At 41.6% G+C, this 57649-nt stretch overlaps 2 protein-coding genes across 2 annotated transcripts; both read right to left on the minus strand.

The window, feature by feature from the left end:
• Positions 1–5306: 5306 nt before the first annotated feature.
• LOC124010222 (collagenase 3-like) lies at positions 5307–10356 on the minus strand. The gene is made up of 10 exons (XM_046322662.1): positions 10210–10356; positions 9604–9848; positions 9192–9340; positions 7782–7910; positions 7481–7642; positions 7167–7302; positions 6679–6812; positions 6080–6239; positions 5856–5959; positions 5307–5724 (listed from the first exon to the last, which is right to left on the minus strand). Exons 1-10 carry the CDS (start codon positions 10309–10311, stop codon positions 5624–5626), a joined length of 1422 nt encoding a protein of 473 aa, XP_046178618.1. The 5' UTR covers positions 10312–10356; the 3' UTR covers positions 5307–5623.
• A 23718-nt stretch (positions 10357–34074) lies between these two features.
• acer3 (alkaline ceramidase 3) lies at positions 34075–53940 on the minus strand. The gene is made up of 11 exons (XM_046322702.1): positions 53628–53940; positions 48274–48384; positions 43811–43863; positions 43497–43549; positions 43038–43119; positions 41985–42020; positions 41064–41122; positions 38214–38315; positions 37758–37862; positions 37495–37540; positions 34075–36882 (listed from the first exon to the last, which is right to left on the minus strand). Exons 1-11 carry the CDS (start codon positions 53728–53730, stop codon positions 36829–36831), a joined length of 804 nt encoding a protein of 267 aa, XP_046178658.1. The 5' UTR covers positions 53731–53940; the 3' UTR covers positions 34075–36828.
• Between the last annotated feature and the right edge of the window lie 3709 nt (positions 53941–57649).

Raw genomic sequence — 57649 nt, forward strand, 5'->3', positions numbered from 1 at the left:
ATCTATCGGCACCATTTTTTCACGCCCCCTGTCAGTGAATGATCCCGCCATTGCAGGCCACTGAGCTTGTGTAGGGATGTACTTTGGAGTGGACTGTGATTGAAGAAGTGCGAAGAGTTTTGTTAGTTGACGTGTTTCAATTTTGTATATTGATGTTTTCCCCCTTTCCCGCAATGGTTTTTTAGTTTCTTATTCAATAACCCGTCACGCTGATGGCAGTATTGCACCATTAACTTTGGATGCCAACCGCTGTTAAAGCCTATCGAAGAAGAAGAAGGTTTTCTTATCACTAAATATGGTAGTGAGAGGAAGTCCAGTCGCGGTTAGTGGGAGAGGATGGAACTAGGTGAAACTGGGCCAATGTTCTGTTATGCACTTGAGTGAGGACCCAAAAGCGGTATTCAAAAACAGAGTCCTTTAATGTAAACACAGGGAAGACATAGATCCTCTTCAGATGTAGATAATGGAAAAATAGACAACCCGCAGAGAGGGCGACAAATGAAACAAAAAGTCCTTCTGATAATTACAAAAGAGCCCCCTTCTTAGCAGCAGAGGAGAATAGCTGGGTTAGCGGCGACAGGCTGCAGGTCTCTCTGGGTAGGCGCGGGTCGTAGAGGAACAGTGGTGCCTGATCTCACGTAGCATCAGATGAACTGGACACAGTACAAACGATAAGACAGTTAGCTGAGTACAGGATGCACTTGCCAGGCAGATTCCGACAGGACGGGGCGGGACAGGGATGAAGCAAACGAGACGATAGTTTGTTTCTGGCATGAGAAACTCAAACGAGAATCTGACAAAGAAAGAAGCAGGAACAGAGAGAGAAATAGAGACCTAATCAGAGGGAAAAAGGGAACAGGTGGGAAAAGGGTGAACCAGGTAGTTAGAGGAGATGAGGAACAGCTGGAGGAGGAGAGAAAGAGAAGGTAACCTAATATGACCAGCAGAGGGAGACAGAGTGAAGAGAAAGAACAGGAACAAGACATAATATGATAAGACATGACATGTTCTGCTAAATTTCTTATCGATGAAACATCTGATCTCAATACATTTTTCTCTTCCCTAAACTGGAATCTTTTATGAACACAGTGCACTAAGATTTATAGACTTGACGCTTTGCCAAATTTGTACAAAATTGTGATGTTTAGGAGGATTCCAAGGTCGAATAGAGTTTCCCTAACGGAAATATCAAATACATGCTACAACACGCTAATAGGATCTCGCTAGCTCGTGCTTGCCTTTGCCTACCTCCTTGCTTGTTCTGCCCTCTATGCTTAATTTGCTCCCACTGTAAACAACGCAGATGAAATACACTACATCACCAAAAGTATGTGGACATCAAAAAATCTCATTCTAAAATCATGGGCATTATTAATATGGAGTTGGTCCCCCCTTTGCTGCTAAAACTGCCTCCAATCTTCTGGGAAGGCTTTCCACTAGATGTTGGAACATTTGCGTTCCAATTCATCTCAAATGTGTTCTGTGGGATTGAGGTCAGTGCTCTCTGCAGGCCAGTCAACTTCTTCCACACCGATCTCGAGAAACCATTTCTGTATGGACCTCGCTTTGTGCATGGGGGCATTGTCATGCTGAAATAGGAAAGCGCCTTGCCCAAACTGTTGCCACAAAGTTGGAAGCACAGAATTGTCTACAATGACATTGTATTCCGTAGCGTTTTCCCTTCAAGGTGCCTAGCCTGAACCATGAAAACAGCCCCCAGACCATTATTCCTCATCCACCAAACTTTACAGTTGGCACTATGGATTGGGGCAGGTAGTGTTTTCCTGGCATCCGCCAAGCAGAGGTTTGTCCACTTTTCCAGAGTCCAATGGCAGCGAGCTTTACCCCTCTCCAGCTGACGCTTGGAATTGTTCATGGTGATCTTAGACTTGTATGCAGCTGCTCGGCCATGGAAACCCATTTCATGAAGCTCAGAAAGAACAGTTAATGTGCTGATGTTGCCTCCAGAGGCAGTTTGGAACTCAGTAGTGTTGTAACCAAGGACAGACGATTTTTACGCTCTGCGCGCTTCAGCACTCGGCGGTCCTGTTGTGCGAGCCTGTGTGGCCTTCCACTTCCCCGCTCAGCCGTTGTTGCTCCTAGACATTAACAACTTCCTAGAGCTGGCTGTCCGGCCAAACTGTGCAATTGGGGGAAAATAGCCTTGGTCAGGGAGGTAACCAAGAACCCGATGGTCACTCTGACAGAGCTCCAGAGTTCCTCTGTGGAGATGCGAGAACATTCCAGAAAGACAACCATCTCTGCAGCACTCCACCAATCAGGCATTTATGGTAGAGTGGCCAGACGGAAGCCCCTCCTCAGTAAAAGGCACATGGCAGCCCGCTTGGACTTTGCCAAAAGGCATCTAAAGGACTCTCAGACCATGAGAAACAAGATTCTCTGGTCTAATGAAACCAGGATTGAACTATTTTGCCTGAATACCAAGCATCACGTCTGGAGAAAACCTGCCACCATCCCTACGGTGAAGCATGGTGGTGTTAGGGACTAAGGATGCATTACCATAATTATTACTAGCTATGTACGGATGTCCTGATGCAGTATACAGAAAGTTTGCAGACAGCTTCTAACATAAACTACTGGATGTACCCTGAAGCTGACAACTGAAAACATAGGAAAAGGATCGAGAGGAACTCTATTATTTAGACTATTATTCACTTATTATTTAAAGTGGCTGATTAATTCAAGCGTTCAGACATATACAACATTTTTATTAATCACTGTGGAATATTTTCTTACGGGAAAAACTTGTTAAACTGATGTTGACCTACTGTAACGTCCATGTATGTGTTTAATTGTAGCTCAAAGAGCAGAAACAGGGGATTAGGCAATTGTAAAAACTTAATTGGCAAGAGGGGAGGATCTTGACTCCTAGCTTGCACCTGTCATGAGAGGAGACTAGCCTCTTTTTGTATCGTTAGCATGGCTCATACTGATGTGACAACTGATTACCTATTTTTTGATGTGTCATAACATATCATTTTCTCCTGTGTTACTGGACTATAATGGGGGTTAGATCAAGCAAACCAGAATAGTTGCCAAATGTGTGTCATTTTCTCATGTAGCCTGGGGACTGTCATGCTAGCTCATGGTTTCTTTCCATTGCTCAAATCAAGCCAAATTTTATTTGTCACATGTACAGGTGTAGACCTTACTGTGAAATGCTTACTTACAAACCCTTAACCAACAATGCAGTTTCAATAAAAATTGGTAAGAAAATATTTGCTAAATAAACTAAAGCAAAAAAAAAAAGATATACAACAAAATAACAATAACGAGGTTATATACAGGGGGTACCGGTACTGAGTATTTGTGCGGGGGTACAGGTTAGTCGAGGAATTTGTACATATAGGTAGGGGTAAAGGGACTATGCAGCGAGTAGCATGTAAAAAAAAGGTGGGGGGGTCAATGTAAATAGTCCGGGTGGCCATGTGATTAATTGTTCAGCAATATTTTGGTCCTTTCTCTGACACCGCCTAGTATATAAGTAGGTCCTGGATGGCAGGAGGCTTGGGCCCAGTGATGTACTGGGCTTTACACACTCCCCCTCTGTAGCTCTTTATGGTCAGATACCAAGCAGTTGCCATACCAGGCGGTGGTGCAACCGGTCTGGATGCTCTCAATGGTGCAGCTGTAGAACGTTTTGAGGATCTGGGGACCCATGCCAAATCTTTTCAGTCTCCTGAGGGGGAAAAGACATTGTCGTGCCCTCTTCACAACTTTCTTTGTGTGTTTGGACTATAATACTCATTGGCCTTTGTATTTTATTACAAGAGGATCATCGCTTGATATGGCAGAGGGGTTCTTCGAAATGTTCTCATATATATTTTACCGTGAAAATAACAAAATATCTAGCAGTCTAGGCAGACCAGATCAAAGTCATACACCATATGATTTCCCTAAATAATTAGTTTAGTTATACCTTGTGGTATACTAAATCAGTGTGGCATGTAGAAGATTGAGTTCCTTCATTGTTATTCTCCATCTCTGTTATTATACCCATTTCATGTACCATTGGGGGTCCTACTAATCACCCTAAACAACCAGAAACGGGTACCCAAAATAACCCCGAAGTACCCCAAACAGGTACCAAAAAGAACCCCAAACAACAAGAAGCATCAAACTGCAGATTATGTACTCTTGAGGCCACCTGGTCTGCAAAGCTCAAAGAGCATGCGCTTGCGTCTCAGATTATATTTTTGCATCTGAGTTGGTATTTGTGCAGTGCTCTAATGCCCTGGACCAGAGCTATAATCTGCCACTAGCTCTGGTCCAGGGCATAGCTGGTAGCTTGCTAGTACTGGTCCACACTAGCTCTGGTCTAGGGCATAGCTAGTACCACTGGGCCGCAATAGCTCTAGTCCAGGGCGTAGCTAGTAAATAACTCACTCTGGTCCAAATTAACTCTAGTCTAGCTCTGGTTCGCACTAACTTGCTCTGGTCCAGTGTATAGCTAGTAGCTAGTAGCTCTGATCCTCATTAACTCTGGTTTAGCTCTGGTCCACATTAGCTAGTAGCGGACCAGCGCTATAGCTGTGGTCCAGGGCGTTAGAGAACACATACCAACTGAGACGCAAAAATACGCCAGAAAATGCACTTTAAGGTTTCGTTCATAACAGGTGGCCTCAGCGTGCATACTCTGCATCTGGATGCTTCTCATTATTTGGGGACAGGGTACTTTTGGGGTCTTTTGGGTACCTGTTTGGGTTTTTTGAGGGTTCTTTTGGTTACCTGTTTTTGTGGATATTTGAGGTTGTTTGTGGTTGTTTGTGGTACCTGTTTGTGGTTGTTTGGGTTTGTTTGGGTTGTTTGGGTTATCTGTTTGTGGTTGTTTGGGTTTGTTTGGGTTGTTTGGGTTATCTGTTTGTGGTTGTTTGGGTTATCTGTTTGTGGTTGTTTGGGTTTGTTTGGGTTGTTTGGGTTATCTGTTTGTGGTTGTTTGGGTTTGTTTGGGTTGTTTGGGTTATCTATTTGTGGTTGTTTGGGTTTGTTTGGGTTGTTTGGGTTATCTGTTTGTGGTTGTTTGGGTTTGTTTGGGTTGTTTGGGTTATCTGTTTGTGGTTGTTTGGGTTTGTTTGGGTTGTTTGGGTTATCTGTTTGTGGTTGTTGCGGGTTGTTTGGGACACCTGTTCTGTAGCTGTTTGCGGTTGTTTTGGGTGATTAGTAGGACCCTCTGTGGGTTGTATATTTGTTTAAGTGAATTGTTTGGTAATGTCATTTGAAGCAATGGATAAAATGCGCATATTTTCCCCATAATGTTTCCACCATAAATACACCACAGTAAAAGGTTAAAAAAAATCTCAATAACTTGGAATTTATTTGAATATGCAAAGTGTAAAAACTTGTTTGGCCTTCATTCAATACATTCATGTTTTCAGATGATTTAGGTTATAATTTAATCAAGAAACATATCAAATAATTGAGATGCATGAATAGATATTTGAATAGATATTTAAATAGACATGTGACAAAAATATTTATTAGAAAAACACATCTTTAAAATCTCAAAGTTACAACAACTATATTATATATTATAAAAAAATATTTGGCTGCATTCATTGTTGTTCATGGCTGCTACTTTAAACGGCTCATGAGTGTCGATGTTCTAACACGGCAGGAAGTAGTTGTTTCCTAGCACGCGTAACTGTCTCCTGGTCCTCATGCTGTACTCAAACATATAGGAGCCACTATAGAGGTAGGTAAAGCCTGTAAAACCATATAGGGTAGAGAAGTTAGAGACATCCTACTGGGCACATACTGGTTGAATCAACATTTTTTCCACGTCATTGTTCATTTCCAAATGCTTGTAATCTGTTTAGATGCTGTATCACACTCACCTCGGAATTGGAAGGCTGCAGTCACTTTGCTTGTCATGCCTGGGAACCCTTCATCCACACGCTTGGGGAAACCTTTGTCCATCCTTTTCATTTCCTCGTCGTAACTACGGTAACATAAATATTAGTGAGATTGTGATACTCTTGACATCTAATGGCAATACACAGTACATAGAAAAATGAATACAAATGCAATAACTTGTAATGAATAAACAGACTCCACTAACCTGTAGTAGTTGTCATCAACGAAGAACAAGGTCTTGCGAGAATCTACATCGTACAGGGCGGCGTCAACTTTATTCACGGTACTGGGCAGGCCCAAGCTCTTCAGGTTTTTGGGATAACCGGGGACGATGTCATAGCCGTAGAGAGCCCAGACCTGACTATCTGCAGGGACAGAGAATGTATTGCTGAGACATATTCACACAGTATTCATTTCAGCCATGCCAGCTTATAGAGACTTGCAGCTGTAATTGCTGCAAAAGGTGGCTCTACAAAGTATTGACTTTGGGGGGGGTGAATAGTAATGCATGTTTTCAAGTTTTCCGTTTTTTTTGTCTTATTTCTTGTCTGTTTTACAATGAAAAATATTTTGCATCTTCAAAGTGGTAGGCAGGTTTGTGTAAATCAAATGACACAAACCTCCCCCAAAAATCAATTTTAATTCCAGGTTGTAAGGCAACAAAATAGGAAAAATTCCCAGGGGGGTAAATACTTTCGCAAGCCACGGTAGTGTATGAGACTAGCTCTGATATGTCTCTAGACAAGTTATGGAGACTACAGCCATACCAGGGCTAATTTGAAGCATTTGGTGACTCTGCCATACCTTTGAAGAGGAACACTCTGTCAGATAGCTGGCTCTCGTAAGCAGCATTGATGTTGTCGGGGAGTTCGGGCCAGTAGTTCTTGATGAGGCTCTGTTGTGGTTTGCTGCTCTGAGCGTAGCTACGCCAGAAGAACCTGAGGATGGAGGGAAGACATCAGGATGTTAAAGCTCTTGATTACAGATGAACAGGCAACCTGTTTTCCTGGGAAACTGTGTCATTCATTGACTTCTTTTGAGCTGTAGGTTACCATAAGTCACTGAACATTTGATAGCACTGAGCATTTGATAGCACTGAGCATTTGATAGCACTGAGCATTTGATAGCACTGAGCATTTGATAGCACTGAACATTTGATAGCACTGAGCATTTGATAGCACTGAGCATTTGATAGCACTGAGCATTTGATAGTACTGAGCATTTGATAGCACTGAACATTTGATAGCACTGAGCATTTGATAGCATTTGATAGGCTACATGATTTGCTGTACCTGCCCTTGAAGAACATCTTCTCCCCACGTAGAGTGGTGACAGCATCCAAAACTAGGGTGGGGTCACAGGCATTAGGGGTGGAAGGGGGTGTAGGATCTGGCTTGTCTGGTTTGGGGTTCACATCTGTGTTTGGACCTGGAGGACACAGACACTCATTAATTCAAGTTCCAGTATAAAATGACTTGGAGATCAATTATATAAATGATTTGGCCTGAGCCTTTTTGTTGATCAGTCAAAAGCAAACAACGTGGAATTTAGCAATATAAAGCTGAAGCAAACTGGGCAGAAAGAGAAAAGATAATTGAATACTGACCATAGATGTGCTGGATACCGTTGACGTCATCGCGGGGCAGAGAGAAGGTGCTGGGGTCTGTGTAGCTGTACACTGGGTACATCAGTGCTCCAGGGTCGGTGGAGTGGCTGAGACCGAGGGAATGGCCAAACTCATGGGCAGCCACCAAGAACAGGTTGTACCCTTTATGATGACAATACATAATTACAGATCTTCTACTCTTTTGTGGCAATTATCATGACATGTCACTCAGGACTGTCGTACAATTGAAACAGCGTAAATGAAGTCATGTTCCACATATTGTTGTGATAGAGGGTCTCACCTCTGGTTGAGCTGAAGCTGAAGGACTCGTCATCGTCAAAATGAGCATCTCCTCCAATGTCAGCGCCGGGGGAGAAGGCATGGGCCAGGGTGCCATCAGGGCCATCGAAGGGGTAAGAATCACCATGATCTACACAGACAGGAGAAATCATCATTTGAGCCATCAGAGATAAGGACAAATGCATACTGTATAAACATTTATATTCAAATTATTTATATAGAATGTTAGTTTCTTAAAACCGATACACTTCGTAACACCTCAGAGGGTGCAATAAGGCAGAGTGGCTCTAATAACACCCCTTCAACTAATCAAACTGTAAATACGGATTACAGTGAGGGACAAGCAGTGACATGATATTGATGCTACTGTGCATGTATATGTTTAAGATTACGAGTGGTGATGATGGTTATGTGAGTGGTATTTGGGTGTCTCTCCATTCTGTCAGCCCATCAAACCATGTAAAAGAGATTAAAGTGCAGCAGAATGCCACCGAGACCATTGTGGATGTCTGTGTTTGTGAGTGATGGTGATGTTGGTTATGTAAGTGGCATGTAGCGGAGGGTGCCCCTGAATAGGTCTATACCTGCACTACACTCTGACAGGAGGAATGTAAACAGTGGATCCTCTACAGGTATCTCCCTGCATCCCTCCATTTCTAACTCTGCTACACAAAAACATCCTGAGAGCCTTTGAAGTGACCGTCTGTCTTTCAAAACAAAGCACTGTACAGTACATACAGTACTTTATGTTCCCTTTGTAAATGGATACATTCTTTGTGAACATCTACAGTATGACATTTTGGTACATCAGCTTATTAGCTAATTATAGCACACTGTAAAGGGGTTGCTGTGAATATGACAGTAACTTACAAGCAGCAAGTGGTTAGTAAGTTACTGTATTTCATATTGCAAAATACCACCTGTAATGTAAATACAGTATCAAAGCATGTACTGTGTAATTACACACAGTACAATACTGCAATGGGGAGGTAAGGTTTGTATTTTGCTGTAATTACATGGGGTTGGTGCCAGCAGGTTGGCTGCTAGGTAATTTGAGGTTGACAATGAAAGGTTTAAGACTTGCTGCCACTCCAATCTGTCCACATACCAGTTAAATTGGTACAGCATTCTCACTAATGGGTGCAACAAATATAGCCTCTTACAAGGCACACCTCAAAATATGTTAATGAGCCAGACAACAATGCCATTTACTCACGAGTGGACAAAAGGCTTTCGGCACTCCAAAAATACGGTCTGGTACTGTATTCTGTGCAATGGAATTACAGTACCACTCGAAATATAGCATTTCCTCCCCACCCACAAAATGTTCCCACAATGCATCTTAATGTACAATAAACGTTTCGCAGTATCTTTCTGTTTCATTGTGTTTGGTAGGATAAAAGTTTCTTACTTCTGGTGCCGAATGAGATCATGATGTCAGCGATGCCACTGTAGATGCGGGTAAACCTCAGGGGGGAGACCTTGGCCCACACCTGCAGTGCTCTCTCTATGGAGTTGTCCACCTCAGCCACAGTCATGTCAGGGGTGTAGTTCTCAATCCTGAAGAACACAATACACCAACAGTCAGGATTAGAAAAACATTCCTCAAAGGGCTATCATCACTGTTTCTGTACATACCTTGATGTTTGCAAATACAAAAACATTATTATCCACACTAAGTGGATACTTGCCTTTATGTTTTTCTCAAAGTTTAAAGACCACCTGATTAATAAACGCACATAACTAAATGTTAACATGACAAGCCTTATTTTTTCTTTGCATAAATTCACCATGGTCAAATGAGTCTTTCTCACTCCTCTCACCTGTAGGTAACCTGGTTGGTCTGCCACTTGCGATTGTCGAAGGTGGTGAAGCGGCTGAGTTGGACATCAGGTACCCCACAGCGTGGCTTCTTCATCATCGTCACAGTCTCAGCGTCCAAGGTTCCTGTCACCTGGAGGCCAAAGAAACGTTGCATCTCGCTGACCTTCCTGCTCCGCTGGCTGGGCCCCCGTTTGAACGCAGGACCCGTCTCCTCTGTCAGGTTAAAAAACCTCTTCAGGTACGTCTACAGAAAACACAGCAAGCATGATGTTAATATGATAGTACATTATGGTGACATTTACTACAGTTATGAATATAATATCCTATGGTAGGTGTACAAGGCTCACACAACACGTGTTAAAATAAACAATGACTTTACTGTGTTTTGAGTATAGCATCTAACTATGCAAGTATTTCAATAGTTCTTGCACATCAATAGTTCAACACAACTAAGTCCAATGTATTTTTATTATCAACATTCTATTTTACAATAACAAACTGACCAAGCCATATGAAGTTACATGTACAAATCTGTTCCATCACAATCATTTCAGTTGTAAAACCCATATAGGCCCTTCTAGCAAAAGATGTGACAAGTAGCATACCTCTGCAAGGGCTTCATCTTCTTCACTAGGTGGCGAGATTGGCAAAGAGTGAACCACTATTGCCAGGTTGATTAGTAGTAAGCACAGATTGAATGTCTTCATGATGCTTCTTCCTCAAGAGTGTCTTCTTTGTGTGGTTTGTGGCCAGGAGACGTCTTATATACGCTCAAAGCCCGGAGAGTTGAGCAATGTCAGTGAGTCATCACTGGTAAAACCCTCATCAAACAAGAGGAAGGAAATCAAGGTGATGACAGACACCAAATACATTATGACAGACAAAAACACTGCCTTAATCGTAATTACTTTTCACAATGTACTGTAATATACTATAAATTGGAAGAAAAAAATAGCCACAAAACTGTGTTCAGACACAGAAATAAAGCTCAACAAGCTAAAAATAAATGTGTTATCAATAGTCATATCCTCTAAATAATTGGTAAATTGATTTATATTTGTCTTACTTGCTGACATCAATCTATTGTGTATTTCACATTCTAAATTACTAAGTTATTGCGAAAAACACTTTGTGTACTTAGTATTGTAGAATGTACCACTCTCTCAGAAAAACTTGTTATTGCATGTATAGGTGGGAACTATTATTTCCATCATATTAAGTCAAGTGTAAAAGAGTGATATGACATTGATTTATCAAAACAAAAGTAAATATAATATTTGGTTATTAAAAAGAAAGAGAGAGGAAACCGATGCTAGTTGACTACTGTCCCATTTCACAGACACCGGCCCCAAACTACTTTCGTGCAACGACCCATGATGCCCATCAATCAAGAAACGTCCACCTGTAGCACTATAGTCCATCAGAAGTGGAAAAATACCATACTTTGGGAGTAGCACAGGGTCAGCTGCAGTGCAGTGCCTCTGGCACTATGGTTGGGTTAAAGAGCTAAGGAGGAGATCTAATACCAGGTGCATTCTGGTTGTCCGTTCATTTTTAATGCCCGGCCTGAGATTCAAACCTTCCGGCTACTGGTCCTCTTCTCTAGCCTCTGGTCCTCTAGTGTAATATGTGTGTAATAGATACATTATTGTAATTTACATAGACACATCGATAATGAACTGAACAACTGATTATGACCATGGAGTATGTAAAGTGAAGGTAATGGTTTTAAATAAGCAGTGCTGAGGACAGTCAGACAGACAGAGTCACGCTAAGTTGGCATCGCCAGGGCAACCCCACAGATTCTTAGTAGCCTACTCTCAATTAGTAGCATGCCAATTTTTACTCATCAGTCCTGTCACTATGGGTTATGCTGCCAACTACCTACAGCAAAGAAACATGCAGTGAATCATTTAAATAAGGATTCAAATAGTCTAGAGCAGTTTAGCTAACTTACAGGAGCATAACTATGAAATAATGAAGTTACATTGACACATAGGCTGTCAACACCCCAGGTAATTTGAACACTGTTGGATTTAATTCATTGTTACCTGGTACACAATCCAGCTGTGAAGAAATACTCCTTATGTTTCAGTCAGCATCTGCAATCTTCCAACATGGGGCAACAAGAGGAACTATCCTTCTCACATACTGTACTGTATGACTCAATGGTCTCAGGTAATTGCGATAGTCAATAGCATTAGTCAACCTTGAACTGTAATCCGTAGCGGTGAAACTGACACATCCGTTTGCAATATTACAATAACATTGTTGTTACAAGATGTTACTTCAAACAATGTTTGTTTCACACAGACATCATTGCATGTGTGATAGAACAGCAGTATGTACTAAGATTGTTTTTTGACCATGACACTGGTTGCTCATTTCCGATAAAACAAAAGAAAAACAAATGCTCCTGGTGAGGCAAGTGCCACTGTTTATAGGACAGATATACATGTATGTATTTTTTAAATCAATATCGATGGGTAACTGGTTCCCCAAAGTATATATATTTTTTCCTGGGTAGTATTTTGTGTTTTCGTTATTTATTTGGTCAGGCCAGGGTGTGACATGGGTTTATGTTGTGGTGTGTTTTTGTATTGGGGTTTAGTAGGTATTGGGATTGCGGCTGAGTAGGGGTGTCTAGAGTAGGCTTGGCTGCCTGAGGCGGTTCTCAATCAGAGTCAGGTGATTCTCATTGTCTCTGATTGGGAACCATATTTAGGTAGCCTGGGTTTCACTGTGTATTTTGTGGGTGATTGTTCCTGTCTCTGTGTTAGTTATTCACCAGACAGGCTGTATAGGTTTTCACGTTCCATTTGTTGTTTTGTAATATTTATAGTTATTTCATATATCGTTCAGTTTCATTAAAGAACATGAGTAACCACCACGCTGCATTTTGGTCCGACTCTCTTTCAACAGACGAATGCCGTTACAGATGAAGGCTTAGAATTATAAGATTAGAATTATTGTTTCATATATTGACAGAGCATTTCACACTCAATATATAAGAATTGTATAGTTTATAAATGTTTTATATCAGAGGAAATGCACAGTAATCATTAGGCAGTAGGTGTAACAATGCTAGACAGTAGTTCCTGGGCTTTTAGACTTTTTATTAGACTTCTTGTAATCTGGTTTAACCCTGATTAGACTTTTATAGCATTACACTTTATTTATTATATCATTTCATCATTATCAGGTTGTGTCACATCAAATAACCATGCAACACCTTTCTTCACTTCCCTGAGCGGACAGCATACTGTCAATTCTACCAAGCATTTCAATAGCTATCCTGCTTACAGAATGTTTCATCGCTAAAAGTTGTAATAAGGCATTGCAGAGTCTATTTAATGATGTAAACCAGCTTGTTGTGGTTGTTTCCAGACCAAAATGACACATCTCTTTCATGCATCTGACTCGGTTCCTCTATTGAGTCTTCCCTAATTTGGACAATCGTCTCTGGGGTTAAGGAAGAGCGTGAGATTTTGAGCAGAAGATGACTCTGCCATCTCCCCTCTTCAGTGTGTTGTTAAGTTGTCCTGTATACTCCTACAACCCATTGGCAGGCCCTGTGGCAGTGACATGTTTGAGTTTAGGGTCATATTTCTACTTTACATTCCCCGTGAAGAAGTAGATGAATTCTGTTGGGAATAGAAAAGATCATTGAGTATGTGGAGTGTGATAACATTCTACCTGAAGATCATTCAGAATCAGAACTGCCCTCAGGTTATGATACACAGTACGCTGTAAAAAAAGCCAAGTTAACCAATTGCTTAATCAGCATTATTCTGTGAATTGAGTGGACAAGAATTTGAACTAATGTGTTAAAGTTTGTTCATTCAACAAACTCTAGTTGAAGTGTGCTGAATTAACCAACCATGCAGTTAAGGAAAATAAAAAAAATAAAAAAATAAAAGAGCAACAATAAAATAATAATAACGGGGCTGTATACAGGGGGTACCGGTACAGAGTCGATGTGCGGGGGGTACAGGCTAGTCTTGGTAATTGATGTAATGTACATGTAGGTAGGGGTAAAGTGACTAAGCATAGATAATAAACAGGGGGGTGGGGGGGGGGGTCAATAAAAATAGTCAGGTTAGCCATTTAATTAGCTGTTCAGCAGTCTTATGGTTTGGGGGTAGAAGCTGTCAAGAAGCCTTTCTGGTCTGATGAAACCAAGACTGAACTCTTTGGCCTGAATGCCAAGCATCACATCTGGAGGAAAACTGCCACCATCCCTACGGTGAAGCATGGTGGTGGCAGCAGCATGCTGTGGGGATGTTATTCAGCAGGCACTGGGAAACTAGTCAGGATCGAGAGAAAGATGAACAGAGCAAAGTACAAAGAGATCCTTGATGAAAACCTGCTCCAGAGCACCTCAGACTGGAAGGTTCCCCTTTCAACAGGACAACGATCCTAAGCACACAGCTAAGACAACACAGAAATGTCTTCAGGACATGTCTCTGAATGTCCTTGAGTGGCCCATCCAGAGCCCATACTTGAACCCGATCGAACATCTCTGGAGAGACCTGAAAATAGCTGTGCAGCGTCGCTCTCCATCCTATCTGACAGAGCTTGAGGATCTGCAGAGAAGAATGGGAGAAACTCCCCAAATACAGGTGTGCAAAGCTTCTAGCGTCCAACCCATGAAGACTCGAGACTAATCGCTGCCAAAGGTGCTTCAACAAAGTACTGAGTAAACGGTCAGAATATTTATGTAAATGTGATATTTCATTTTATTTTATTTGCAAACATTTCTAAAAATCTGTTTTTGCTTTATCATTATGGATAACTGGGTGTAGCCATTTTAGAATAAGGCTGTACTGTCACAAAATGTGAAAAAAGTAAAGGGGTCTGAATAGTTTCTGAATTTCCATCAAAAGGAGAGCAATGCTTATGGTCTAGAACTCAAACTTCTTAACAAAATTCCTCACACACCCCACCCTTATATACAGTATTGTGCCTTCAGAAAGTATTCACACCTGTAACGGCAGATTTCCTTTTCGTCTGAAGAGGAGTAAGGATCGGACCAAGATGCGGCGTGGTAAGTGTTCATGACGATTTATTAAAAACGAACTGAACACTGAAATACAAAACAATAAACGATGTGATGACAACGAAAACCGAAACAGTACCATGTGGCGACAAACACTCACACGGAAACAAACACCCACAAACCAACAGTGAAACCCAGGCTACCTAAGTATGATTCTCAATCAGAGACAACTAACGACACCTGCCTCTGATTGAGAACCATACTAGGCTGAACACAAAAACCAACATAGAAAAACAAACATAGACTGCCCACCCCAACTCGCGCCCTGACCATACTAAATAAAGACAAAGCAAATGAAATAAAGGTCAGAACGTGACAACACCCCTTTACATTTTCCACATTTTGTTGTGTTACAGCCTGAATTTAAAATGGATTACATTTAGATCTGATGTCACTGATCTACACACAATACCCAATAATGTCAAAGTGGAAATGTGTTTGTAGAACATTTTTTAAATGAATAAAAAATGTAAAGCTGAAATGTCTTGAGTCAATAAGTATTCAACCCCTTTGTTATGGCATGCCCGAATAACTTCAGGAGTATACATGTGCTTAACAAATAGCATAATAAGTTAAATGGATTCATTCAGTGTTCAATAATAGTGGTTAATATCATTTTAAATTACTACCCCATCTCTGTACCTCACACATACAATTATCTGTAAGGTCCATCAATGGAGTAGTGAATATCAAGCACAGATTTAACCATAAAAGACCAGGTATGTTTTTCAATACCTCGCAAAGAAGAGTAAGAGATAAGAGAAAACTGAGGATGCATCCTGTTTGCAACAAGGCTTTTAAATAATGCTGCACAAAATGTGGCAAAGAAATCAACTTTAAACATCTGCTATCTGAGCAGCTAACCGATGGCTGCAGCTGTACATAGTCCATCTGTAAATAGCCCACCCAATCTACCTACCTCATCCCCATAGTGTTTTTATTTACTTTTCTACTATTTTGCACACCAGTATCTCTACTTGCACATCATCATCTGCTCATTTATCACTCCAGTGTTAATCTGCTAAATTGTAATTATTTGCCCATATGGCCTATTTATTGCCTACCTCCTCATGCCTTTTGCACACATTGTATATAGACTTTCTTTTTTTTCTACTGTGTCATTGACTTGTTTATTGTGTTATTGACTTGTTTATTGTTTATTCAATGTGTAACTCTGTGTTGTTGTCTGTGTCACACTGCTTTGCTTTATCTTGGCCAGGTCGAAGTTGTAAATGAGAACTTGTTCTCAACTAGCCTACCTGGTTAAATAAAGGGGAAATAAATAAATAAAAAATGTCCTGAATACAAAGTGTTATGTTTGAGGCAAATCCAACACAACACAGAGCTGAGAAGCACTCTTCATATTTTCAAGCATGGTGGTGGCTGCATAATGTTATGGATATGATTGTCATCGGGAAGGACATACTGTAAGAGTTTGTTTGGATAAAAAAAAATACAACTATAAGCACAGGCAAAATCCTAGATGAAAACCTGTTTCAGCCTGCTTTCCAACAGACACTGGGATACGAATTCACCTTTCAGCAGGGCAATAACCTAAAACACAAGGCCAAATCTACACTTGAGTTGCTTACCAAGATGACATTGAATCTGACCAACAGAAAGCGGTCTTGTTTCAAATCTCTGAAATTATTTAGTATCTTTTCATGTTGAGAGAGCTAAAATATCAGTCGGAACCGATCCAGAACCACTCAAAGCCCCGAATATAGGGGACTTAACACCTAAATGAATGGTCAGGCAGTTTGAGTGTAAGCTGGTAGTTGTGGTTGTTCTCGGTAGGTTCAGTTACGATACCTGTACACAGCTCCCACTGTAATCAAAGACACAGATGTAAAAAATGTCATGAAGCCAAACATAATGAAGCATAACACACCTTGTTATATGTTCGAATAAAAGTTAAGTAGAGCAAGTCACACTGGCTGGCACAGTTCTTCTATCTGCAGCATCAAATCAAATGCTATTTATCACATACGCCAAATACAACCGTGAAATACTTACAAGCTCTGAACCAACAATGCAGTTCAAGAAATAGAGTTAAGAAAATATTTACTAAATAAACTAAAGTAACAAAATGTAATAAAAAGTAACACAATAAATTAGCAATAATGAAGCTATATACAGGAGATACCGGTACCGAGCCAATGTGCGGGGGTACAAGTTAGTCGAGGTAATTTGTACATGTAGGTAGGGGTAAAGTGACTATGCATAGATAATAAATAGCATGTAGCAGGAGCCTTTTGGACCTAGACTTGGCGCTCCAGTACCTCTTGCCGTGCGGAAGCAGAGAGAACAGTCTATGACTTGGGTGACTGGAGTCTTTGACAATTCTTTGGGCCTTCCTCTGACACTGCCTAGTTTATAGGTCCTGGATGGCAGGAAGCTTGGCCCCAGTGATGTACTGGGCTGCACACACTACCCTCTGTAGCGCCTTACGGTCAGATGCCAAGCAGTTTCCATACCTGGCGCTGATGCAACCGATCAGGATGCTCTCAATGGTGCAGCTGGGGACCCATGCCAAATCTTTTCAGTCTCCTGACGGGGAAAAGGTGTTGTCATGCACTCTTCACTCCTGCCTTGGTGTGTTTGGACCATGATAGTTTGTTTAGGGATGTGGACACAAAGGAGCTTGAAACTCTCAACCCGCTCCACTACAGCCCAGTCAATCACAATATCACCTCTGAAATAATATGGTCAACCTATTAAAGAATAGTGCTTGTTCAAACAGTAGAACCAGCAACACACCTGAGCAAGGCTGCACTCATGGCCTTTGTAGGAGCCTCTAAATGTCTGCCAATAAAACCATCTCAAACTTGACCTCTCATTAGTAGCAGCACTCTAAAATGCAATAGTAAGTCTAAGAGGCTTGTCTTACCAGGGGTAACAGCCTATGCCTCCTCTCATAAATACTTCCGCAAACTCCAGGTCAGCATCTGATGGTCTTCTTAGGGGTCGCCCTGGGTCTTTGTCTGGGGATCGACCTGGGGGTCAGAGGGGAAAAGTTCATATCAGGCAGGGCTGCATCAGAGCCTGGACGGTCAACCAGGTTGTCCCCCTGCCTTACGATGTCCCACTGACTCAAACTCTGCCGAGGCGAGGCCTATTGCTCTCTTTCTTGGTTATCATCTTTTCCAGTGCTGTATCTACAGTGTATGGAGTAGGGGACCACCTAGATCATACTGTGAATTATGTTTGTGTGAGGACAGACGCTGGGAGATAGGAAGCAAGTACAGGGAGTGAATATTTAATAAATAACAGACATGAAGCAAAGCACGGACAGCGTCTGGACAAGGGAAACGTAAAGACATTAATGCTGACACGGCGATCAAACTGAGGAATAGACAGATATAGAGGAGGCAATCAATAAAGTGATGGAGTCCAGGTCAGTTCAATGAAGCGCAGATGCGAGTAACGATAGTGACAGATGTGCGTAATGATGGACAGCCTGACGCCCTCGAGCGTCAGAGAGGGGGAGCGGGAGCAGGCATGACAGTTTGAGAGCTCCTGTCCCAACAGGACTAGTGCAATAGCTCTAGACATGTTCCAGGTGTCGTGAAGGTACCACAAAATGATTGGTTTACCTACCCACATGTTAACAAGGTTATCTGTGGATGAGCATACAGAGAGGTATGCAACATTGTAAAAGTATGCTATCAGGATAATAATGGGGTAAAAACTGAGATTTGGGAGTGAGATTAGGCTTTAGCCCGCAGATACAGAACAGTATACATTCCCATATCAGAGTCTAGTACAATAGCAGCCAATTGGCTGCTGCTGTATTTGCCAGAATCTATTGGTTGATGTATGACTAGACTTGTGGAACACAATAAATGTTGATGTAAATAAGGCCATGATGGGTAGAGATGGTTATGGTAGTATATAATATGTAATTTTGTCCTAAACTATTTATTAACAATCTGTGTAGGCTTAACAAGGGTATTTCAGAAGGCTTCATAATCTTCATGTAAAGTTTTATACAGTTTAATATTAGCTCTAGATCTGCTCTATAGTTTCCAGTTAATGGGACAGAGCATGACAATGTTTGCAATGACTAAGCAAACACTTTTACAAACGTACGCACATGTCAAAATCATATAATCACTTTGGACACGTCTCTACATATCCCCCATATGTGTCTGCTTTTTCAGGTGTTAATACAATCTGACCTTGTACCCTGAGGATGACTCAGGAATTTCCCAATTATGATGAGGGACGGTATGGAATGATAGAATCAGTGTTCCTACGTCCTAGGGATGAAGTCATATCCTGCATTCTGTAGCAGGAAATGTTGGCTAATGGACCATGGTAGTAGTTTGAAATAGCTATATGGTGGAAAATCACATGAAAAACGTTGACAGTCTGATCAGCCTTTCTAGACAGTTTTACATGCTATAGGTATACTGTGCAGAAAAACAAAATAGAGGGATTGTTTTATTGTCTATGTTTCAGGCAATGTCAAGACATTTCTGAGACTTGTAAGGCAGCTAAGTCATTGGCAAAAAAATATATCTAATTTCAATCCCAGTTTTGTATCTTTGTTTATCAGGTGAACAAAGACAGCCCCAAGAGGCAGTAAGTCTGTACCATGTAGTGCTGCTCTTTATTGAACGAGTAGTTTTGACATTGCACATATTATAGGAGCTGCCGCTACTGTGTATTTAAAATAACCTCTACATCTCACCTTCTCTCACTGATCTGAAAGAGCTGGATTAGATGGCCTCTTAGACGACACACTCTAAAAGGTACTTCCAAGAACACCATAGAAGGTGGGATTCATCGAGGAACCTCAGTTCTTGGGGGTTCTTGCAGGAACCTAACTGCCCAACTTGAAAAATGTGGATTTGAATATGAGAAAACAGCAGGTGCAGGTACTTAACTGACCATTTTTAAGATCTCCTCAATTAAAGGTAAGGTTTCTCCCTTATCTGATCTACATTAATATTGTTTTATGATGATACCATCTATCTTTTCATATTTGTGCAAATAGCTGTGGCTTTTAAAATTCTTTCTAAAACAGAAAATGGACAAAATTCAATGGGATGTCAATCAACAAAGAGGTAAGAATATGTTGAAGGCTATAGCTGCGTTGGGCGCAGGTGACTGAACTGCCCACTTATTTGTGTGTGTCTGTGTCTGCAGGTATACTGATGAGGCACACAAAGGTATGTACAATTGGTATTGGTTTGTCACATAATGTTGTGCAGATCACATGTAGGCTATCATTTATTGATGGTTTCTCTAAAACCTTATAGGACTCAGTCACAGCAGCCATCTTCCTTCTCCCTGACCTCTTCAATGAAGATCCCAGAGGTCTCTACATTATGGACAAGGTATGTGTATGAAAACCGTTGTCAAAAGCTAAACACTTTTTTCCTTCACATTTACCACAAAACCGATGGTATGAATACTGCCGTGTGCATGTTTTGTTAATCATTTGTATAATTATGGATGATTATTTTTGTATTCACAGACTTCACCCTCCCTACATCGCTGATGAATATAACTGGAAACCTGTTCGTTCACCATGCACTGCAAACTCATTCTGGCTGTGGATATGAAGGATATCAACACATTAACACACCCGAGGATAAACTGATTGAACTTGGAGCTCTGCTCGGAGTTTACCTCATATTTAGATTTTTGAATTCTGCTTTGCCACTAAACAAAAATAGTGTGTTATTTACATTTACATTACATTTAAGTCATTTAGCAGATGCTCTTATCCAGAGCGACTTACAAATTGGTGCATTCACCTTATGACATCCAGTGGAACAGTCACTTTACAATAGTGCATCTAAATCTTAAAGGGGGGAAGGGGTGAGAAGGATTACTTATCCAATCCTAGGTATTCCTTAAAGAGGTGGGGTTTCAGGTGTCTCCGGAAGGTGGTGATTGACTCCGCTGTCCTGGCGTCGTGAGGGAGTTTGTTCCATCCTGGGGGGGCTGAGCGGGAACTGTACTTCCTCAGTGGTAGGGAGGCGAGCAGGCCAGAGGTGGATGAACGCAGTGCCCTTGTTTGGGTGTAGGGCCTGATCAGAGCCTGGAGGTAGTGAGGTGCCGTTCCCCTCACAGCTCTGTAGGCAAGCACCATGGTCTTGTAGCGGATGCGAGCTTCAACTGGAAGCCAGTGGAGAGAGCGGAGGAGCGGGGTGACGTGTGAGAACTTGGGAAGGTTGAACACCAGACGGGCTGCGGCGTTCTGGATGAGTTGTAGGGGTTTAATGGCACAGGCAGGGAGCCCAGCCTACAGCGAGTTGCAGTAATCCAGATGGGAGATGACAAGTGCCTGGATTAGGACCTGCACCGCTTCCTGTGTGAGGCAGGGTCGTACTCTGCGGATGTTGTAGAGCATGAACCTACAGGAACGGGCCACCGCCTTGATGTTAGTTGAGAACGACAGGGTGTTGTCCAGGATCACGCCATGGTTCTTAGCGCTCTGGGAGGAGGACACAATGGAGTTGTCAACCGTGATGGCGAGATCATGGAACGGGCAGTCCTTCCCCGGGAGGAAGAGCAGCTCCGTCTTGCAGAGGTTCAGCTTGAGGTGGTGATCCGTCATCCACACTGATATGTCTGCCAGACATGCAGAGATGCGATTCGCCACCTGGTCATCAGAAGGGGGAAAGGAGAAGATTAATTGTGTGTCGTCTGCATAGCAATGATAGGAGAGACCATGTGAGGTTATGACAGAGCCAAGTGACTTGGTGTATAGCGAGAATAGGAGAGGGCCTAGAACAGAGCCCTGGGGGACACCAGTGGTGAGAGCGCGTGGTGAGGAGACAGATTCTCGCCACGACACCTGGTAGGAGCGACCTGTCAGGTAGGACGCAATCCAAGCGTGGGCCGCGCCGGAGATGCCCAACTCGGAGAGGGTGGAGAGGAGGATCTGATGGTTCACAGTATCGAAGGCAGCCGATAGGTCTAGAAGGATGAGAGCAGAGGAGAGAGAGTTAGCTTTAGCAGTGTGGAGCGCCTCTGTGATACAGAGAAGAGCAGTCTCAGTTGAATGACTAGTCTTGAAACCTGACTGATTTGGATCAAGAAGGTCATTCAGAGAGAGATAGCGGGAGAGCTGGCCAAGGACGGCACATTCAAGAGTTTTGGAGAGAAAAGAAAGAAGGGATACTGGTCTGTAGTTGTTGACATCGGAGGGATCGAGTGTAGTTTTTTCAGAAGGGGTGCAACTCTCGCTCTCTTGAAGACGGAAGGGACGTAGCCAGCGGTCAGGGATGAGTTGATGAGCGAGGTGAGGTAAGGGAGAAGGTCTCCGGAAATGGTCTGGAGAAGAGAGGAGGGGATAGAGTCAAGCGGGCAGGTTGTTGGGCGGCCGGCCGTCACAAGAAGCGAGATTTTATCTGGAGAGAGAGGGGAGAAAGAGGTCAGAGCACAGGGTAGGGCAGTGTGAGCAGAACCAGCGGTGTCGTTTGACTTAGCAAACGAGGATCGGATGTCGTCGACCTTCTTTTCAAAATGGTTGACGAAGTCATCTGCAGAGAGGGAGGAGGGGGGGAGGGGGAGGAGGATTCAGGAGGGAGGAGAAGGTGGCAAAGAGCTTCCTAGGGTTAGAGGCAGATGCTTGGAATTTAGAGTGGTAGAAAGTGGCTTTAGCAGCAGAGACAGAGGAGGAAAATGTAGAGAGTAGGGAGTGAAAGGATGCCAGGTCCGCAGGTAGGCGAGTTTTCCTCCATTTCCGCTCGGCTGCCCGGAGCCCTGTTCTGTTATTGTTGTTATGCTGATTAATAGTAATAATAATTGGGGGGAGGGGTAAAAATGATTATTCAGAGAACTTAGAGGTTCCCACACAGTTTCAATTTGAAGAACCCCTAAAATATCTTTATTTTTAGAGTGTAAGGTTGCTGTCAGATACCAATTTTACAGTCTTACAATAATCAGACTCTTACCAGTATAGTGAGGACAACTATACTGTCACAGACAGTACCCAACCTGACATAACACACACATCACAGGCTGGGAGCCTGTTGCCAAACAGCGCCCCTGGAGCACTTAGGGGTAAAGTGCCTTGCTTAAGGGAACAACAGCCCTTAACGGCTTTGTCCATCCATGCTCGGGTATGGTACCCAGGTCTCACAGCGCAACCACCTCTGCAGATCCTTTCAATCAAATGTATTTATAAAGCCCTTCTTACATCAGCTGATGTCACAAAGTGCTGTATTTAAAAAAAATGTTTTTAATTTGACCTTTATTTAACCAAGCAAGTCAGTTAAGAACAAATTCTTATTTTCAATGACGGCCTAGGAACAGTGGGTTAACTGCCTGTTCAGGGGCAGAACGACAGATTTGTACCTTGTCAGTTTGAACTCGCAACCTTCCGGTTACTAGTCCAATGCTCTAACCACTAGGCTACCCTGCCATATAAAAACCCAGCCAGTTCTATGGAGATTATAACAGAACATGGCCAAGATGTTCAAATGTTCATAGAGGACCAGCAGGGTCAAATAATAATAATTACAGTGGTTGTCGAGGGTGCAACAGGTCAGCACCTCAGGAGTAAATGTCAGTTGGCTTGCAACATGGCTGCCTCAGACAAGAGGCCATAACATTAGCAGATCCACATGATTCAGTCACAAACAAACGCTTCCCCCTACTTAGACTGACAGATATTACAACAGCCCTATGCCTTTGTGAGACTGCTTAATGCTGCTTAGCTGTAATATTGTAATATCTCAATTACCAGTAAATTCACACAAAATAAAATATTTTATTTACTTACTTACGTATTCTGCAATTGTGTACATTTCAAAATAAACCTATCAACCTTACCATTATTAATATATTTATCAAAGCAATTAACTATTTGAACAATCAAGGTATTCCAGACATGACTCAGTCCCTACTTTGCAAGCTCTCAATAAGCGACTGGCTCACAACTGTCTTACTCACGCTTTCCTAGAAAATCAGCTCAGACGGATGCCAGCCAAGCAAAGAGCCTGTGGCCACTAAAACAAACTGATAGCTAGTTGTCTGTCTTGTTGTAAAGCTGAATCAATGTGAAACAGGAAACGCTGGGTCTTATTCTTTGCTAATGGCCTTCATTATGCATTTATTACACCCAATAAAACGTTGGCTGAGCTCTTGGCATGCAATAAGCTTGCGATAGTAACCCCTAAAGACACAAGTGGATCTGTGGCTGTTCTGCAGACTGTGACATAGCCTACAGTAGCACTGTGTACCTAAACAATGCCTATGATGCTAGAAAGAGGGAAGGCCTGGTTGAATGGGGAGGCATCGCCTGATGGAACAGACCCATTGCTTCCCACCGAACATGCCTCCCCTTTAGATATGCGCCTGCGTTGCACAAGTGTAATTTCAAGCACAAGATACTGCACATTTCGTGCAACATATAACGAATAAATATTTGTAACAAAACATATGACTTCATAAGAAACAAACAACACTGAGCGAAGCCGCTGGCATGTTTAGGCTGCTATGGGATGTCTGTTGCAGTTGGTAAATGTTACTTCAACTCTGTTCTTCTCTCCCAGTGATGGAATACATTTTACAGCAAATTGCCCTATAACTGCTCCAGGTATCTGTATCATTAAGATAAATCTATGTTGCAAGTGAGGACAGGAATGAATGTGAACCTTAGAACAAGCAGCAGAGACGGTAATATAACAATATGTAAACGAATGTACAGTATGTCCCAGGTTTATATGTGAGTGAACCTATTCTAGCTCCACAATGTTGTTTGTTTTTAGCTGATCCTTAGATTAAATATTAACGGAAACACCATGTGCACAGGTAGAGCTCTGCCCAGTGATACTACCGTCTCAGAGCAGGGAGTGTTAACAGGAATAGGAAAAATGTCTCAGGGACTTTTTCAGATTAGTCACCACTAATGAAAACCTCACTGAGGTGTTTTCCTTTTTTTTACACACAGTTATATACCTTCTACAGATGTGCATTGGTACTTGCTCAACTACAAACAGGGACAAAACTGAGATACACAAAACCTGGGAAAATCTAATTGAAATCAATACTGGTTGTCTTTTGTGGTTTTGCCTTATGTTTATTTGATTTTCATTTGCAGTTTTCAGTATCTAATTTGTTATATAATTCTAATCCTGTATTCTCGCAGCCCAAAAATAATGTTCTCAGTCGTTGAACCCAGAAACCTTTTTGATTGCAAAAGGCCCATAGAAACCACAAACTACTGAGTGTTAATCTGATAAAATCCCTATCTATGAAAAACAAACAAATCTACTCCAAATACTGAGACAGGTAATACACACATTTACACTACAAATACTAGAGAACCTCCGGGGAAAATTGGATAGTGCTTGTGTGTGTTTAGTGTTGAACAGCTTGTTGATTAGACGAGAAGGAGCTGGGGCAGATCAGCGGTATTGTCATTCTTTGGTGGAACAGCTTTGTCCTGACTTGTCTCTAGTCTAGTCTGTACTGTAAACACTTCCATATAACCCTATACATCTACCAAACATTTATAAGGTACAGATGAGAGATCTTAATTTGAGACAGTGTCCTGCACCAACAGGAAATGTGAATTATTATATGGATTATATAATTAATAGAACAGTTTTTGTAGGTGTTGCTACGTTTTTTGGTAATGCAAATCAATTCTGACATTTTAAATTGGAAATTACAAACTTTAGAAGCCTGTTTAAACCTACACACATTACAAGTTTGCATTTCCTGCCACAACAAAACATGTTTTTGTCACCCAGTGCAAGTTTCAGACTTGTCTGATTAGACTAAGGGCATGGTGACTCAAAGAAAATAGTAATTGTAAAGTTTTGGATTGCATCAAGTGTTTTGGATGACTCTTGAATAACGCATACTCGTAACAAACATACACTCTTTGTTTACCTTGGGCAATAGTGGCTTGCTCTGTGGGAATTCCAAAGCACTTTGTGGTTTCATGATCTCATGTGAACACAAGAGCCAGATCATTATACTCCTACATACACCAATAGGATTCAGTGACTCAACCTTGCCAATGTAGCACTTAGGCTACTACTCAGCCCGAAGTGTCCCCATTTGCGCCAGCAAATTACTAGCTTTTCACATGGTGCCAACTGGTAAGATGCTTCAGGAGGGCAGTCATGTGTGTTAGGAAGGCAGAAGTCCTGGGTTCAAGCCTTGATGGGAACCAAATCAGGAGGAAGTGACACTTGCTAACCAAGCAGCATGATGTATTTACACCGAGCTTATGAACTGCAAATTATTCAACACTTCTCTCAATAAAGCTCTGAAAAATAGGCTATTGATTCAAGAAAGATCAAATCTCACAAATGTATCTTTAGTACATATTGAATTATATTAATTTCCAGTAAGCAATACTATACACATTAAAAAATTAAATACTGTAGCCTTGTTATCAAAACATTCAACTCCAAGCTACAAGTATCAGAACGCCTAGAAAGGTAGTTCTAACCTTAAGGTTTGTTGATAACATAGCTACACTATTTAACTTTTTAATGTGTATAGTATTGCTTACCAGGTGTGTCCAATCAATTTTGTAACCACCCCCTCTTCAAATTAGAGCTAATTGGAAAAGCTGTTCAAAAGAGGACATTGTATTATTTCTTTGTACTCCCTGACGAAGGCCATGCAGCCGAAACACGTCGGATTTTTAAACTTTGTTTCTATTGAACATGCCATACAAATAAAGACATTTTAATTATATGAAGAGTGCCTTGGTCCTCCTTTCCTTTTGATGACCTGTATGTTTGACTAGTTAGAATTATGCCCCATAATGATAACATACAGTACCAGTCAAAAGTTTGGACACATCTACTCATTCATGGGTTTTTCTTTATTTTTACATTGTATAATAATAGTAAAGACATCAAAACTATGAAATAAATAACACATGTTGAATCATGCAGTAACCAAGAAAGCGTTAAACAAATCAAAATATATTTCATATTTTAGATTCTTCAAAGTAGCCATCCTTTGCCTTGGTGACAGCTTTGCACACTCTTGGCATTCTCTCAACCAGCTTTATAAGGAATGCTTTTCCAACAGTCTTGAACGAGTTCCCACATATGCTGAGCACTTGTTGGCTTCTTTTCCTTCAGTCTGCGGTCCAACTCATCCCTAACCATCTCAGTTGGGTTGACGTCAGGTGATTGTGGAGGCCAGGTCATCTGATGCAGCACCATCACTCTCCTTCTTGGTCAAATAGCCCTTACACAGCCTGCAGGTGTGTTTTGGGTCATTGTCCTGTTGAAGAACTAATGATTTGATTTGGATCTCTTTTAGTCCCCATTTGGACTAATCTTCCAAGAGTCCTTAAACATTAAAATACAATTTATAATACAAACACACTTTCACATATAACACACTATTACAAACATACATAATATACTAGCATAATGACCTAATAAACATTTAATCTAAAAAATATTGATTCTTCATCTACTATAGTCCCACAACATTTCTATATACTATATTTAAATTATTTGAAAATAATGTTTAAATTTATATATTGAAAGGTTTCTAGTTTGCTCAGTTAATTTATTCAATTTCTGTATTGCTCTAAATCGAAATGTTAATTTGCCTATTTCTCTTTTCTGTCTGGATCACGCATAGATGGTGGACAATCTATTCCTAGTATTTACGGAATGTCTGTCTCTTACCAACTGAATACCGTTGTGAATAGAACTTGGCCGTTTTAAATTATGTATATTATAAAATAAAATAAGCATGTTTTTTTCAATTACCTTGTCGATTGATGACCAACCAAGAACACTGCGCATGACTGCAACAGAAGAACCATATCTCCACCTTAAAACAATCCTTGCTGCTTTATTCTGTGCATTCGGCAGCCTCCAAAATACATTTGATGATGCATTTCCCCAGACCACCGAAGTGTAGTTCACCTGACTCTCAATTAATGCTTGTGTTATTTGCTGAATAATTTTTCCTGGTAAATATTTAGCTATCCTTCTGATTATGCATGCTGTTTTAATAATTATTTTACATAGATTAGTTATTTGAGACGACCATGATAAGCAGTTGTCTAGCTGCAATCCCAATAGTTTGGTTTCTGCCACTTCTTCAATTTGTACTCCTCCCATACTTAATTGTATCCCATGCTGTTTTTGCCTTTTCCTAGTTGAACAGATCAACATAACTTTGATTTTCTTGGTGTTTAAAACAAGTTTGTTTTGGCAAACCCACTTCCTGATATTCTCCAAATCTCCTTGTAAAGCCTGCTATACCTGTTGAACCGATTGTCTTGCTGCATAAATTGTAGTATCATCTGCAAATATAGTAGATTGAGTTTCAACTAAGGCATATGGAAGGTCGTTGGTATATATTAAATAAAGAAGTGGCCCAAGGCAGCTACCATGCGGTATTCCACAGTTTAGCACATTAGGGGAAGAAAATGAACCATTGATATAGGTGGACTGTTTCCTGTCAGTTAGATATGACTGTACCCAATGCAAGGCTACCCCCTTAAAACCATACTGCATTCATTTTGTCAAAATTATTTCAAGATCCACTAAATCAAATGCTGCACTGAAATCTAAAAATAGTACACCTACAAATGTGTCATGTCAACCAATGCAGTGGTAGTGGAATGGTTTTTGCGATAAGCATGCGGATTGGCTGTAATCAGATCATTCTTTTCCATGTACTCCCACATTTGTCTACTCACAATACCCTCCAATATCTTACTGAGTGTAGGAAGTAGACTAATTGATAGACTATTGGCAGGAGTAATGTTTTTTTTTGCTGTCTTTCGGAATAGGACACAGTTTAACATGCTTCCATACATTTGCAAACAACAGCAGCACAGCGAAGCAAACACCTCCTCCACTGACACCGTTTGTAGACTAAAAGAGCAGATCTTATTGCTCATAATATGATCATCAATCCATTGGACAATAGCTTGTTTGGAAGAATGTATGTCTACATTGATGCTCAGTAATTTAATTTTCTGCGTAAAAAAATCTGCAAAATGATTGGCAATATCAACTGGTTTTGTTATTATTCTCCCGTCAACCTCCACACTAGATGGGCATGATGAGGTAGATGTACCAAGTAAGCCCTTAACTGTGTTCCATACCTTTTTACAATCATTTTTACAATCAATAAAAGCATTGTTGTAAAATAACATTTTTTTCTTTCCATTCAATTTAACTGCATAATTACGTAGTGTTCTATAATTCTGTTTATCAATTTCTAATTTTGACTTGGCTGCTAAGACTTTTTTCATATTTCTTTGAGAAGAAGCCTCACCCAGTTCATCATCAATCCATGGAGATGGACGAGCACCAACTGTACTCTTTCTTATAGGGGCATGATGGTCCATTACCTCAGTGAGCAAATCAATAAAACATTCTGTAGCGTGATTTAAATCATCCTCTAGATGAATCAGCTCCCAGGGTACAGCAGCCAAATCTTTTAGAAATAGCTAATGATTAAATGTTTTAACATTTCTCTTAACCACAATCCTTTGGGGTTTCTTTGGAACCTTGGTGTTCATGGTTATGGTCACAATATTATGGTCTTGTTATGCTGGTGAATGAGGACCCAAAAGCGACTTAACAGAAACAGAGTCTTTATTCCAGTCTTTAACAAAAACGATAATCCTGGAAATATCTCAGGTAAAGTCAAAACAGGAAAACTGAAATCCTCTAGTCAGTAGAGGAGAACAACTGGAGATGCGACCACAGACTGCAGGTCGCTTCGGGAAGGCGCAGGCCGTAGCTGATATAGATACCTGCTCACACGCAGCATCTGAAGAAGGCAAAAACACGACAGGGCGGAACAAGGACACAGAACAGCAAACATCAAACAAGGATCCGACAAGGACAGACGCAGAAACAGAGGGAGAAATAGGGACTCTAATCAGAGGGCAAAATAGGGGACAGGTGTGAAAGAGTAATGAGGTAGTTAGGAGAATGAGGAACAGCTGGGAGCAGGAACAGAACGATAGAGAGAGAGAGAGGGAGGGGGAGAGAGAGGGATAGAAAGAGGGAAAGAACCTAATAAGACCAGCAGGGGGAAACGAATAGAAGAGGAAGCACAGGGACAAGACATGACAATATATGACAAAACATGACAGGTCTGTCCAGCCCACTGGCATTGATCTGGCTTTTAGGCATTGCAATGGTATATTACAGAAAATCAGATCAATGCATGTGTCTGAACGATGACCGAACTTAATTGAAGATCTAGTAGTATCATTAACCATTTGTTTCAAACCACAGTTCTTAGCATATCTCATCAATTTAGTTCTATTCAAATTATTGTGATCCTTCCAATTTATATTAAAATCACCCAAGATAAATACATTTCTGTTGCTATCTGTGTCCTGGTCAAACCCAGTACATAAGTCATCCAGATAGGACACCGTAGAGCTAGGAGGTCTATACACACATCCTACCAATATGGCTGCCTGGTGAGGAAGATGTACTTGAGCCCATAGTGCCTCTATTTGACCTACATTAAGGTCATCCCTCCTCTTAAAATGTATATGATTCTGAATATACAGTGCAACACCCCCACCATTCCTGTTCCTGCCCCTTCTCATTAGACTATATCCTTGAATGTTCCTTTGCCCATCATTTACAGATGCATCTAAATGCGTTTCGGTCAAAGCCAAAATATGAATATAATTTATGTTGACCAAGTTAAAAACCTAATGTATTTTGTTAGGAAGGCTACATACATTAACCTGAGCTATATACAGCACTTTCCTTATCAAGTGAAGATCAATATAGCATATATTCATTATAGTTGAAGTTGTCATGATACACTACAACACACAAACTCAGTTTTAAACATTGAATTAAAATAACCAGAAAGTTATTTCAGAGTCCTGACACAATTGCCTGTTGATATAAAGTTTATCCATCACCATGGAAACTCGTTGATTCAGGCAACGCTTTTCCTTCATGATGGGATATAGTTTTTTTCTCCTTTCATTGATCTCTGTGGGGAAGTGATCATTCATTCCAAAATCAGTGTTTCTGAGTTTTATCCCCATGTTCTTCGTCATTTCCTTTTGCTTAAATGTATCAAAACATGCAATAATATCCCGTGGCATATTTCCAGAGGCCTTGCCTATTCTATGGACTCTGGGGAAAGTGGCATTACGCACAACATCAGTGGGCAGTTTAGTTGAGTTGACATAAAGTCTCAGACTGTGTCCCCGGTATCCCTGAGAATATTAGATTGTTCCGCATTGATCGACACTGTACATCAAGCAAGGTTTCTTTAAGTTGTTTGTTCTCCCTTTGCACCACCTCCACCTTGCTATGAATAGAGTCTACAGTACCTTTCAGCTCCACCTTGCTATGAATAGAGTCTACAGTACCTTTGCACCACCTCCACCTTGCTATGAATAGAGTCTACAGTACCTTTGCACCACCTCCACCTTGCAATGAATAGAGTCTACAGTACCTTTGCACCACCTCCACCTTGCTATGAATAGAGTCTACAGTACCTTTGCACCACCTCCACCTTGCTATGAATAGAGTCTACAGTACCTTTGCACCACCTCCACCTTGCTATGAATAGAGTCTACAGTACCTTTGCACCACCTCCACCTTGCTATGAATAGAGTCTACAGTACCTTTGCACCACCTCCACCTTGCTATGAATAGTCTACAGTACCTTTGCACCACCTCCACCTTGCTATGAATAGTCTACAGTACCTTTGCACCACCTCCACCTTGCTATGAATAGAGTCTACAGTACCTTTGCACCACCTCCACCTTGCTATGAATAGAGTCTACAGTACCTTTGCACCACCTCCACCTTGCTATGAATAGTCTACAGTACCTTTGCACCACCTCCACCTTGCTATGAATAGAGTCTACAGTACCTTTGCACCACCTCCACCTTGCTATGAATAGAGTCTACAGTACCTTTGCACCACCTCCACCTTGCTATGAATAGAGTCTACAGTACCTTTCAGCGCCGTGTTCTTTCCTTAGATCATCAATCTGACGTTGGCTGAATTCGAGACTAGCACATAATGCATTGATGTCCTCTCGTAATGATAGTCCCTCTAAGCGCAAACCAGATGGGATGGTGTATCGCTGCAGAATGCTGTGGTAGCCATGCTGGTTAAATGTGCCTTGAATTCTAAAAAAATCACCTTTGTCACCCCCACACAATCACACCTGTTTTCCATTCTTCACGGTAGGAACCACACATGCGGAGATCATCCGTTCACCTACTTTGCGTCTCACAAAGACAAGGCGGTTGGAACCAAAAATATAACATTTGGACTCAACAGACCAAAGGACAGATTTCCACCGGTTTAATGTCCATTGCTCGTGTTTCTTTGCCCAAGCAAGTAACTTCTTTTTATTGGTGTCCTTTAATAGTGGTTTCTTTGCAGCAATTCGACCACGAAGGCCTGATTCACGCAGTCTCCTCTGAACAGTTGATGTTGAGATGTGTCTGTTACTTGAACTTTGTGAAGCATTTATTTGGGCTGTAATCTGAGGTGTAATTAAGTCTAATGAACTTATCCTCTGCAGCAGAGATACAATGGGGATAAAAAGTATTTAGTCAGCCACCAATTGTGCAAGTTCTCCCACTTAAAAAGATGAGAGAGGCCTGTGGGTCTTTCAGCATGACAATGATCCCAAACACACCGCCCGGGCAATGAAGGAGTGGCTTCGTAAGAAGCATTTCAAGGTCCTGGAGTGGCCTAGCCAGTCTCCAGATCTCAACCCCATAAAAAAATCTTTGGAGGGAGTTGAAAGTGTGTGTTTCCCAGCAACAGCCCCAAAACATCACTGCTCTAGAGATCTGCATGGAGGAATGGGCCAAAATACCAGCAACAGTGTGTGAAAACCTTGTGAAGACTTACAGAAAGCGTTTGACCTCTGTCATTGACAACAAAGGGTATATAACAAAGTATTGAGATAAACTTTTGTTATTGACCAAATACTTATTTTCCACCATAATTTGCAAATTAATTCATTAAAAATCCTACAATGTGATTTTCTGGATTTTTTTTTCTAATTTTGTCTGTCATAGTTGAAGTCTACCTATGATGAAAATTACAGGCCTCTCTCATCTTTTTAAGTGGAAGAACTTGCACAATTGGTGGCTGACTAAATACTTTTTATCCCCACTGTATCTGTAGCGGTGTGTTTTAGCATCGTGCTTGACGAAAGCACTGATGTAAGTGACATTGTCTAATGATGTGTTTGGGTCCACTTCCCTCAAAACGAGTTGTTCAGAGAGGAACTTTTATGTTTACTGCCCCTTCAGAGACAAACATGAGAGGATATTCTGAAAGCCCTTGTTACATTTTTTGCTGATAATAATATTGACTAGTTAAATGGCATCTCTGTGCACTGACGCGACCCCAAACACGCGAGGGAAGGAGAAAGTACTTACAGGCCTGATGAGAAAGAGAGCATATTCCTGAATTTGTTACGTTTCAATTTATCATTCATCAGGAAGCACTTGTGGCTGGACTTACAGAATGTGATGCAGAAAGTCATGTGCGTGGTGAGCATTATTATTGCGAGGGCACTGAATCACCGGAAATTCCGCAAGTTGGAAAGACACAGAGTTACCTCTGCTGCAGAGGATAAGTTCATTAGAGTTACCAGACTCAGAAATTGGCAATTAACTGCACCTCAGATTGCACCTCACAGAGTAACAGACACATCTCAACATCAACTGTTCAGAGGAGACTGCGTGAATCATGCCTTCATGGTTGAATTACCTCAAAGAAATCATTACTAAAGGACGCCAATAAGAAGAAGAGATTTGCTTGGACCAAGAAACACGAGCATAGTATGGGGTTGCTTTGCTGGTGACACCGTCAGGGATTTATTTAGAATTCAAGGCACACTTAACCAGCATGGCTACCACAGCATGCTGAAGCGATACACCATCTCAACTGTTTTAGGCTTAGAGGGACGATAATTTGTTTTTCAACAGGACAATGACACCTCCAGGCTGTGTAAGGGATATTTGACCAAGGAGAGTGATGGTGCAGCATCAGATGACCTGGCCTCCACAATCATTCGAACCTCAACCTAATTGAGATAGTTTGGGATGAATTGGACCACAGAGTGAAGGAAAAGCAGCCAACAAGTGTTCGGCGTGTGTGGGAGCTCCTTCAAGTTGGAAAAGCATTCCTCATGAAGCTGGAGACAGTGTGCAAAGCTGTCATCAAGGCATGGGTGGCTACTTTGAAGAATGTCATACATTTTTGTTTAACACTTCTTTGTTTACTACAGTACATGATTCTGTGTTATTTCATAGTTTTGTCTTCACTGTGATTGTACAATGTAGAAAACAGTAAAAATAAAGAAAAAACCCTTGAATGAGTAAGTGTCCAAACGTTTGACTGGTACTGTAAGTACATTACATTTAAGATCAAATTCACACAAAGTTTCACATAGACAAATCCCCAGAATACTGCATTGTAAATTATAGCATTTATCCAGGGTTTCACAGAACAGGATCCTTTGGTAAATGTACATATAGCCTCAAACTGAAATATGGCAAGCCTTGCCATCTAGTGGCCGTAAGGAATGAGAGTGTGTTGGAATCCATCACTAGAACTGCAGTGCATGAATAGACGGGTACAGTAGATACAAACACGTTCAGAGGTCTCATCCTTGAAGCAAATATGTGTGTGGTAATACAGGACAATGATAATTATTTAATTGCAGACATGCAGATACCTGTATTCATTGCTAGATAGAGTTAAATAATGGATATTAATTGGCAAATCCATCTGAAAACATACATGTCCAGATGATCCAGTCTGTAGAACAGTGGTCAGAAATGTTCAGTGGTCAGTCAAAACACTATTTTCTCATTCCTCCTTTTGGCAGCAACACCAAGGCTTGTGCAGATATCTTTATTTCAGGTAGTTTCTTCGTGATATTTTGCGTTGGCAAATAAAAAGACATACACATGAAAATAATTACCCCGTATCCTTGAAATTCCCACTGAAATGGAACAATCCTTAACTTGTATAATATTAATATTAATCAAGTAAATCATAAAACACATGGACATGTAAATGTAAAAATACCTAAACAACTTCACATTTTGCAAGTATAATGCAACTGCAGTCTTGGCATAGATTAAATAAATGTCATTGAAGTCAAAGAGTGTTCCTGTGTTACCAAGACGTTGCACAGGACATATATACTGTAGTCAATATAATTGATTTATTATACCTTTCCCTGCAGTCTCTGTTTCAGTCCTGTCTGTAACCAGCACACTGTATCATCTAGACCAGATTCCCTTAGAGAAGGGAACCTCTGCCACCTCTGGTGTGTCGGCTCCCACTCAGCCCAGTCAAAACTCTTCTCTGTTCTGGCACCCCAATGATGGAACAAGCTTCCCCCTAATGTCAGGACAGCAGAGTCCCTGCCAATTTTCCAAAAATGTTTGAAACACTACCTCTTCAAAAAGTATCTTAAATAAGACATTTAATTCATGCTTATGCACTTGTGTTTTCCTACTAGCACTGACATTTGCTGATAACTTCTTTGAGGAAAAATGTACTTACTATGACTGTGATATATGGTTGTCTGACCTAGGTCTCTCAAGATGAATGCACTAACTGTAACGGTGTCTGCAGGCTTCCCATTCGAAACAGTTATGACTTTTTTTCTTTGTTTTGTTTGGTCTTTGGCAAGGTTTTTTTGGGCTGTTCGTGCACACAAACATTTTTAGATGGAAGCCAAAGTCGGTAACAAACTTTACGCTCCTTCCATGGTGATTGGTCAACAGTAGGGATTCTTCAATGCTGTCATTGTTAATGCTTCATGTTTGCTGTCATTCAACTAGAGATGAATCGTTTTCATGCTAATTATTTCACTTGAGAAATATTGCACCAAACATTTTAGATGTAAAGTTAAGCAACTAAGATCTCCTCAGAAAAAAATGTAAAAATTAATGAAACATTTGAGTTATCATTCATTTTGGACGATTTTGAGAAAGTGTTTACTGGCTACGGAGTTTCAATATGGACAAACAGTAGTAATTGCTGCTTTTTTCAAGCGAAGGGCATTTATTATTTTAAACCTCTTTTTCTCCCCAGTTGATAGTTACAGTCTTGTCTCATCACTGCAACTCCCATACAGACTGGGGAGAGGCGAAGGTCGAGAGCCGTGTGTCCTCCCGAAACACGACCCAGCCAAGCCACTCTGTTTCTTGACACAATGCTCACTTAACCCGGAAGTCAGCCGCACCAATGTGTCAGAGGAAACACTGTACACCTGGCAACCGTGTCAGCGTGCATGTGCCCGGCCCACCACAGGAGTCGCTAGAGCGTGATGGGACAAGGACATCCCAGCCGGTCAAACCCTCCCCTAACCCAGACAACGCTGGGCCAATTGTGCACCGCCCCATGGGTCTCCCGGTCGTGGCCAGCAGTGACAGAGCCTGTACTCGAAACAGGATCTCTAGTGGCACAGCTAGCACTGCCTTAGACCTCTGCGCCACTCGGGAGGCTCAAGCGAAGGTCTTTTAAGGGAGTATATGAACACTTGTTCGGCTAAACATCAGCCGAACCAAAGCATGCGGAAAGCTTATGTCTCTCTGGATAAGAGCGACTGCTCATTTATATATTGAAAAAAATAGGGTAGTATAAACCAGTTCCCAGGTCTAAACATAACCAATGAAAAATACAGCCAACTCAACCTGACCATTTGACATTATCATGGTTTGTGAATATGCTAAAATATCATATTGAATTTTATAATACATACACTAATATAATTTAGATGTGTTCTTATGACTATTGTCTTTTTTCCTAATCTTATTCCAGAAAATATCCATGTTCGGGCAGGGCAGCTACATATCATATATGCATCGACATACAGGAAAGTATGTACATTAATGCATTCAAAATGTTTGAGAACTTAAAAATAAAAACACTACAACATCACCATGAAAATCCGATTGTGATCGATGAAAAAAAAATCATTCCATATCAACTCTCAACGCCTTGCTGTACTTGGCAAATCCACAGTGTGAAACAAAAGGGCCCCTGGAGTGGTAGGTTGGGGGGGTGACCTGCCAGACCTCTGGTAGTGGGGTGTACAGTATGTGTCCCAGAGACAGAAGAGGGGGAGTTGGCAGACTGGCAGGTCAGGTCCCTTTGCTGATGCCTGTTGTATGGTAGTCACCCTCCTTCATGGTCCCCAGCCACTCAGCTTGTCTTCTGAGCCTCCATGTGCAACATGGGCCACACTCCACATATAAACTGATTGAACACATTGTGGACAAGTGTTAGGTTGTTGTTGATATTATGGTGCCATACAGATGTAGGATCTTAATTTGAAAAACCTCTTGTGTAACATAACCTGAAGTTCTGATTCTGAATGATCTTCAGGTATGATGAGTATTAGAGAAGGGTGGAGGGGGGCTCTGCCCAACAGTGGGCAGGCATACATACATCCCTGCATGCAGCCGTTATGTATATGAAGATAGCTATTGTATAGATATTGCATCCCAAAAAAATTCCTGATCATAACCCTCAGTCCATAAATGCATACCATAGAACTTAGTTATAACTGATTGAATGTCATGACTGAATGTCACACTACACATACTCAACTATATTTTCTATTCCCAACACCAATAATCTACTTAAAGAGGAACGCTCGGTATAAATATTGTTGGACTGTACAGGAGAACAGCACACTGAAGAGGGGAGATAGCAGAGTCATCTTCTGCTCAAAACCTCACGCTCTCTAGGTGTGGGGGTCTTGATTTGATCACCCTGTCGCAAGTAAAACTTGTAGAGCCTACATCTGTATACACAAGCATAGAACTGGGATGTGTTGAAGAACTGGGAGGATGAGAGCACGCTTACCTTTACTTTTGGTCTGTGTTTGAGGTAGATTGACCGTATCTGCAGGCTACATGACAACAGAACATACTACATTTTTCAGTAACACATTCTTGTAGAAATCATCTGACCATATCCCTACTCAAGATTACCAGTCTGTTCTTAATCTAATTATGTTCTTCAAGCAGAATAAATCAATTTTAGTGGGAACAAATACAATGAGCAAACAAACACAGTAGAAGCTTTATAAGACCTGTAGAATATAGACGGCTCAGTGGATAGTTTACCTGAAGAGTATGTGTAGGTAGGAGCCCAGGCCTGTGAGGATGTGCCACCAGGCATGGAACTGTGTCACCGCCCCAACAACAGGGGGCAATCTCTGTCTGGTGGATCTAAAGGAGAGTGAGGAGTAGAACGTTTTACATTTGATTCTGTCCACAAACGTAGAATCTTAATTTGAGACAGTTTGCTACAGCAGGTAAATAATCCTGCAGCAACAGGAAAGGATGATAAATATTGGCCATTTTTGTAGAGATTGATTAAAAATGTTGAAGGAAGTTCAAGTCAGAAATTTGAAAGTGGAAATTACAAACTTCAGAAGTCTTTTTAAACCTCAAATACAGACCAAGTTAAAAACATTTTTGCATTGCAGGAAAGTTCTTCTTCAACATTGAGATCCTACATCTAGGGAAATGGATGTCCATATTCTGAAGTCAGCATGTGCAAATTGTTTGTATATTTACCTGAGTGAGTCACATGCCAGATTATCAATGTTCCACAACAGGAACCCCAGCAGGAAGACACTCAGGGAGATGTAACACATAGGTTTGAGCCAGGGGTAGACCCTGCAGTTAAAATACAAAGTCATATGAGATCATTTACATTTACATTACATTTAAGTCATTTAGCAGACGCTCTTATCCAGAGCGACTTACAAATTGGTGCATTCACCTTATGACATCCAGTGGAACAACCACTTTACAATAGTGCATCTAAATATTTTAAGGGGGGTGAGAAGGATTACTTTATCCTATCCTAGGTATTCCTTAAAGAGGTGGGGTTTCAGGTGTCTCCGGAAGGTGGTGATTGACTCCGCTGTCCTGGCGTCGTGAGGGAGTTTGTTCCACCATTGGGGAGCCAGAGCAGCGAACAGTTTTGACTGAGCTGAGCGGGAACTGTACTTCCTCAGTGGTAGGGAGGCGAGCAGGCCAGAGGTGGATGAACGCAGTGCCCTTATTTGGGTGTAGGGCCTGATCAGAGCCTGGAGGTACTGAGGTGCCGTTCCCCTCACAGCTCCGTAGGCAAGCACCATGGTCTTGTAGCGGATGCGAGCTTCAACTGGAAGCCAGTGGAGAGAGCGGAGGAGCGGGGTGACGTGAGAGAACTTGGGAAGGTTGAACACTAGACGGGCTGCGGCGTTCTGGATGAGTTGTAGGGGTTTAATGGCACAGGCAGGGAGCCCAGCCAACAGCGAGTTGCAGTAATCCAGACGGGAGATGACAAGTGCCTGGATTAGGACCTGCGCCGCTTCCTGTGTGAGGCAGGGTCGTACTCTGCGGATGTTGTAGAGCATGAACCTACAGGAACGGGCCACCGCCTTGATGTTAGTTGAGAACGACAGTTTGTTGTCCAGGATCACGCCAAGGTTCTTAGCGCTCTGGGAGGAGGACACAATGGAGTTGTCAACCGTGATGGCGAGATCATGGAACGGGCAGTCCTTCCCGGGAGGAAGAGCAGCTCCGTCTTGCCGAAGTTCAGCTTGAGGTGGTGATCCGTCATCCACACTGATATGTCTGCCAGACATGCAGAGATGCGATTCGCCACCTGGTCATCAGAAGGGGGAAAGGAGAAGATTAATTGTGTGTCGTCTGCATAGCAATGATAGGAGAGACCATGTGAGGTTATGACAGAGCCAAGTGACTTGGTGTATAGCGAGAATAGGAGAGGGCCTAGAACAGAGCCCTGGGGGACACCAGTGGTGAGAGCGCGTGGTGAGGAGACAGATTCTCGCCACGCCACCTGGTGGAGCGACCTGTCAGGTAGGACGCAATCCAAGCGTGGGCCGCGCCGGAGATGCCCAACTCGGAGAGGGTGGAGAGGAGGATCTGATGGTTCACAGTATCGAAGGCAGCCGATAGGTCTAGAAGGATGAGAGCAGAGGAGAGAGAGTTAGCTTTAGCGGTGCGGAGCGCCTCCGTGATACAGAGAAGAGCAGTCTCAGTTGAATGACTAGTCTTGAAACCTGACTGATTTGGATCAAGAAAGGTCATTCTGAGAGAGATAGCGGGAGAGCTGACCAAGGACGGCACGTTCAAGAGTTTTGGAGAGAAAAGAAAGAAGGGATACTGGTCTGTAGTTGTTGACATCGGAGGGATCAGTGTAGGTTTTTCAGAAGGGGTGCAACTCTCGCTCTCTTGAAGACGGAAGGGACGTAGCCAGCGGTCAGGGATAAGTTGATGAGCGAGGTGAGGTAAGGGAGAAGGTCTCCGGAAATGGTCTGGAGAAGAGAGGAGGGGATAGGGTCGAGCGGGCAGGTTGTTGGGCGGCCGGCCGTCACAAGACGCGAGATTTCATCTGGAGAGAGAGGGAGAAAGAGGTCAGAGCACAGGGTAGGGCAGTGTGAGCAGAACCAGCGGTGTTGTTTGACTTAGCAAACGAGGATCGGATGTCGTCGATCTTCTTTTCAAAATGGTTGACGAAGTCATCTGCAGAGAGGGAGGAAGGGGGGGGGGGAGGAGCAGTAGGAGTAGCAGTGTTATCTGTGGTGATCCATGTTTCTGTCAGTGCCAAGAAGTCGAGGGACTGGAGGGAGGCATAGGCTGAGATGAACTCTGCCTTGTTGGCTGCAGATCGGCAGTTCCAGAGGCTACCGGAGACCTGGAACTCCACGTGGGTCGTGCGCGCTGGGACCACCAGATTAGGGTGGCAGCGGCCACGCGGTGTGGAGCGTTTGTATGGTCTGTGCAGAGAGGAGAGAACAGGGATAGACAGACACATAGTTGACAGGCTACAGAAGAGGCTACGCTAATGCAAGGAGATTGGAATGACAAGTGGACTACACGTCTCGAATGTTCAGAAAGTTAAGCTTACGTAGCAAGAATCAAGCAAGAGATGTATAAACAATGTTATAACATAGCCCTACTTCAGAGGAGGCTGATGGGGTGAGCTATGGGAGGACAGGTTCATTGTGATGGGTGGAATAGAATCAATGGAACGGTATCAAATGCATCAAACATATGGAAACTACGTTTGACTCCGTTCTATTTCAGCCATTACAATGAGCATTACAATGAGCTTTACAATGAGCTTTACAATGAGCTTTACAATGAGCTTTACAATGAGCTTTACAATGAGCTTTACAATGTGCATTACAATGAGCTCCTCCCACCAGCCTCCTCTGCCCTACTTCGTACTGTGGTTTCTGAAAACGTTGTCATCCAGAACCACAAATATCAGCATAATAGCAGTATCCAATGGTGAGTGGCTATTATACAATTCAAACGTTGTAAGGACAACAAATGTACTGTTGACCTCTTAGTTATCAATTAGTTTCCCAAACTACTGAGCCATGATTCTACCACATTGCCACATACCATGTAACTATGAAGATAGAACGCATCACCAAGCAGGCTACAAGCGCACCATACATGACCTAAGGACACAAAAAGAAGAATCTTTAGTTTTGAAAAGCAACCAAATTCAGATCTGTGTCATATTTTAAAGTAGCCTAATTCTGGTGTTTTCACTAGAACAAAGGTGAAATTAAGTACGAGGTGTGTAATGCACACGTTTTCAACCAGACTTCTCAACCCCTAAAAAAGGACAACACAGCATGTACAAGGTTCAAACACGAGGTTGTGCTAAATCCATGCTCAAATAAAGACTGCTCTTTTGTGATGGTTGATGAGACGTATAAATGGATGGTCACAGTTCGTGTGTTGTATCTAAATGAGTAGCAAATCAAACTACACGCATCAGCTTAATGTGAAACACCAACTAGTTGAAACAATATGCTGACACTATAACGTCCTCCAAAACAGACTGTTGAGGGCATGTTTATGACTAAACGTATGCCACCATGGAGCAGTAGGTTAAGCAGAGGGGGCTCTGAAGTGTAAACAAAGGCTGCTTTGTCACTTTGTTTCTGTTGTTGTCAAGCAACACAGACACTTCTCTAGACGCTCAATATCCACAGCAACACTGGCTATTGTGGTGGTATGCTAGAGAGGAGTTTATGTAAGTGTAACCTGGGCATATAAGATTAGTCAAAGCGATAGTCAAATAGGTGGTGTATGACATGTTGTATGACAAGTGACAACACTGAAATATATTGCATTGCTGAATACAACTGCACAGAGACATCTGAAGTGACATGCCACAATAGCAATCTAACAGGACCTCATGTCTGGCTGTTTCCACTTTTAGCCAGGGGCAATATTTACTAATGAAACAGTGAAACCTAATACCAAACAAAGAGCATGCTCACTGAAGAGTGCAAATGTACTCTCTCTTACCTGGTGAAATACTGGCTCTTTCCATTGTAAATACACCTGGGGGAAAGAAGAGAAAAAGAGAATGCAGATAGTGACATTAGTTATTGACATACAGTAACGGAATGAAAATGGACACAACAGTTACAGTCAGGTCCAAAAGTATTGGCACCCTTGGTAAAGAAGAGGAAAAAAATACTTTATAAAATAAATAATACAAATAGTGAGCTATATTGTATGCACTTTTTAAAATTATATTATTTTATACTAATACAAATGCTCAGAGACAGATTTTGTTCAACAAGCAAAAAAATCTAAATCAAAAATAATCTGCATATGCATCTTTCTTTCGATGCCAAACCCACCACTGGTGTGCGTGGCCAAAGAGCTCTATATTCATGTTATTTGACCACAACACCAGTTCCAATCCAAGTGCCAATGTATTTGAGCAAACTCCAGGCGTTTACATTTGTTGTTTGTTCTCAATAAAGTATGTTTTCTGGCAACCCTTCCAGAGAGCATGGAGGTGGCGTAAACTTGGTCACCGGAAGATACATGAAAAAATAAATAAAACTGTAATTCTCCAGCTTTGGCCCTTTGCCTCCCGAACCATCTTCCTTACTGTACGTGGGGACAAGATACACCTTTGTCCAATAACAGAAAAGTTGACCACTGTTCCAGTGGTTTTAAACTGAATTGTTGCCCTAATAGTGGTATAGATGTAGGATCTTAAATATGAGCCAGTTTGGTACAGCAGGAAAATAATACTGCAGCAACAGGAAATTACAATTATTACGTGGATTATAACTAATGAAAAAATGTTGGAGGGGTTGATACATTTTTCAGTAGGGCAAATCAAGTCTGCCATTTTACAGTGGAAATTACAAACTTTAGAAGCCTTTTTAAACCTTGAATCGACTCCACTTGCTGTGCACGGAAATTCTCAGCAATAAAATAGTGATCAAATTAAGATCCTACAGCTGTAGTGGTGTATATGCATATGCATTAGAATAATATCATTTTTATCAAGGGCACCAATAATTTTTGACCTGACTGTGGGATTTATGAGACACTCACCACACTGACTGAGACACTGAAGAACAATAACAATGTGATAGGAAATAAACTCAGAGTGTTTTCTTGCTTGAAGCATTCATATCTGTAACAAAAAATGAATTAAATTATCATTCCTCTCATGACACATATTTGTAATTATAGACATACTGTATACAGTAAGGCTTTTGAGAAGGATGGAGAGCAAGATGATGAAAGATGCCCCAGTTGAAATGGAGGAACTCTAAGTGCCGCTGAATCCATAGACATCAGCACAGTTACATGGCATCTACAACCACGAGAGAGACACAATATGTGCTTTCTTAGGGTGGATCAATTGGAGGGTTGGATTCACTTTTAGTTTATCACATTACATTTTATATTGCCCTCAAATTACTTTCAGTGAGCTTTTGACCTGGACTGCTCAATGGCATTGGCACTGTGAAAGCTGAAGAGCGTAAATCCATTATGTTGGGTACTTACAGACAGTAGACAAAGACACAGGTGCTGTAGATCATTGGCAGCTCATCCAGCAACTGTGGGGGTCAGACAGCAGAGACAGAGTGATGTATAATGGGATGGTCGGCACGAGCCAAGACAAGACTATTGTTTTCTGTTGACTCCAGTGTCTGACCGAACTGCATGTGCATTCTTCAGGAAATGATGAGGTATCATTTTTTATATCCTTAACAGCTGAAAAGGTCCATGTGATTATGAGAACACAACTCTTCAATGGTGGATGCATACAGTGTGCTGACGAATCACAATTTATTTTTAGATACTAAAAGTCAGCTCACCTGCATCTCATATTGCAGCGTCATATGGAAGCACCAGGAACCAATGCCAACAGCTGGAACAGAAGAAGAGATCACATCAAACAAGCAGCAGGAAGCACAGACATTCAAACCATTCACTCAAATAAACAGGAAGGCATCTTGATGATGTCCTTTTAAAATACTATGAAGTAGGAGTAAGTACTGTAAGTAGCCTTACACAAGCCTTGGCTTGTACGAGCCTGAACGGCTCATAGGAGCAGGAGCCCATCTCCTGTTTCTGGAGTAGGAGGCAGCTTAATGTACAAGTAAATCATATTAAAATGTATTGGTCGCTTACACAGATTTGCAGATTTTATTGCAGGTGCAGCGAAATGCTTATGTTTCTAGCACCAACAGTACATTAATATCTACCAATACAATAACAATACACACAATCAAAAAATTCAGGAAAATAATATTAAGAAATATCAGAGCGAGCAATATATAAAATAAATGGAATGTATAGACAGTATATGAATAGAACATGTGTATACAACTGTAGTTATATAAGATGAGCCATGACTAGAATACAGTATATACATACTGAACACTTAGTATACAAAACATTAAGAACACCTGCTCTTTCCATGACATAGGCTGACCAGATGAATCCAGGTGATAGCTATCATCCCTTATTTACGTCACATGTTAAATCCACTTCAATCAGTGTAGAAGAAGGGGAGGAGACAGGTTAAAGGATTTTTAAGCATTGAGACAATTGAAACATGTATTGTGTATGTGTGCCATTCAGATGGTGAATGGGAAAGATAAAACATTTAAGTGCCTTTTAATGGGGTATGGTATTAGGTGCATAGGTTTGTGTCAAGAGCTGCAACTCTGCTGGGTTTTTCACGCTCAACAGTTTCCTGTTTGTATCAAGAATGGTCCATCACCCAAAGGACATCCAGCCAACTGTGGGAAGCAGTGGAGTCAACATTGGCCAGCATCCCTGTGGACACCTTGTAGAATCTATGCCCAGGCAAATTGAGGTTGTTCTGAGGGAAAAGGGGGAGGTGCAACTCAATATTAGGAAGGTGTTCCTTATGTTTGGTACACTCAGTGGGTAAAATAGTATGAAAACATTAAAGTAGACCAGTGTTCAATGACTCTAGGTACATAGGGCAGCATGTATATGGTGCAGGGTAGAGTACCAGGTGGTAACCAACTAGTGACAGTGTAAGGTTCAGGGCAGGTTACCAGGCGGAGGCCGACTAGTGATGACTGTTTAACAGTGTGATGCCCTGGAGATAAACAGCTTCGATCAGTCTCTCGGTCCCAGCTATGATGCACATGTACTGTCTATGCCTGGTAGCGGGGTGAATAGGCCGTGGCACGGGTGGCTGAGGTCCTTGATCTTCTTGGCCTTCCTGTGACACCGGGTGCTGTAGATGTCCTGGTGGACAGGCAGTGTGCCCCCAGTGATGTGTTGGGCTGACCGCACCACCCTCTGGAGAGCCTTGCGGTTGTGGACAGTGCAGTTGCCATACCAGGCAGTAATACAGTCAGACCGAATGCTCTCAAAAGTGAATCTGAAGACATTTGTGAGGGTCTTAGGGGCTGAGACATTTCTGAGGTCGAAAAGGGTCTGTTCAGGGCTCTACAGGGCAACCATATTACTCGCAAATGGCCTAAATATTTTTCTGTGCGAACTGGAATTTTTATTTAGGCGCACCAGTGCCCCTAGAAGAATGAAGGATTCTAGCTTTATTACCTCATATTTTTCATTGAAATCCTACATTTCTTTGTATGCGCCTACATTTTCCAACTTAGGCACACGCATGCTCCTTGTAAAAAAGGTCAGCGTAGAGCCCTGCTGTTGTGCTTTCTTCACCACTCTGTCGGTGTGGAGGGACTATTTTAGGACCTCAGTGATGTGCACGCGGAAGAACTTGAAGCTTTTGACCCACTCCACTGCAGCTACATCGATGTGGATGGAGGAGTGTTCTCTCTGCTGTCTCCAGTAGTCCACGATCAGCTCTTTCGTTTTGTTGACGTTGAGGGGAGATATCTCTCTCATGCAGTCTCCTCTGAACAGTTGATGTTGAGATGTGTCTGTTACTTAACTTCTTCGATATAGGGGGCGCTCTTTTAATTTTTGGATTAAGTTTCCCGTTTTAAACAAGATATTTTGTCACGAAAAGATGCTCGACTATGCATATAATTGACAGCTTTGGAAAGAAAACACTCCGACGTTTCCAAAACTGCAAAGATATTATCTGTGAGTGCCACAAAACTGATGCTACAGGTGAAACCAAGATGAAATTCTAAACAGGAAATGTCCCAGATTTTGAAGGTGCTGTGTTCCAATGTCTCCTTATATGGCTGTGAATGCGCCAGGGAATGAGCTTACACTTTCTGTCGTTTCACCATGGTGTCTGCAGCATTGTGACGTATTTGTAGGCATATCATTGGAAGATTGACCTACATCTACCAGGTGCTCGCTTGGTGTCCTCCGTCGCAATTATTGCGCAATCTCCAGCTGCGTGTATTTTTCCATTTGCTTCTGAGGAGAAACCCAACTGCCACGAATGATTTATCATCGAATAGATATGTGAAAACACCTTGAGGATTGATTCTAAACAACGTTTGCCATGTTTCTGTCGATATTATGGAGTTAATTTGGAAAAAAGTTTGGCGTTGTAATGACTGAATTTTCGTTTTTTTTTTTCTTAGCCAAACGTGATGAACAAAACGGAGCGGTTTCTCCTACACAAATAATATTTTTGGAAAAACTGAACATTTGCTATCTAACCGAGTCTCCTCATTGAAAACATCCGAAGTTCTTCAAAGGTAAATTATTTTATTTGAATGTTTTTCTTGTTTTTGTGAAAATGTTGCCTGCTGAATGCTAGGCTTAATGCTATGCTAGCTATCAATACTCTTACACAAATGCTTGTGTAGCTATGGTTGAAAAGCATATTTTGAAAATCTGAGATGACAGTGTTGTTAACAAAAGGCTAAGCTTGTGAGTGAATATATTTCTTTCATTTCATTTGCGATTTTCATGAATAGTTAATGTTGCGTTATGGTAATGAGCTTGAGGCTATGATTACGCTCCCGGATACGGGATTGCTCGACGCTAGAGGTTAATCTCTGTGAAGAATTTATTTTGGCTGCAATCTGAGGTGCAGTTAACTCTAATGAACTTATCCTCTGCAGCAGAGGTAACTCTGGGTCTTCCTTTCCTGTGGCAGGCCTCATGAGAGCCAGTTTTATAATAGCGCTTGATGGGTTTTGCGACTGCGCTTGAAGAAACTTAACGTTCTTGAAATGTTCTGTATTAACTGACCTTCATGTCTTAGAGTAATGAAGGACTGTCATTTCTCTTTGCTTATTTGAGCTGTTCTTGCCATAATATGGACTATTTTACCAAATAGGGCTATCTCAAACACATTAAGGAAAGACATTCCACTATTTAACTTTTAACAACGCACTCCTGTTAATTGAAATGGATTCCAGGTGACTACCTCATGAAGCTGGTTGAGAAAATGTCAAGAGTATGCAAAGCTGTCAAGGCGAAGGGTGGCTTTGAAGAATCTCAAATATATTTTTGTTTAACACTTTTTTGGTTACTACATGATTCCATATCTGTTATTTCATAATTATGGTCTTCACTATTTTTCTGCAATGTAGAAAACAGTAAAAATAAAGAAAAACCCTGGAATGAGTATGTTTCCAAACTTTTGACTAGTACTGTAAATTTTGCCCTCAGAACAGCCTAAATTCATCAGGGCATTGACTCTACAAGGTGTTGAAAGCGTTCCACAGGGATGCTGGCCCGTGTTGACTCAAACGCTTCCCACAGTTGTGTCAAGTTGGCTGGATGTTCTTTGGGCTGTGGACCATTCTTGATAGACACGGGAAACTTTTGAGCATTTCAAACCCAGCGTTGCAGTTCTTAATACAAACCGGTGCATCTGGTACCTACTACCATATCCCATTCAAAGGCACTTGGATTTTTTTGTCTTGTCCATTCACACTCTGAATGGCACACATACACACAATCCATGTCTCAGTTGTCTCAAGCTTTAAATATCATTCTTCAACCTGTCTTCTCCCCTTCATCTACACTGATTGACGTGGATTTAATAAGTGACATTAATAAGGGATCATAGCTTTCACCTGGTCAGTCTATGTTATGGAGAGAGCAGGTGATATTAATGTTTTGTATACTCAGCATACCGGATCAAGCATTCCATTCCAGCTAAACAATGGATATAATGTATAGCGTAAAAATAAAAATACATATCTAAAATGTATTAAATAAAAATCAGAGATCAGTAATATTTTACACACACATTAACGTACCCATAGGCAATGATTTCTGATGAAAAAACAAATGGTAAAAATGGGTGGATATAGCATTTAGGAAATAAACTCCTCATTTGTATTATAAAATATTAGTAAATCATACTAATAGTTCCTGATGTGTATGGAGCACCTACCTGCCAGTCCCAGAAAAGAGTAGACGTAACGGAACTCTAGGCCGTCTTTATACGTCTGGATGGCACCGTAGATGGGAGGCAGGATCATAATGAGGTTGCTGACAGTGTTCCCTGTACAACAAGATAACAAACAGAGCAACTGTCAGAGGAAGACAAGACAACGTGTAGTGTATGATAGCAAACAACCACAATCATTTGATGTCTGATAGAATTTCTAATAGTGTGTCTCTTAGCAGATGGAAAACTAGAGAAAGTTAGTGTTTACTTTCTGTAAGCAGGTCCAATTTATAAAATCAGTAAGATTTAGACTGGTGAAATGAGTTATTTATTTATTTATAAGGCCATTTTAGGAAAACTGCCATTTTATCTATGCTGTCTTCTGGCTCGAAAGGAAAATGCATAAAAGCATGGTCCTTTAATTTCTCAGCCCCCTGGTCTTGGAATCTCCTCCAAGCCAACCTAAAACTACAGGACCTGGTGTCCCTGGATGAGGTCAAAGGACAAATAGATGAACAGGTTGTTAAGACATGTAGTTGTTACTAGATGTCACTAGTTGCTTATGTAACGAAGCATGTTGTTTTACTTCACACACACCACAAACAAACATGCCTGCGCACACACACATCCACTGTTTGTTTGCTGTTGTATTTGTGCAGTCTCCAGTGTCTTCTGTCTGTGTTGTCAGTTTTGTCTTCCATAGTTTTTGTCTATCCCAGCCTCCATCCCCACAGGAGGCATTTTGCCTCTTGCCATCATTGTCAATAAGAATTGGTTCTTAAATTCACTTGCCTGGTTAAATAAAGGTAACATATTTAATTTGAAGATTTCACAACACCAAGTGATGGTTGATGATCAACGATGCTAATGATTAGAAAGTTGTTTCAAGTTGGGGCTTATATGCAAGAGGCAAGAGCTCTGAGGGCTAACTCAGTTCGTTGTTCAGTTAACACTGCTACACTGCTGTACTGTATTTGTTGCTTGCTTAGCTGCTGGTTACAAAAGAAAAGGATTCTTGAAATCATATTCTTACAAATATATGTACAAGACTAAGGAATATTGGATGTCTGTTGCACAATATTTATGTTTAACATTAGGCTGCTGCCCTACATTAGTAAGTTGTGTTGTACATTAGGCTGACTGACTTCAGGTCAAATAGCATTAGGCATTCCCCAAGGTGCTGTAGTCAGTACAATGCCAATAACTTTCCTGTTTAACGTTTTCATTAGTTTAACTTTAACCAAACATGAGGAGAATCTCCTGTTGAATGTATTCTGACCTCCCTCGATGCTGCAAGCAGCGCTACTATTATTCAGCTCTGCTGAGGTTCTGAAAACTGAGATATAGCACATGTATGCCACACAAAGAGGGTAAAAATTGTGGTTGCCTCTTTGTCTGTCTTCCACATTAGATTTATTTGACGTTGCACATCCCAGGCCTTTTATTCTACAACTTGGGACCCAATTTAAGAGCCAAACCAACCATTGCTTCAAACTCTACTGGTCGTGTGGAGCATCAGTGACATGGTCACTTTAATAATACAGTGTTCTACACATTTATAAAAGCTATGTAAGAGCAAGTGTTCTGTTATCAGAGTATTAGTTCTAGGTTAGATGCTTTTTAATACAATTTTAAAAATCATTCATATTATGCATGTGAATAGTCATTCAATCTAGTGTTTTCACCTTTCCAAGGTCAAGGAGAGAAGAGGAGTGTTGGGTCACTCAGTGTAATGTGGGTCATGGGTGAGTCAGAGATAGCGAGAGAAAACTAAAAGAGCAGTAGTTAAACACAGCTAATTCTGACCAAATTGGCAGTTTCGAAAATTGGCATCATTAAAAACATAATAAAGCCAACTGTATTATCAATGGGGTTTGCCATAACAGGACAGTGGGTGTGGGATTCTCAGAAAGCCTGTAGGGCAGCGTTTCTCAAACTTTTTGGGGCCAGAGATCTCTTTTGTAATAGAAAATTCACCAATGACCCCCTCATAACTCAAGTGAGATAGAACTAGCATAGACGGAGTTTTACTGCTGCACTCACAATCTTTTTTCACTCATATCATTCAAAAAGGGTATCCAAAAGCAAATTACGAATTCTGAGTTGCAGGTTATCTTGCAATGGAATGGAGCTCTTAGTGTTAAAGATAATTATCATGAATAGAAAAATGTTGCGGTGCCTATGTAACATGCTGACTAAACCAGCCCCGCACGTGAGTCCGTGTGCGCCATCGCATGACCTGCCCCCAAATTAATGTAGTTGGTTCACAGTTGGTTTTGATATTTTAATCTGCGTATCAAGATCGCGTCTGGTGGTTTGTCCTCACCAGGCGCGATCTTGATACGCAGATTAAAATATCAAAACCAACTGTGAACCAACTACATTAATTTGGGGGCAGGTCAAAACGCATGTGAAACTAGCTTTTTCTAGCTAGTTTGTCCTGGGAGATGAACATTGGGATGTTATTTTACCTGACATGCATATGGTCCTCTTTTTAGCTAGTTCTTTGTAGAATTTTCACCCAGAGTTTATTTGAGCGCTTGGCTACGCAGATGCTCGTTCAACATGCGAGTGTGGTTGGTTGTGTGGTGTGGTTGAAACAATGATTTATATTAACACTAGATGACTAGCAGGGGACGCTGTTTTGAAGCTATAATGCCTCCATTTTGGTACTCCCCCACCAATGTAAAACATATTTTAGAAGCTATATAAATGCATTTTTGAAATATACAAAAACATTTTCCTTAAAGTATATATATTTTTTAAGTACTATTGCTAATGTCCACACTACAACAAAAATGCTTAAATACATGTACTTTTATCCTTGAAACATTTTACTTAAATACTGTAGAATTCCAATCATTCCTACAGTGCCTTCAGAAAGTATTCACATAGCTTGACTTTTTTTCACATTTTGTTGTGTTACAAAGTAGGATTAAAATGTATTTAATTGTCTTTATTTCTCAACGATCTACACAAAATACTCAAAGTGGAAGAAAAATTCTAAAGTTTGATTTTAATTTGTACAAAACACTAATATTTCTTCATGAAATAAGTATTCAAACCTCTTGAGTCAATACATGTTAGAATCACAATTGGCAGTGATTACAGCTGTAAGTCTTTCTGGTTAAGTCTCTAAGTCTTGCTTTCCATACTTGGATTGTGCAACATTTACCCATTGTTCTTTTCAAATTTCTTCAAGCTTTGTCAAATTGGTTGTTGATCATTCCTAGACAAACATTTTTCAGGTCTTGCAATATATTTTCAAGTAGATTAAAGTCAAAACCGTAACACAACCACTCAGGAAATGTCACTGTCTTCTTGGTAAGCAACTCCAGTGTAGATTTTTGCCGTGTTGTCGTGCTGAAAGGTGAATTAATCTCCCAGTGTCTGGTGGAAAGCAGACTGAACCAGGTTTTCCTCTAGGATTTTGCCTGTGCTTAGCTCCATTCCTTTGTTATCCTGAGAAACTCACCAGTCCTTAACGATTACAAGCATACCAATACCAATAACCAATAACATGATGCAGCCACCACTCTGCTTGAAAATATGGAGAGTGGTACTCAGTAATGTGTTGTATTGGATTTTCCCCAAACATAGCACTTTGTATTCAGGACTAAAAGTGAATTGCTTTTCCACATCTTTTGCAGTATTACTTTAGTTCTTTCTTGCAGGATGCATGTTTTGGAATATTTGTATTCTGTCCTTTTTACTCTGGTTAGTATTGTGGAGTAACTACAATGTTGTTGATCCATCCTCAGTTTTCTCCTGTCACAGCAATTAAACACTAACTGTTTTAGTCACCATTGGCCTCATGGGGAAATCCCTGAGCAGTTTCCTTCCTCTCTGGTGACTGTGTTAGAATGGACGCCTGTATCTTTGTAGTGGGTGTATTGATACACCCTCCAACCTTCACCATGCGCAAAGGGATATTCAATGTCTGCTTTTTCATTTTCACACATCTATCAATAGGTGCCCTTCTTTGAAAGACATTGGAAAACCTCCCTGTTCATTGCGGTTGAATCTGTTTGAAATTCACTGCTCGACTGAGGGACCTTACAGATACTTGTATGTGTGGGGTACAGACATGAGGTAGTCAGTCCAAAATCATGTTAAACACTATTATTGTGTCCATGCAACGTATTATGTGACTTGTTTAGCACATTTTTACTCCTGAACATGTTTAAGCTTTCCATAACAAAGGGGTTGAATACAGTACTTTTTTTTATTCAAGACATTTCAGCTTTTCATTTTTTTTGTTTGCATTTGTAGAACATAATCAAAAAACATAATTATTCTTTGACATTGTGGATTATTGTGTGTAGGCCAGTGAAAAAACAACCTCATTTAATCAATTTTAAAGTCAGGCTGTTACAACAAAATACGGAAAAAGTCTAGGGGTGTGAATTGGTGATGGGTTGGGTTGACTCATAACCCGCCATCCCCCCCAGTTATATACGTTGGGCTGACGGGTTTAGGGTCATTCAATATTGTTTGGATGAAGAGCGTGTGTGGCGGGCAGGTTGAATAAAGAGAAAACAGTACATAAAAAAATCCAGAAATGTATACTTCTTGTGCAATTTCTATCTATAGGCTACATTGAGGTTTTTCTTTCATTATTTTAGGCTGTCTGGCATTAGTGCGTAAGCCTAAGGTTTAGGGTCAAACTGTATGCAGGCCAAATAGTCTACACGCCTATGGCCAAATGTTTTTGGGAGCGGGCAGAAAAAGTTTACGTCACTCCACAGAGGCAAAAGTGAAAATGTCGGAGTTTAATTCAATAAGAGAAAAGCTGAAGAGTTGAAAATAAAAGAGGGCCAGAAAAGTAATGTTTGGGAAAGATTTGGTGAAGTGGTATCTCTGTCAGGTCTGGGATTCGATGGCCCACTATGTTACCTGCCGAAAGAGTCTATATGCTGAAGCCATCTTGTGGCGCATTTCGTTGTACACATGCGCAAAGCGACTTTTTAATGTGCCGTGTAGATAGCCTATTACAGTAGCATACTTGTAAACAGTTAGGCCTCTTTGAAAGAGCGCGGTGCGGCTGCAGGTGCAAGTGAAGTTGTGACTCATTGGCGGGTCTGGCATCGCCCTAGGCAAGAAGCACGGTCGAGGTGACGACAATAATGGTAACTTCTACCTTACCGGTATAAAAACATCAAAGCTGTATTTAAATGTAGAAATAACAGACATGATCTAGCCTTCTGGCGCGAGCGTACGGGAATGGCACCACCAGGCATAATGTTTACGCTATTTCTGAGACGGATTTCCGCACGGAGCCACATCCGTATTTATTGCATTCATTTTTTGTTTTCTATTACTAGTTTTGCAATACGCATGGTGTCAGCTGTACTTACAGAATTCTGCGATGTAGAAAGAGACGACATAATTATCCTCACACCAATCTAGCGTTGAGGTTGGCCGCCCCCAGTATCCCAGCCTGTCTGCGGATGGAGCCATGATGGAAAAAACGATCGGGCAGTTCTGTGTGTTTTGCAGTCCAAACACTTAAAAGACACACCCTATACCCTCAAATGAAGTGGACACTTCTGATGACGTTTTATGACGTCTGACGAGTATACACTTACAGGGCGAGGGAGGAAGGAATGATTTTTGTGTGTGTGTGAGTTAAGGAGGAGTGCAGCATCTTTAGTACTAACGAATTATGACCGAAAGGCGCCCTCCATCACCTCAGTTACAACCAATTGTATGTATTAACCCTAGATGACTGACAGGGGCGCTGTTTTGAAGCCACTGGCGCTGCCATTTTGGTACACCATAGTAAAATATATACAGTACCAGTCAAAAGTTTGGACACACCTACCCTTTCCAGTGTTTTTCTTTATTTTTACTATTTTCTACATTGTAGAATAATAGTGAAGACATCACAACTATGAAATAACACATGGAATCATATACCGGTACCCCCTGTATATAGCCTCGCTATTGTTATTTTACTGCTGCTCTTTAATTATTTTATTTCTTATTTTTTACTTATCTACTTAGTTATTTTTCTTAACTGCATTTTTGGTTAAGGGCTTGTCAGTAAGCATTTCACTGTAAGGTGCATGTCACAAATAACATTTGATTTGATGTAGTAACCAAAAAATTGTTAAACAAATCAAAAGGTATTTTATATTTGAGACGCTTCAAAGTAGCCACCCTTTGCCTTGATGACAACTTTGCACACTCTTGGCATTCTCTCAACCAGCTTCATGAGGTAGTCAACTGGAACGCATTTAATTTAACAGGTGTGCCTTGTTAAAAGTTAATTTGTGGAATTACTTTCCTTATTAATGCATTTGAGCCAATCAGTTGTGTTGTCATAAGGTAGGTGTCACGTCTACTCCTGCTCCACCTCTCCAGCACTCAATGTCGCAGGTTTACTAATCCCTGCCTCTGACTACCATCATTACGCACACCTGGCACCATCGTTATGTGCACCTGCGCCTCATTATGAGACTCACCTGGACTCCATCACTTCACTGAATACCTCCCCTATATCTGTCAATCCCTTTCATTCCCTGGCAGTATTAGTTATGTGTTTCATGTCCAGACGCTACTCTTGTTTTGTATCGATCTATGTTTATTGTATTATTAAACTCACCCCTGCACTTGCTTTTTGACTCCCAGCGTCTCCTTTACAAAATAGCGCCTTGACAAATGGAAGCAGCAGGAAATCAGGATATCTCCCAGACAGTCGACGAACAGGGATACCTACTTTGTCAACACCATGACCCGCTGGCACAACTGGAGAAGGCTATGGAAGAGGTTCTTCACAGTCTTCAACGTCTCGAACACATCCTAGATGCGTTGCCTTCAACTAGCGGAGGATACTCTGTCAACCGGCAGACCCAGCGAGCCAGAACACCAGTCCATTCAACAGTCCGCCCAGGTCAGCGATGCCCGTTTATCTCTCCCGGATAAATATGACAGAACCCCATCGAAATGCCGTGGATTCCTACTCCCCACCACGAGAGGTCCAAGGTTGCCACGGTTATTTCTCTGCTGACTCTACGACCGTCTGGGAGAGAGGAGAGGAGGAACTGGCTTCATATTAGGAGTTCATGGCTCTGTTCAGAGGTATCTTCGATCATCCACCGGAGGGCAGATAGGGGGTGAGCGCCTATTCCAACTGCGGCAGGATTACCAGACCGCTGCCGAGTTCACACTCACCTTCCGGACAATAGCAGCATCCAGCGGATGGAATGAGCCATATGCTATTCAGAAGAGGACTGCACGAGGAGGTCCAGACAGAACTGGCATGTAGAGACGTCAACCTCTCCTTGAACGTGATGGCCATCCGCCTGGATAACCTACTTCGGGAACATCGGTACCCGCATCGCTTCTCTCCCTCTCTCAGTGACCACTCTGTATCAGACCCTGAACCCATGGAGGTAGGGGTCACACGCCTCCACGCTTGAGCGACGGAGACGGAAACAGCTGGGGCTCTGTCCCTATTGTGGTCAAGGGGGGCACCAGCTTTAGTATTGTCCGTCACGTCCCAACTTGGGATCCACGAGAGCAGAGGGACAGTCAAGTGATTTTCCACCTCCTGGGGCAGGTGTGAGTATCCCATTTTCATAATTTTCTGACAAACACTTTTTAGTGTCGATCACACTAGCTGGCTGTCCCTCATGTACTGTTTCTACCTCGCTAGTGGATTCCGGTATGGCGGGGAACGTTATTGATCAGACCCTTGCCCCCTCTCTGAACATCACCTCATACCCGCTCTGCTCTCTGTTTCAAGGCCTTGATAATTGGCCACTAGGATCTGGAATCATCACACTCATCACCACACCACTCATTCATCAGGAAAACATTCCCTTCTTCATCATTAGTGCACCAGCTCACAAGATCAGCCTCCCAATGCTCCAATGCCACAACCCCAACCCTAACATCTCATGGTCAAGGATGAGTATCACGGACTGGTTACCCGAATGCCGGAGGACCTGCTTTCCCAGTCTTAGCCCCTGTGATCTAGGACGTAGATGTGGACATTCGCCAGGCTCTGGAGAGGGAACCCGCACCCACTACCTGTCCTCCTGAGCGCATCAATGTTCCCATGGTGATAAGGGATCTCTCTCTCTCTGGTCTCCCTACTGCTCTCTAGGTCGCTGAAGCACTGTTCCAGCAGGGCTTCGGGCATTCTGGTCTTTCGAAGGACATAGTCTCCGACTGAGTCAGGGTCAGCCTCACTTCCGGGTATAGGCCTCAGTCTATAGGGGTGGTGTACAGTAGATAGCCCTATTTGGTAAAATACCAAGTCCATATTATGGCAAGAACAGCTCAAATAAGCAAAGAAAAATGACATTCCATCATTACTTAAAGACATGGAGGTCACTCAATATGGAACATTTCAAGAACTTTGAATGTTTATTCAAGTGCAGTCGCAAAAACCTTCTAATGCTATATTGAAACTGGCTCTCACGAGGACTGTCACAGGAAAGGAAAACCGACCGACATCTCAACATCAAGTGTTCAGAGGAGACTGTGTGAATCAGGCCTTCATGGTCGAATTGCTGCAAAGAAACCAATACTAAAGGACACCAATAAGAAGAGACTTGCTTGGGCCAAGAAACACAAGCAATGGACATTAGACTGGTGGAAATCTTTCCTTTGGTCTGATGAGTCCAAATTTGAGATTTTTAGTTCCAACCGACGTGTCTTTGTGAGATGCAGAGCATGTGAACGGATGATCTCCATGCGTGGTTTCCACCGTGAAGCATGGAGGAGGGGGTGCGATGGTATGAGGGTGCTTTGCTGGTGACACTGTCTGTGATTTATTTAGAATTCAAGGCATACTTAACCAGTATGGCTACCACAGCACTCTGCAGTGATATGCCCTCCCATCTGGTTTAAGCTTAGCGGGACTATCATTTTTTTTTTTGTGGGACAATGACCAAAAAGACACCTCCAGGCTGTGTAAGGGCTATTTGACCAAGAAGGAGAGTGTTGGAGTGCTGCATCAGATGACCTGGCCTCCACAATCATCCGACCTCAACCCAATTGTGATGGTTTGGGATGAGTTGGACCGCAGAGTGAAGGAAAAGAAGCCAATAAGTGCTCAGCATATGGGAGAACTCCTTCAAGACTGTTGGAAAATCATTCCAGGTGAAACTGGTTGAGAGAATGCCATGAGTGTGCAAAGCTGTCATCAAGGCAAAGGATGGCTATTTTGAAGAGTCTAAAATGTATTTTTATTTGTGTAACACTTTTTTTGTTACTACATGATTCCATATGTGTTATTTCATAGTTTTGATACCTTCACTATTATTCTACAATGTAGAAAATAGTAAAAATAAAGAAAAACCCTTGAACAAGTAGGTGTGTCCAAACTTTTGACTGGTACTGTATATATTTTTTGGGAATAGTAAGA

This window comes from Oncorhynchus gorbuscha, linkage group LG02 (genome assembly GCF_021184085.1).
Source record: "Oncorhynchus gorbuscha isolate QuinsamMale2020 ecotype Even-year linkage group LG02, OgorEven_v1.0, whole genome shotgun sequence".
Classification (NCBI taxonomy): domain Eukaryota; kingdom Metazoa; phylum Chordata; class Actinopteri; order Salmoniformes; family Salmonidae; genus Oncorhynchus; species Oncorhynchus gorbuscha.

Bases quoted from the DNA above. Each gene is read 5' to 3' on its own strand.
- LOC124010222 (XM_046322662.1), bottom strand. From the start codon at position 10,311: ATGAAGACATTCAATCTGTGCTTACTACTAATCAACCTGGCAATAGTG. The intron at 9,849-10,209 runs GTATGCTACTTG...TGTTTTCTGTAG, and splicing joins AAGATGAAGCCCTTGCAGAG to ACGTACCTGAAGAGGTTTTT. The intron at 9,341-9,603 runs GTGAGAGGAGTG...TGTGTTCTTCAG, and splicing joins ACCAACCAGGTTACCTACAG to GATTGAGAACTACACCCCTG.
- acer3 (XM_046322702.1), bottom strand. From the start codon at position 53,730: ATGGCTCCATCCGCAGACAGGCTGGGATACTGGGGGCGGCCAACCTCA. The intron at 43,864-48,273 runs GTAGGTGCTCCA...CTTCTGTTCCAG, and splicing joins CTCTTTTCTGGGACTGGCAG to CTGTTGGCATTGGTTCCTGG. The intron at 37,863-38,213 runs GTAAATATACAA...ACTCTCCTTTAG, and splicing joins CTGGCATGTGACTCACTCAG to ATCCACCAGACAGAGATTGC.